This window comes from Olea europaea, chromosome 17, assembly GCF_002742605.1.
Source record: "Olea europaea var. sylvestris chromosome 17, O_europaea_v1, whole genome shotgun sequence".
In the NCBI taxonomy this organism is placed as follows: domain Eukaryota; kingdom Viridiplantae; phylum Streptophyta; class Magnoliopsida; order Lamiales; family Oleaceae; genus Olea; species Olea europaea.
This window is the reverse complement of record NC_036253.1, coordinates 11,685,445-11,757,533: the sequence shown is the minus strand read 5'-3', so window position 1 is coordinate 11,757,533 and position 72,089 is coordinate 11,685,445. Positions and strand designations below refer to the sequence as shown.

General features: G+C 33.8%; 4 protein-coding genes and 1 pseudogene across 4 annotated transcripts; 4 read left to right on the top strand and 1 right to left on the bottom strand.

The window, feature by feature from the left end:
- Nucleotides 1-2,511: 2,511 nt before the first annotated feature.
- On the bottom strand, nt 2,512-4,607 carry LOC111366330 (beta-amyrin 28-oxidase-like). The gene is made up of 3 exons (XM_022987073.1): nt 3,520-4,607; nt 3,236-3,423; nt 2,512-3,123 (listed from the first exon to the last, which is right to left on the bottom strand). The coding sequence occupies exons 1-3, from the start codon at nt 4,469-4,471 to the stop codon at nt 2,824-2,826; spliced, it is 1,440 nt and encodes a 479-aa protein (XP_022842841.1). The 5' UTR covers nt 4,472-4,607; the 3' UTR covers nt 2,512-2,823.
- Nucleotides 4,608-22,536: 17,929 nt separating this feature from the next.
- Nucleotides 22,537-29,532, top strand: LOC111366329 (protein APEM9). The gene is made up of 6 exons (XM_022987072.1): nt 22,537-22,678; nt 22,764-22,949; nt 23,058-23,135; nt 25,243-25,528; nt 27,022-27,383; nt 29,074-29,532. The coding sequence occupies exons 1-6, from the start codon at nt 22,623-22,625 to the stop codon at nt 29,201-29,203; spliced, it is 1,098 nt and encodes a 365-aa protein (XP_022842840.1). The 5' UTR covers nt 22,537-22,622; the 3' UTR covers nt 29,204-29,532.
- Nucleotides 29,533-32,252: 2,720 nt separating this feature from the next.
- LOC111365628 (tRNA pseudouridine synthase A) lies at nt 32,253-46,901 on the top strand (the record flags this gene model as incomplete). The annotated part of the gene is given in 8 exon segments (XM_022986166.1): nt 32,253-32,329; nt 32,634-32,740; nt 41,829-41,948; nt 43,292-43,383; nt 43,526-43,613; nt 43,694-43,827; nt 45,517-45,607; nt 46,635-46,901. Coding segments are annotated over 8 exon segments (876 nt in total), but the record flags the coding sequence as incomplete, so codon positions are not given.
- An 802-nt stretch (nt 46,902-47,703) lies between these two features.
- On the top strand, nt 47,704-51,474 carry LOC111366328 (pollen receptor-like kinase 1). The gene is made up of 3 exons (XM_022987071.1): nt 47,704-49,112; nt 49,273-49,869; nt 50,720-51,474. The coding sequence occupies exons 1-3, from the start codon at nt 48,434-48,436 to the stop codon at nt 51,346-51,348; spliced, it is 1,905 nt and encodes a 634-aa protein (XP_022842839.1). The 5' UTR covers nt 47,704-48,433; the 3' UTR covers nt 51,349-51,474.
- Nucleotides 51,475-52,653: 1,179 nt separating this feature from the next.
- Nucleotides 52,654-67,774, top strand: LOC111365627 (annotated as a pseudogene).
- The last annotated feature ends 4,315 nt before the right edge of the window (nt 67,775-72,089 follow it).

Genomic DNA, 72,089 nt, shown 5'->3' with positions numbered 1-72,089 from the left:
AATCAGTATATGTGGTACTTTCTCAATTATGCATATGTCACGTTATCTATAGATGTAACAAAATGCATAGAAGAAATTTATTGAGCGTGCAATTATTTGAAAGTAAGAAGCCCACTTCAATATGTTTGATAACCAATCTTTCAAAACCTTTTTTTTTTTAATACTCATTTTCAAATACACTTTCTCTGAAACCGCTGTACATGAAACCAATAATGGCTTCTCTGAAATCTCCTTGGAGGGGCGGTGCAAGTCTCATTACTTCACATGCCACATTCCATGAATATTTCATTTCTTTATGTCTTCCCAGTTCTTTATGCCAAACAAATACATTTGACATATATGGTCCGTTTGATTGCAAAGATGAAATTTGGATGAAAATAAAATGAATTTCAGGGAATTGAATTGCCTAGAAATTGTTTTACTGAGAATTGTCAATTAATAGTATTTGATTGATATAATTTTTTACTTGAAAAATGTTGAAATAAAAGTGTCTTTTGATGTTCGTTTGGTTTTATTTTCATGAAAATTGTCAATTTAAGGGATATTCACTTCTACAATTGTTCCTAAATTTTGTTTCCAAAAGAAAAAAGGTTCAAAAAATCATCTATATTTTGGTGCTCGTTTGGTTTTGTTTTACATGAAAATTGTCAATTTAAGAGATATCATCTTTTTCAATTGTTCCTAGAATTTGTTTCCATTGTAATAAAAAAATTGTTGCATGGAAAATCAATTTCCACCAACCCCATGAGAAAGTGGATTCCTCAAAAACAAGGAAAAGCCGGTCAAGTGAGGAGAAAGCTAGAAAACCAATTACTTGGAAAATTTGGCAAATCAAACACTCAAAAACATGGAAAATGAAATTTCATTTCCAAGTTCCATGGAAAAAAGGGCCTATCAAACAGGCCCAAGGTGATTTGCAGAAAACAGTGCCATGTATCGAAACTTCTGATTCATTATTCAACAGAGTTGGAATGATTTTAATGCATTAGACAATGAATTAAGAGGTTGACAATCGTCTAGAACTTGTTTAAAACTACCTATAGGTGGTAGGGGCCGGGTTATTGATGTGAGGTGGATCCAGAAAAGGGGGGGTTCTAAAAAGCTAAGCAGTGGGAATTCTAAAGATTCCCCGGGGGAAAAATAGAGATGTCTCCTACGTTACCCATAATATGTGGAAGTATCGACGTAATTTCATAGAGTCATTCGGTCTGAATGCTACATGAAGAACATAAGCCAGATGACGGAACGGGAAGACCTAGGGTTAATCCATGAACAGGATCTATACATCTCGATCGGAAAAGAATCAAGAGAAAAAGAAAGAATCGGAATTGATCGATAGATTTCTCGAAACAAACGAAAAGGAACCTTTAGGAGTAATTCATCCAATTGGTTAGATCTAAAATAATAACATACCCTTCATATGAGCCATGGAAAAAAGGGCCTATCAAACAGGCCCAAGGTGATTTGCAGAAAACAGTGCCATGTATCGAAACTTCTGATTCATTATTCAACAGAGTTGGAATGATTTTAATGCATTAGACAATGAATTAAGAGGTTGACAATCGTCTAGACTAGTGATCGAAACTTCTGATTCATTATTCAACAGAGTTGGAATGATTTTAATGCATTAGACAATGAATTAAGAGGTTGACAATCGTCTAGAACTTGTTTAAAACTACCTATAGGTGGTAGGGGCCGGGTTATTGATGTGAGGTGGATCCAGAAAAGGGGGGGTTCTAAAAAGCTAAGCAGTGGGAATTCTAAAGATTCCCCGGGGGAAAAATAGAGATGTCTCCTACGTTACCCATAATATGTGGAAGTATCGACGTAATTTCATAGAGTCATTCGGTCTGAATGCTACATGAAGAACATAAGCCAGATGACGGAACGGGAAGACCTAGGATGTACAGGATCTATACATCTCGATCGGAAAAGAATCAAGAGAAAAAGAAAGAATCGGAATTGATCGATAGATTTCTCGAAACAAACGAAAAGGAACCTTTAGGAGTAATTCATCCAATTGGTTAGATCTAAAATAATAACATACCCTTCATATGAGCCCAGGGGCTGGGTCAACTATTCAATCAAATGATATTGAGCATGTTTCCCATCTCTTCTCGAGAAACAAGTGGGCTATTTCTTTGCAAAATTGTGCTCAATTTCATATGTGGCAATTCCGCCAAGATACTACTTATTATGAATATCATTATTCTATTGTTTAATCGTCGTTTATGTTGGCTCTAGTTGTGTTGCGAAATCGAACTAGACCGACAGGTTTAACTAGAAAAATCGAGCACGAAGGAAGATAGTGATAAATAGTAATGAGCAAATCTAGCTAGTGCGTGACTAGTAACAAATTGCACAAAGGTGCGACTCCAAGGACTGGGGCCCGTGAAAAATTTCCTTTTTTTAAGCGCTGAATTCACGCTTCACCTACCACTTTTTGTCCACAGTTTAGGTACAAGGCCAAGCAAGAAAGCTTTTACTCTGCACATGGGGGCATCTTGCCAATTTTCTTTAGGCGAATCTTTCGATGCAGCCCCGCTTTCATCGCTCAAGATGAATCACAACCCTGTTACATTTTTATTTTATTTTCGTTTAAAATACCCTTTTTTTACATATAAACGATCTGTTTTTAACTAAATTATTTTTATTTTCCATCCGACTAAGAAAAGCACGAGGGGAAATACAGATACTCTGAAAACAAAAATACAATTCGTAGAAGATTAAAAGTTGAAAGCATATTTGGCCGTGTTCAAAAGCACCTAAAAGGTGTTCTTTTCGAGCAATTCTAGGCACGATCAAACTTGAAATTGAATTTAATTAAGCTGTGTGAGGATAGAGGCGAACAGGAAGACCCTTGGCAGGAATTGGCATTGGATTAACAACAATCTTCTCATCTGGAATTATTTTCTCCCACTTGAACCTTTTCACAAGATGGTGCATAAAAACAAGAATTTCGAGACGGGCATACTCTTTTCCTGGGCACATTCTAGGTCCTCCACCAAATGGAACAAATGTGAAAGGAGCTGGTCCTGATCCATCAAATCTTGAAGGATCAAATTTCAGTGGCTCGGGGAAGAACTCGGGATTCCTGTGTGTCGAATTTGCACTCCAGTATAACTGCGAAAGGTAAGGAAACAACACGGGATTAATAGGTATATAATGGCTTGTATGAAACGAATATGAACATATTTGGTACATCGGATTAGACATATTTGTGTGCATTATTTACCTTCCATCCCTTTGGAATTTCAAAACCATTGTACATGAAATCAGTAATGGCTTCTCTAAAAGCTCCTTGGAGGGGTGGTGCTAGTCTCATCACTTCACATGCCACATTCCATGAATATTTCATTTTCTTTATGTCTTCCCAGTTCAGCAATTCACCTGGAGCTTTTGATTTGGCAATCTCTATTTGTTCTGATCATCGAAATAAAATAATTAATTATAAGAATGAAAATTGAAAAATGTTGGGATGGGAGAGGGGGGGTGGAGTTTGGATTATTTGAGACTTACCCCTGTAGACTCCGTCATATACCTCAGGCAACTCTGCAAGAAACTTGATAATGAAAGTGCATGCAGAACTAGCAGTATCATGGCCTCCAATAAGCAGGCCTAAAATCTTATCAGCAATATCCAATTCATGCATGAATTTTCCATTTTCATCACTAGTCAAGAGCATGTGAGACAATATATCTTGTGTTGGCGATGCTTTTCCTTCAGCTAAATCAAGTTTTCGCTGTTTGATTATGGCAACAAGCTCTTTACGGATGAAATTTGAGGCCTTGATGGCACGATTAAATGGCGTTCCGGGCAAGTCTATGGGAAGGGAAATAAGTCCAGATGCTAGAAGGTCGAAAGGATCAGCAAATCTAGCAACGTGGTTGGGATCTTCGACGCTTACAAACAAACGGCAGGCCAGCCAGAAAGTGAATTTCTTTGCAAGGGGGAAAGCAACAATTTCATTCTTGTTTTCCCAGTCATCAGTAAAGTGTCTTTGTGCAATATGATCCATTATACCGATGTATCGTTGTAAGGCTTCGGGTTTGAGGAAATTCGGAAGCATTTTTCGCATTTTTATGGCTTCTTCTTTTGATGAAGTTTGATTAGAAGATGGGAAAACTTTGTCAAAAGATGCAGGCCACCATGCTTGGACAAGTTTATTCTCATTTGAGAACAAAAACTTATTACCAGCAGCACCACAGAAAACGGCAGCCTTTTCTCCAAGTAGGTGAGTCCTGAAAACTTTGGATGAGTACTTAGCCATCCGATCGTAAATGAACTTTTCGGGGTAGCCCTTCCACCCAGTGGTGAGAAACTCTAGGGTTTCGCCAACCACTGGCAATCCAGTCTTGCCGGGAGGAAGCGTCCCAGATGAGCTCGATTTGTTCTTGTAGAAGATGTAGTTAAGAGAGAAGAATACAAAGGAAACAAAGAGGCCAAGGAGAGACACAAAGAAGAAGTCCATGTCTTATGTTTTGATTAGTATATTGATGATTTAGTTATTGAATTTAGACACATATATATAGAGGGAAAGAGAGTCAAAACTATGTAGTGATACTAGGAAAAGTTAATTTTGGGAATATCGAAGTCAAGTTAGGAAACCAAGGAATCAAGGTCCTATGGAGTGGCTTTACTTGGTTGAAATATATAATATATAATCGGCATCCAAAATGCCTGTTTTTATTTGCTTTTGCATGTCTAAACACAATCTTCTTTTAATATCTCCAAGTTGAAATTTTTGATTCCCAATAGCACTGTGCGAGACAATTTCCTACCTAAGGAGATAAGATGTAAGATTGGTGGTAAGTATTTGAATAAAGCATTCCACTATAATTTAGGTCGAGACATAAATTTTCTCATTTACAAGAAGAAATGATTGGTACTAAGTTTTTGAATAAAGGATTCAATCCACTGTAAAATGTAAGATTGGTAATAATTTTATACGAGAAGAAATGATTCATTGAGTCGAAACTATAAGTCGGGCAGAGCCCCATTTCTTCCATCTACAAAGAAAAGTTGCAGGATGCTATTAACGGTTGATCCTGTAGATGAAATGTTGGTTGATGCTAACTGTTCATTGAAAAAGAAATTTTTATTAAGCAGAGATTACTAACTAATAATATGACATTTTCTTTGCCGAAGTAGCTGGCTAGCGGCGACAGGACTTGTTCTTATTAGAAGGGTTTGTAGTTCATCTGAATGAGCTAAAAATATATGAATCCTTCGTTTTTAAAATTGATTCAATTTGACATAATTACAGGAAACTGCTGTTATAATATATTTCAAAACAGCCAGATGCCATTTTATTTGCCTGCATCAGAGGCAATTAAACTCACAATGCAATGGAATTTCTGTTATGTTATCATATACTTGTTGTATATGTTGAGAATTTACTTAAACATGCGCAGCGGAAATAAAAACAATTTTAATTTCAACTAGGATTTATCTTTGTATTTAGATAGGAACTGTAATAAAAGTTATACATTTTCTTGAATTTGCAAACTCCTTTGCGTTATCTTTGTTCCAACAACTTTGATCTGCCTCTCACAGCTATCCAATTGTCCAGTCTCCAATGAATTCCACACAGAGAACAGATTGCAGCCACCAGGATTTTCACGACTTGTGCTAGCAAGAATTATGAAAATTATATGGATCTAAAATCCTAACCATGTATTTATATAAACTCAAACGGGCTCGGTCTGGTCCGGTGCAATATATAATTAATCCATTTAATTAAATCTGGTCCGTGAATTAATTAATCCAATTAATTAATTCGGGGCTATAAATAACCAATCCAATTAGTTAATTTATCCAACGATTTTTAAATCAATTAATTGACAAATTGTAATCTTTCAATTCTCTTTTGTGTGCAACCCATCAAGTTCCCGATCACGATACCTAACAACGTGAAATATTATTTTGATCTAATAAAAAACTGATAAATTAAAACACCATTTTAATTTATCACTAATTCACACTCTCCGCCTCGAATTGACATCTAGCAATGTATCAGGGCAACACATGTGACGGAAAATGTCACGTGGTATGACAAAACCAAACCTGTTCGTTTACCGTGAAACTATAATCCCTTCGTCAATATGATCCGATCAATTTTGAGATATGGAAGTGTGTCAATTTCGATTGTCGATCATATCTTTCATTTTACTATTAAGTTAATATGAGTCGAAAACTCTTTTTCGACTTATGTGTATACCTTGGCCAAAAATTTCGTTATTGACTTAATTGAACGAAATGCAGATCACAATCTCTTACTATCTAAGAGTGACGAATCCTTTATTGATCATTCACAACCTTCATATGGTTCTTGACATAACCGAACGATGCCGTATTAGCGGCTCTTGGTAGAGCAACATCCAACACCGTTAAAGCATGTCTGTCCTCATACAAGGCACTATGATGACCTCAAGTCAAAGGACAAATTCTACTACCGAACGTTAGAGATTAACCACTGACACTCAGATAGTTATCCATGTGGAATCCCTTAGCGGGTCTCCAATATTTTGTTCAATAACAAAACATTCACGTGTTTATTTAAGTGTCATCACACTTTAACTTGTGAGATCATCTACTTACTTCACAAGTAGGAAATGCCACACGTGATGGTCTATCTGTAATAACTATATCCGTATTTCGTTATTACTTACGACCACGAATTATTCAAGATAAAATTATACGTAATTTGTATCTCACAATCACAACTCCTTGTGATTAACAAATCACTTAAACTTGAATTTTCGGACTCTATTATTTAATATTATTTATCAGAAAATTAATTTAAATAAATAATAGATCTTGCCAAAATTAAATACATTGAACATATTAAAAGTGTTTACAACCTAAATCGATTATATTTAGGGCATAACACTTACAAACTCCCACTTGCACTAGATCCAATCATTCATGTATCAATACCATAAGTGTCCACATGACGATCATGTTTCTGTTGTGACAACGGCTTTGTCATTGGATCTGCAATATTGTCATCTGTGGGAACTCGCTCTATCTTTACGTCATTTCTTTGTATAATCTCCCTGATGAGATGATATCATCATAGCACATATTTGGATCGTTGATAAGATCAACAATGCTAGGAACGACTCCCAGTTCATTAATGAACTTCTTGATCCAAACAGCTTCTTTTGCTGCTTTAGAAGCAGCAATGTACTCGGCTTCTGTTGTTGAATCAGCGGTTGTCTCCTGTTTGAAACTTTTCCAACTAACCGCTCCATTGTTGAGAGTAAACATATATCTTGATTGAGACTTGCTATCATCTTTGTCAGATTGAAAGCTGACATCAGTATACCTATAAATCTTTAGTTCATCTCCTCCATAGATCAAGAACATATCTTTAATCATTCTCAAGTTCTTAAGAATGTTTTTAACCGCTATCTAGTGTTTCTCACCAGGGTTTGCTTGAAACCTGCTCGTAACACTTAGAACATATGAAACATCTGGTCTCGTACATATCATCGCATACATGATAGATCCTATCGTCGAAGCATAAGGAATCTTATCCATGCGATTCCTTTCATCATGTGTTTTAGGACACATATCTTTTGAGAGGTAAATCCCATGTGACATAGGACACAAACCTCTCTTAGACTCTTCCATATTATATCTTCTCAAGATTTTATCTATGTATGAAGATTGAGATAAGCTTGCCATATTTCATAATCATGGTATGCAGCAATTGCAAGCAAAATTTGAATGGACTTTAGCATGGCTACAGGCGAAAAAGTTTCATTAAAGCAACGCCTTGTCTTTGTGTGTAACATTTCACTACTAGTTTTGTTTTGTATGTATCGATGTTTCCATTCACATCGACCTTTTTCTTGTAAACTCATTTACAACCTATCGATTTTATCCTACCTGGAAGGTCGACCAAGGTCCAAATTTTGTTCTCATACATTGAGTTCATTTCGGATTCCATGGCATTTTGATTGTTTCATCAAAACGAAGATTCCAGCTCCTAGAGACTTGCTTTAATCCATGAATGGATCGATTTAGCTTACAGACTTTGTTGGCTCCTTTGGATTCAAAACCTTCAGGTTGTGTCATGTATACCTCATCTTGTAAGTTTTCATTAAGGAAAGCAGTTTTAACATCCATTTGCCATATTTCATAATCATGGTATGCAGCAATTGCAAGCAAAATTTGAATGGACTTTAGCATGGCTACAGGCGAAAAAGTTTCATTAAAGCAACGTCTTGTCTTTGTGTGTAACATTTCACTACTAGTTTTGTTTTGTATGTATCGATGTTTCCATTCACATCGACCTTTTTCTTGTAAACTCATTTACAACCTATCGATTTTATCCCACCTGGAAGGTCGACCAAGGTCCAAATTTTGTTCTCATACATTGAGTTCATTTCGGATTCCATGACTTCTTACCATATCTTCGAGTCAACACTTGACTTCACTTCTGCGTAATTTGTAGGTTCATCATCCTCGACTAATAATACTTGATTAGTAATAGCTCGTATGGAGTTTTGTCGATCGATTTAGATGGGACACGATTAAGTGTGTAGCACGCAGCAATTAGTGCATGACCCCAAAATAATTTTGGGATGTTTGTATGGCTCATCATTGATTGCATCATGTCTAACAATGTGCGATTCCTCTATTCAGATACACCATTATGTTGCGGTGGATATGGCGGAGTCCACTGCGAGAGAATCTCATTCTCTTTTAGATAATCTAAAAATTCTCCCTTTAAATATTCTCCACCTCGATCTAATCTCAGCGTGAGAATATTTTTACCGGTCTGTTTCTCTACTTCAAGTTTTAATTTTTTGAACTTTTCAAGTGCTTCATGCTTGAATTTCATCAGATACACATAACCATATCTAGAATGATTATCAGTAAATGTGATGAAGTAAGAGAAACCACCTCTGGCAGTGATTGACATGGGTCCACATACATCAGTATATATTAGTCTCAGCAATTTTGTGGCTCTTTCTCCTTTTCCAGTAAAGGGGAACTTGGTCATTTTGCCTAACAGGCATGACTCGCATTTGTCAAATGATTCAAAATAAGTTGACCCCAAGTATCCATCTTTATGTAACTTGGAAATGCGTTTGTCGTTAATATGACCCATTCTGCAATGCCAGAGGTATATATTATTTAAATTATCACTTTTATGCCTTTTACTTTCTATTCTCATAATAGATGACTCAGTATCAAGAATATAAATTCCATTTTGCAACACACCACAACCATAAAAGATCTCATCTTTATAAAATGAACAACGATTATTCTTAACATTAATTGAAAAATCATTCATGTCCAAACACGAAATAGAAATAATGTTTTTAGTAATAACGGGAACAAAATAACAATTTTCTAATTCTAATACTAAGCCCGAAGGCAGTGGTAAAAAGTATGTCCCTACAGCTAATGCAGCAACTCTTGCTCCATTCCCCACGCGCAGGTCAACTTCTCTTTTCTGCAGTGGTCTACTTCTCTTTAGTCCCTGCATATTTATACAAATATGAGATCCACATTTGGTATCTAATACTCAAGAAACTAATGAAGTACACATATTAACCTCGATAACAAAAATACCTTAAGTAGAAGTTTCAGAAGACTTCTTTCCGTTCAAGCTAGCGAGGTAAGCCTTGCAGTTCCTCTTCCAATGACCTTTCACTCCACAGTGATAGCATGTGTCATCAGATTTGGTATTGCCCTTGCATGCTTTGACTGCTTTGTTATTGCCCTTAGTCTTTTTGGATGTTTTCTTAAAACTTCATTTGATTTTCCTCTTAGTGCCCTTGGAGGATTGAATAGCTAAGACATGCCCAGTGCTAGCTTTGATATTGGGCTCCACAGTTTTAAGCATATTAAGCAACTCAGGGAGTGTGCATTCGATCTTATTCATATTGAAGTTCATAATAAACTGTGGATAACTATCTAGCAGAGATTGCAGTACCAAGTTAATACTTAGTTCATGATCCATGATAAAAACCCAATTGAACCAATTTCTCAATGAAACCAATCATCTTCAGCACATGAGCACAGACTGAAGATCCCTATGCCATTTTGCACCGGTATAGTTGTTTGGAGGTCTCATAACTCTCCACACGAGATTGTTCATCATACAATTCCTTGAGATGAAAAATCATAGTGTAAGCATCCATACCCTCATGTTGCTTCTGCAACTCAGGTGCCATAGCTTCAAGCATCACACATGTTGCAGTGTTATCGTCATCACTGTATTTGTTGTAAGCAGTCACATCTTCCTCAGTAGAATTTTCAGTAGGCACCTCTGGAAAGGACTGCTCAAGGATATACCCAATTTTCTCATGCTTGAGAACGATTCTCAAATTGCGATGCCAATCAAGAAAATTTGGTCCGGTCAGTTTGTTGGCATCTAGTATGCCTCTCAAATTCATATGATTACTTATGATTCAAAAACTGTAAATGACGAAAAATATAGAATCAATATGTATTATAATGCATTTGCACAAATTCAATATGGACCTTAATTAAACGTGCTCCCACTGTTTAAAATAAATTCATGACCCTCATACATAAATTATTGAAATCCACATTTGATTCCCAGTGGGCTGGGATCCCAAATCATTGTATTAAGATCTTGAGTGTACTCAACAAATTTTAATAAAACATTTGGGTAGATACTATTATCAATTGTATCTCCATACAGCTCCCAGATCATTAAGCTGACAATTCCATTGTCTTCACACATTTTATATGTTAGCTTAACATGCCTCTAAAACTTATCTTCTTGAATGTACTCAACAAAAGATAAATTTTAGTTAAGTCAAACCTATCATTCAGAAATATCAAATATTTCATAGTGTCAAACATATCACTAATACACCAGCCTTGAGTGTACTCAACAAACTGAGATCGATTTAGGATTCTCGTTTTTCACTATAATGATGGAAGATAAATAATCCTAACTTAATATTTTAACGAGGGATTTAACATGCAATGGTCTCATCAAGTAATTATATATATAAAATCATGCTTCAACCATGCGAATAAATATATAAATAATAGTATGGATGATTATGAATTTGTTCTATCTAGTTTTTCCAAACCAAAGGGAAGACTAGTTGGTCAATTCCTAAGGGGTACAACATTGGATCAACATTAATGCACCATCTCCATGGTTTCCTCCTTTTCTTGCGCTTCAATTAGTCAAGTTGTAACATGTATCCTATACTAGTTAGCACGCAGGTCTAAAAGAAGTCAGACTCGCAGGCCCATAATAATAACAACAACAACGGACTCGCAGGTCCAATATAATAAAGAGCTCACAGGCCCATAACAACAATAATAATAATGGACTCGCAGGTCTAAAATAATTAAGGACTCGTAGGCTCATAAAACGACAATAATTAAATCAACCATTCAACACATCCATATGGTCGAGTCCATAATTATCTATAAATAAACATTCACCACATAAATGTTTCATATGTATAATATCTAATATTATATGCAATGTCTCAAAAATCTAGCAATTATAGTCATCAGAACTTATTTAAAATTTTTAGATTGAAATAATTAAATAATTAATTAATCATATTAATTAATTAACTTAATTAGCGGGCATATTTAGTTAAAATCAAATTTTAACTAAATCCCGAATCAGAGTCCAACTCTAATTCCATAACTATTTGGCGAAGTAATTTAATTAAAATCAAATTTTAATTAATTATTAAATTAGAGTCCTACTCTAAATTTAATTTGCATTGGGGAAGTAGTATTAATTAAAATCAAATTTTAATTAATTATTAAATTAGAGTCCTACTCTAAATTTAATTTGCATTGGGGAAGTAGTATTAATTAAAATCAAATTTTAATTAACATAATATTATAGTCCAACTCTAATAAAATTGAATTAATATTTTAATTTAGGACAAAACTCCCAAATAAGATAAAAATTCAATTTAGGATCAAAATAAAATATTTAAGTTAAAATCTAATTTTAACAAAAATATAAAAGTCGTCAAATTTTAAATGTATCATTAATTTTGGGCCAAATTAGAAACATGGTCAAATCCAATAAAATCGTAATTTCAAAAACCATTTTGAATTCAAATTTAAAACCATTTTCAAAAATTGCAATTTGACCCAATTCGAAATTAAAACACAAGTCCCTCAATTTCGTAAATAGCATGATAGGCCCCTCTATCAAAATTGCAAAAACACCCATATATCTTTAATTGCAGACAGGGGCTTGCAATTACATTAATTACAATAGAAGCCCCCGCCTCCACCTTCCCCAAAATTGAAACCCTAAAAAAAATAAAAAAATTCTTGATCGGTGCCGCTCGCCCAAAGACCGACAGGAAATGCCGCCCACAGCAGCGGCATTGCTGTCGCTGCTACAGCGCTTGCAGCAGCGAGCTGCTGTGCGCGCCACCGTCGCCCGTTTGAACCAAAAATTTTTTTTCTTTTTCAAAATCTAATTTTGAAGAAATTAAATTAAACACTATAATTGCTAGATTCTTGAGTAAACATGATTAAATCAACTTTTAATTTAATCAACATGTGAATCAATTCCTAACAAATGTAAAGTTGGCTCTGATACCACTGCTGGGAATTTACTTAAACATGCGTAGCAGAAATAAAAGCAATTTCAATTCCCACCAGGATTCATCTTTGTATTTAGATAGGAACTGTGATAAAAGTTATACATTTTCTTGAATTTGCAAATTCCTTTGCGTTATCTTTGTTCCAGCAACTTTGATGTGACTCCCACAACTGTCCAATTATCCAGCCTCCAATGCATTCCACACAAAAAACAGATTGTAGCCACCAAGATTTTCACGAATTGTGCTAGCAAGAATTATGAAAACTATATGGATCTAAAACCCTGACCATGTATTTATATAAGCCCAAAAGGGCTTGGCCTGGTCCGATCCAATATATAATTCATCCATTTAATTAAATTCGGTCCGTGAATTAATTAATCCAATTAATTAATTCGAGGCTATAAATAACCAATCCAATTAATTAATTTATCCAACGATTGTTAAATTAATTAATTGATAAATTACAATATTCCAATTCTCTTTTGTGTGCGACGCATCAAATTCCCGATCACAAAACCTAACGATGTAAACTATTATTTTGATCTAATCAAAAGCTGATAAATTAAAACTCCCTTTTAATTTATCACTAATTCACACTCGCCGTCTCAGATTGACATCTAGGAATGTATCGGGCAACATATGTGACGGAAAATGTCACGTGGTATGACAAAATCAAACCTGTTCGTTTACCATGAAACTATAATCTCTTCGTCAATATGATCCGATCGATTACAAGATATGGAAGTGTGTCAATCTCGATTATCGATCATATCTTTCATTCTACTATTAAGTCAATATGAGTCGAAAACTCTTTTTCAACTTATGTGTATACCTTGACCAAGGATTTCGTTATTGACTTAATTGAACGAAATGCAGATCACAATCTCTTACTATCTAAGAGTGACGAATCCTTTATCGATCATTCACAACCTTCATATGGTTCTTGACATAACCGAACAATGCCGTATTAGCGGCCCTTGGTAGAGCAACATCCAACACTGTCAAAGTATGACTGTCCTCATACAAAGCACACCTCAAGTTAAAGGACCAATTCCACTACCGAACGTTAGAGATTAACCACTGACACTCAGATAGTTATCCATGTGGAATCCCTTAGCGGGTCTCCAATATTTTGTTCTATAACAAAACATCCACGTGTTCGTTTAAGTGTCACCACACTTTAACTTGTGAGATCATCTACTTACTTCACAAGTAGGAAATGTCACACGTAATGGTCTATCTGTAATAACGATATCCATATCTCATTATTACTTACGACCACGGATTATTCGAAATCCAATTATACGTAATTTGTATCTTACAATCACAACTCCTTGTAATTAACAAATCACTTAAACTTGAATCTTCGGACTCTATTATTTAATATTATTTATCAGAAAATTAATTTAAATAAATAATAGATCTTGCCAAAATTAAATAAATTAAACATATTAAAAGTGTTTACAACTTAAATCAATTGTACTAGGGCATAACACTTACAGTACAATGGCTTGGGCTACTTCGTTTCCCTGGTGAGAAACAAAACACTAAGAACCACCGCTGGTGTCAGCAAGGATCTAATATCCTAAAACACTATTGTATTTGGAACGTAACTCAAATTTTATGTTTCCACCATATCTATGTGTACGTAGATCAAGTTCCTTGGCGAATGTTAAGTGTATCAGAGCTTATTAATAATTAGAAACCCTAATTTTATACAACCAATAACAATAAAATTGCATTAAGGATAAGAAGACACAAAAGAACACGCAAAATTATAGAGGTTTGCCTCAATATGAGATTACATTACAAGAGAAAAGTCGCATGTCTTATTTTCTAAGGGTATTTTTAAAAAATGTCTAGTCAAGCCATTCAAAACTTTTTTTAGGCCTAACTTACTCTAAAAAGTTTTTAAGACCTCTTTTATGTTAAAATGTCGAAATTATCCTTTTCTATATTGTTGAAATCTATCAAATGCCCTTAACATATAATGACCATAATACCCATTTTTCGAATTGGAACCGTTAGTTTCACTCCAATCCAGCTTTGTTCTATTCTTCCTTCTGGTTCCAGCCTTTTTCTTCTCCTTCTCTTCTTCTTCTTTGGTTTGTCTATAACATTCTTCTTCTTTGTTCTCCTTTATTCTTTTTATCTAATTTTACTCAAAGTACAAGGAAGCAAATTCAAAGAACAAACTCTTACATTTCTACATTTTTATATTGGTAAGATATTCTTGTCACTTTTTTTTTTTTTGATCTTGTATTATTTTTATTTGTTTATATATTCATTGTCATTTTATTTACTTAATTATTCAAACGAATTTTACTGTTTTAAATGACATCAGTCGTTTTAAAGCACTATGATTGATTATTTGTTAACATTCTAAAATCTTATTTAAATTCTTCAGATTCTTCACATTATGATCTATATTATGAAGTGCTAGATCTTTCAAAGTTTATTCATCTTTGCATGACATTGAGATGAAATTTCTTCCCTTGAAAATAAACAGTTTTCAATTCTAATCAAAATTACTTCAAACAGACACTATAGTGGTTGCTATCTCTCAACAAAAAAGATTCTCGTTGTTCCATTTGTGTAACCCTTTATGAGCAAAGGTCCAGTTGAGCATTCCCAAGAAGAAGATAATGATTCGTTTCATGAAGTGGAAGACAATTAAGTTAAATGTGAAATGCAAATTGAAGGTGGTGATCTGCATTGTGAAATGCAAGCGTATGTATGATGACAATGAAGTGGATCGGATTGTGAATGTTGATTGGGACGGGTTGGAGACAGCTCAAGACAATAATATTGATGTTCTCATTGAAAATTGTAAAAATGTTGCTTTCTCTACACATAGATCCAAGATGTTTCAAGGCAACAGAGAAGAAAATCTTTTTAGAAATGAGCACTTTGTTGCTTCAACTCTTATGTCACATATGATTCTCGAGGATGTAGATTAGAAGATCACCAAATTTTCAATACAAAAAAGATCTTATGATAGAAGTCTATATGCTTGCAAAGAAGTCAACTTTAAATTTAGGGTGAAGAAATTAAATAAAGAAATCTATAAATTGTTTGCATGCATTAAAATTGCAAATAAAGCTTGCAAACAACTAAATTCAAAAATTATGATTACTTTCAAATACGCAAATATGAATGTGAACATACTTGTTCTGTAAGTATTCGTTTAAATGGTCATAGTCAGGCAAGATGTAGCTTATTGGAAGACATATATTGCCTAAGTTTTAAAATTCCAATACCGTATATAGATATGCACACGTCATTGATGATATGCATCGAGAAATCGGGGTAAACATGAGTTATCAAAGGGAATGGAAGTCACAAGAATGTGCTTTGGAAGTATAAGAGGTTCCATTAAGGATAGTTAGCTAAATTGAACTTATATTCTCATATCTTAGCTACAACTAATCTTGGAACGACATTGTCTTTAGAGATTGACAATGACAATCACTCTTCAAAACACCAAGGTATTGGTAGGGTCTAGACCGTTGGAATGAGTTGACAAGTGGATGGAATGAAGAGATCAACGGATCAAGTACCTTATTATAGCCCTCGGACCTTGTGTTTACTGAAAAAATAGTACTCCTTATGGAACATTTCTGATTGATAAATATGAAAGCACGATGATTGTTGCTATTTGTTGAGATGCAAATATTTAGGTTTATCCTCTTGCTTGGGACATAGTTGATTCGAGAATGATGAATTGTAGAATTGATTTTTTTACGAAGTTGAAAGAAGTAACAGTTGATACTGAAGGTCTTATTGTGCTATTTGACCAACATCAATATTATCAATGATGTTCAAGCTGTCTATCAAAATGCCCATCATGGTCATTGTGTTTATCGTATAGAAGGCATCTTGAGGATTGTAACTCAAAAAATCAAGATTTTAACACTTTCTAAGAAAGCAGCAAAGACATATACTTTGAAAGAGTTTGAAATTTATATAAGCAAAATTGAGAGAATTGATACTATAGTTTGGGATTATTTAGCCAAAAAAAATTTTCAAGATAGGGCCAAGTCGCATTTTTAGGAAAACCATTATAATATCATGGCATCGAATAATGCAGAGTCACTGAATTCAGTGTTTAAGAAAGATTGATAGACTTCGATACTTGTATTGATTGAGAGTATGAGGAAGAAGTTGCAGAAATAGTTTCATGAGAGGCGCATGAATGCACAGAGCTGTACAAGCACTCTAATGCTAATATTTAATAGAAATTGCATAAGAATGTTGGTAAAGCCAAGAAGTTTGTTCCCAAGCTGATCGATCAGTTCACATATGATGTGAAGAGCGAAACCATGAATTATACTATTAACTTGAATGAAAAAACTTATAGATATAGACAATTTCAATTAGAACACTTATCGTGCAAGCATGCATAGCTATAACGAAAAATAGTGGCCATTCAATTTACTTGTTCTACTCTCTGCATTGTATTGTTGAATATTGGAGAGTAGCATACGATAATATTATTTTTCTTGCGCCAAATGAAGTTGATTAGGAAGTTCTTGAAAAGTTGGCTTTCTCAATGTGTTGTCGTCGTTAGTATAACAACGAGGTGGACGTATTAAAACAACAAGAATGTCGTCTACTAAAGAGTTCCTCATAGACAGAAATGTAGTCATCTCTTTAGCTAATAGTATATTGGAGCATTAGTATATTGTTTTTGGTTGATTACATGTCGTTTATATAACAATGCAAACTGATTTCAACTTATTACAATTTATGCTTTATATTGTGAGTTTTTGTCGTAGTTCATGCCAAATTTGTGTTTTATAAATGTTGAGTAGATTTTTCATGTTGATTTAATTCATATAACAAGTGATGAATGGAAAACGATCGAAGTCATTTTTAGTTTTACAAAGGCTCTTGACCGTTGTTTACAAAGCCACAGTCAACCAATAGCAAGTAAAAGATTAAAAGCTTTTTGTAAAATAAAAATGATGTTGGTCGTTTTTCAGTTTCGCATCTCATATATCGATTTTATACAAATTTTTCTATACATTTTTAAACAAAATATTTTGAAATCAAATAAAATACGGTTCAAATGTTATATATTATAATTTAACTTACCCAATTCAATTGTAACCCGTATACACAGAGACAATATCGTATTAATTGAACATTATTGTGGAGCACGATGAATTATATATAATGAAGTTCATCTTCCTATAGGGATGTAAACGAGTCGAGCTAGCTCGTAAGCCGAAGTTCAAGACTCGAATAAAAATAGATTGAGTTTTTGTTGCTCGAGCAGAGCCAAAGCTTGACCGAACAATGGGGCTTGTCTCGAGCTTTCAGTTTGAGCATTTTTGAGCTAAGCTGAACTAACTAATTTTTCTCTTCGATTCTAATTTTTTTAAGAAGCCAGTAGGTAACTACGATTGTCTTTAAATTCAAAAGTACCATAGCTGTAGAGTTACCTTTTAAAAAGGCTGTATTTCAACTGCCCATTCCTAAAACACGGGCCAAAATGGCTCTTGTTAGTGTGGCTGACACAGGAGGGCCCTTGTAGCTCGCTCAAGCTCGAGCTCGAGCCAACACTTAAAAATGAGGTTTGGCCCGAGCCACGAATCGGCTTCAAAAAGTCATGAGCAGAGCCCGTTTGGGTTTTTTTTGGGTCAAGTCATGGGCCACTCAAATCGACGAGCCAGATTAACATTCTTATTCATATACATTTTTAAATGAAATATCTTGAACGTTGAATAAATAAATTCATATATAAACAACAACATATCTTTCCATATTACTTAAGTCATTGTTCAAAAACACTGAAATCTTTTTAAAAGACTCTAGTGGTTTATAAGACTCGAGTCTTTTCTTAAGAAATGACTGCATTCTTTTAAAACAACTACAATTGTTCAAAGGACTCCAACTTTTTCTTCAAGAACAACTTCAGTCTTCTAAAATGATTGAAAAACTACAATTGCTTATTTTTAATTTGATTAATATTTTTGAATTTATGTTATATCAATAATCTAGTAAAATATTATGTTATTATTGCATGAGAAGTAAAACATTTTAAATATCAATATTTCATAAGAGTATGGTATTATTACTCCTGAATGAGCACAAATTTTAAAGCAATATTCTAGAAGAATATTTAGTTATTATTAAGCGCCTATTTGAGAGAAATTTTCATCCAGATTTTAATTCGTCAATTGATTGTTGCCAATGCAAAATGGGCCCATTGCTGTTTCCTTTTTTGACTTCCTTCTCAAATGAATTCGCACAGTGGGACCAACCTTCACTTTGCAACGGTAAAAAGATTGCTTTTAATCTTGTAGAAATTGTTGTCGGACAAGGGCTAATTATTATTCATCCATAATTTTTTCAGCTGCTCCTGATAAAGCATAAATTGGGACTTTACCATATACTTCGGAGAATATTATTTTATTATTTTTTAAGAAGGCAATATAACTCAAATCAACGTTATTAAAAATATTTTTGTCTCCAAAAATGACTTTTTACTTTAATATTTAAAGAGAAAAATATTTTGTTATTGCTCCATTAGAATATAATGTAATAAGTTTCAATTTTGAATGATACATTTGTGCTCCCGACGTAACACAAATCTCGAAATATATCTATGATTTACATTCATATTTAATTATGTTTATACTCCCAAGAAAGCACAACTAAATGTGATATAATTAAATATCGCATTAATAATTTAGATAAGTAATGTGTTGATGTTTTGGGAAAAAAAAAACCAAATTATATAAATATTCTATCTAGACTGGAATCTATTTATACATATTAATATTCCAAAATAATATCACTTTTAATATAGTAAAGATAATGTAATTCTAGATAATGGTAAAAACTAATACGAGATTCTGCATATTCTTATTCAAAGCTTAAGAAAAGGTAATATTGTGTAATATGGGAGACAAACTTATATTGCTTGTAATTTGTTCTTCACTAAATAGAAGAGAAACCTACAAAACACTATTTCTTAATTGGTATACTATACTAATATTAGTATAATTGAAACAAATAATGTATTAAATCAAAAGTTCAATAACTCTAGTTTTTATTATTTACTATGCCCAATTATATCATCGTTGGATCAATAATGGTGCAAAATGCGAATCCAAATAAATATTTGACTAAGAACCAGAATATTTTTCAATCTAATGAATTCACATAAAATACTTATTCCCTATATCATAAATTGATCATTGACCATCCCAAATAATGTTGGAACTAAATCTTTATAATCTTGAAAACTAATTAAGATGATATATGGGCACCCGTCACCATTCATGTCGAACATATAGATATTATTTGTATCTAATAAATATACTGATTATTATATGATATTCACAGCATGAAGTTTACAAAATTACTATTCAAATTTTAAATTTTGAGCATTATATTCAGATTAGACAATCAACACAGTGTGTTTTTTTAATACTAGTGAGCTTAAATCTCAATTTTTTTAATATGTACTAGTTGTGATGACGATAAATGATTTAACACTATTGTTTGTTCATGCCTTTAATTAATCTATAAATCATTACTATTGAGAACAAATGCTTTCCAGTTGTTTAGGGAATGATTTTTTTCATGCTACATTTGGCTTATGGTTAGAATCTAATTTTTCTATTTAATTATTTTGATAGTGCAATTGATCCACTATAATGCAATAAAATGGAAAGTAAAGATCGTTGAGAATAAATGTATAGTTTGAACATTTATAAAATATCTCAAGCCTTAACGTGTGATATTCTATAACACAGTTTGCTGATTGTCAATTTGATTGGACAGTTTTCTCAGTATAAGGAGGAGAAATTAAGTTGAAAATAATATTATAATATACAAATACATCATTTATACTATCTAGACCTCTTAAAAGATAATTTGAACTCGAAGTTCGAAAGATAATTCATTTATATACATTTACTGATCAAAGAAAATAACGATATATCACACACCAACTTTAAGTGTTCCAACTTCAATTGAAGAACAATCCATTAAAATTTTATTTGATATATTTATGGCAAACCAGAAGAGTGAATACATTTGATATTTAGACAAAAATCTACAATAGAAAATTGAGCACTCTTGGAGAACATATGGACATAATTAATTATGAAATCATAAAACAGATTCAAGTATTTAAGATATTGAAATAAAGATATTTCAATATGTTATATCGTTATAAAAAAGAAATAGAAAAGAAAAGAAAAGAAAAGAAAAAGTTATTGACAATATTTTTGTATACAATGTACCGCTTCATATTGTAAATGATAATTATATCGAAATAAATTCATTGAAGCATATCGATCAAAGAAATAATTGGTCCAATAGAACAACACAATCCTAGTAAAATTATTATTAGGGAAATTTGGAGTTTATGGATTTGTAGTTCGAAAATATGCATACTTATGTGAATAGAAATGAGAAAAATGAGGTCATAATATATAATGCACGAATCTCAACATGGTGAATTTTACAAAGTCGTGGTGAATGCATTCACAAGTCCATATCTTGTTATCCTAATGATGCATGAAAATTTAAATGCAATTAAAGCCCATTCATGTGACATGACCATCAATGTTATACCTAAATGATTTAATATGTCTGAAACATATAATTCAAGTAATAGTGTCGTGAGGGAAATAAATACGCATTGTACTCTTTTTTTCTCGATCAAGGTTTGTTCCTATTGGATTTTTCTGACAAGATATTTGATGAGACAACTTTTTAAGTGTATTCAAAAGAATAATATACTCTTTTCTTTTATTAAAATTTATATCACGAATTTTTTCTAATAAAATTTTAAGGAATCATATTCTTTGTGTAATGAATGTTCAAGATATTTACCCTAAAAAATAATATTCTCATATGTACAAATTGTGTACAACTCTAGACGGGAGCAAAAACTCAATTAATTTTTCAATAGATCATCATGTAGACTAAATATAAATAAAGATTAATAAATATCATCCATAAAAACAATATTGCTTGAAGGATATAACAAAACAACATGAAATATGTTTCACAGAATTGCAATATTAAAGATATTGACGTATAAGACATGAATAGTTTGATACCGGAATTTCATTTATTGAAACTAAGAAAAATAGCTGTATTCTTTTTTTACTTCGCTTAAGGGGGTGTTTGTGCTCCATTATTTGTGAGTAATGTATTATGGAATAGTGACTGATGTTGAAACGTGTGGTTAAAAAAGAATTTTTTTATTTACGTGTAATATTATTTTAATGAAAAATGTATGGTTGAAAATGAATACTGTAGAAAAATAATGTGGCATAATAGTAGACAAACAAAGCCCAAGTTTTGTCTTACAAAATTTTAACCGCATTATTTTCTTATTCCAAATTTGTTATAATTATTTGTACTATTTTTCTTTCTTTTGATAATTTGTTCGCTGAATTTTTATAAAATAAAATTTTAACGAGGCATATATTGTGTAATGAGTTATTCAAGGGGATTGTCGCAATTTATATGTTTATTAGCGAATGATCGTTGTAACTCTACAACTTTAGTTATTACTTGCAACTCTAAGAGTGTGTTCCATTACTTTATTTTTCCTTAAAAATGTCATTTTTCCATCCAAATTCTTATTTTTGGGGGTATTTGATTGACAATTTTTTCATGAAAAATAAATTTTCAATTTTTGGTCATGTGATCATATTTTTTTTTAAAAATAAAGAAAATATAGGGTGAGATGAGTTTTATTTTCCACGTAATTCACTTTCTCTCTCTCTTTCTCATCTATTCCCCTCTATCATCAACTCGCAATTATCCGCACTTTAATTTTTCCCTATAAATATGGAGATTTTGTCCTCAATAAATTACACACAAGTGGCTTCTTTCATTTTTCTCTTTATTTTATAACACAAATTTATTTTTAAGCTTATTTTAGTGCATGTTTGGCTAAGCTAAATGTTACTTTAAACATTTTAATGCTTATCCAAACACGACATAATAAAATAATAGCTGCTAAACTGCTTGCACTCACAGGCACAAGCACCGATGGCCATTTCCGTTGTGCGATCACCCACATGGGAAGAAATTGACAGCGCTGAAAGGTAAAAAATTCACCCTCTCACTTCTTCATTCTTGTTATAGTATGCCATAAAAATTAAACTTTTTCTTTCTTTTTCGTATCGGCAGTTATCTTGTGTGCTGTATGTTCGATGAATCGGCGTCCTTGTCGTCCTCTATTCTATCGAGATTGCTTGAAAATTGTGATTATAAAAGAAAGGGAAACCAATTTCCGGAGAATTACGAAAATGAATGGGATGATATGTTGGAATCAGCGGGCATGGTTTTGGTTCAATCCATGAAGCAGCTCCAAAGGTAAAGAGTAAAGTTTTAATTCCTAATGAATTGGAATTTGAGGTTTTACTTTGTAATTTTTGGGCAAGGGAGTTTCTTGAATTTTCAACTTTGTTTTCTAATATTCAGGACATCTGAGATTTTCAAGGAGCTTAAATTGTTATTTGGCTCCGTAGCTGCTATTCCTGCGCAAGTTTTCCTCGCCGGGTATTGATTTTTCTTTTTTGCTTGAGTAGTTCGGTTCCATTAATTAAACGTTGGTTAGTGCTAAACATTTAGCGTCTGTTCGAGCCTCATTCTTTTTTTTAAAAAAAAAGTACATTCTTAAACGATATTTTTAAGTCATTTCAATCACACATTATTCAATAAAATAATATTACACTTAAATCTAAAACTTTTTCTTATTTTTTAAGCACACATTTTGCATCAATACACTATTCAAAAATTTATTTCTACGAAAAGAATGGGGCTCAAACAAGAGCTTAGAGCAGTATTTAATTTTATTAGCATTTTGCCATAAGGTTTCACTTATTTTATATATGCTTTTTCCTTAATAGCATTATAGGATTACCGGAATGTACGTGCTAAGAAGATTTTACCATATTGCGTTGAAATCCTTTTTTTCGCATCATTGCTAAGGGGGTACAGAGTCTTTCATTTACAAAATCAAAGTTTTTACTAAAGTAGTGTTTAATTTAATTCCAGACACTTTCTCAATAGCTTTCTTTGGATACTTATTATAGGCTTAGTGGAAAATGGGAAGATATGTATGAATATTTGTATGATTACTTGGAATGCACAGGAATCAGATTTAAAGGCTTGTTTGGCACATATTTTTTTTAAATCATTTTTATCCAATATCATTTTCAACCACACATTTTATGGAATCCACAGTTGTTCCCTACTTTTTCAACCATGCATTCTCCAAACAAATCATTTTCACTTGAAAAAATTTGTGCCAAACAAGCTTTAAGTATATGATGGAGCCTGGATATGTTAGTAATTGGAAGCTGTATGAAGTCAAGAATATGGTTGATTGTTAATGTGCTGTTGTGCTGTTTGTCTTGCACTTTGAAAGCAATTACCGCAAACATGCACAGTGATTTTTGCATTGTCATTTACGGTACCAATATCAAATGTGGAAGTGCAAGTACTCTTTGTCACACATTTGTGGCGGAGTGCTTGAGAGGTGCTACTATAGTGGTGGAGTGTTTGAGAGGTGCTACTATAGTAGCAGGAGAAGGTCTGGTTGCATGACCCTTGATGGTCGAGAATTCGACAAATGATAGCATCATTTTAGCACCTAATTAAACTAATTAGTATCTGAATTAATACATGTTTAATCTTGTGATCCTTTCTAAAAAAATATTTAATCTTGCGATAGAGTTTTGTATTTGCCGAAAAGTCTGTATTAGAATCTTTTTATCCAGCAGAGAATGTAAGGCCCTATTTGAGCTCCATTATTTTCTCATTAAAATGAAAAATATGACCGTTATTCATTACATCATGTCACTATATTTGACTTTTTATCTCTTAAGTGGCCCATAACGACTATATTTTTCATTTTCATTTTTACAATATAGTTCAAACGGGGGCTAAATGTAAAACATATAAAATATCTATTTGCAGAAAGTTGCAATAGTGAAGATTAACATGAAATGGAAAAAGGAAGTGAACTTCAGAAAATTATAAGTTCCAGTTTTGAATTATCAAAAGAAAAAAAAAATGAATATCTTGTTTATTTAGTAAAATGTGAGGTGGGACTGGCTCTATAAGGACCTTTTTCATATTAGATTGAATCTGTACAAAGGGAGATGGGGCCGTACTCTGAAGTTTAATTTTTTATCTTGTGCATTGGACCAAATATTATGTTTTCTACCTCCATTTGTGGTGCTCAAATGATGTTTTCTTGTTTAATGTCATTGAGTCTTGGAATTTACTTTTTGGGTGCATTAGTTGGTGGCGAACCTTTATAAAATTCACTTGATCTTTAGCTTTGCATGGAACACCACTGTAGGGTGTTGATTGTCTATCCATCACGTGATCTTTATCTACAGCTTCTCATGACCATGGTGTGAAGGTGGCATGTCTATTTTACTCTCTTGTACGTTGCCACGAGGAACTTATAGCTGTGTTGTTTTCTTCTTTTATTTCTAAAACTTTAGTCTTCGCTTTCTTTCACTCTTAAATCTGAGGTTCGAATAAAGCAAATAAATAAATGCTATGGATTGTTTTGTTTATCCACTTTTGATTATGGTGATCAAATACTAAAGATGAATGTCATGACTCTACTGGTCCAATATTTTTTCTTCAGGGTGTGTTTTCATATGTCAGAAGGCCACTTGACTGTTGCCCAAGGCTTTCTTGAGGAATTTCTTAACAATTGGAAATATGTGGATCAGCGGTATTATCTTCTCTTGAGCGCAGAAGCTAATGCATCCGACATAGAAGGATCTTGTTATAGGTTTTCTATAGGAGTCAATGAGTATTTGGAAGTTGTTGAGCTTTATGTGATGTCACTGCTTGCAATGGCTATAAAAGACACAGATCTTGCTATTTCTTGGGTAGAAAAAGCCATGCTACCTGAGGAGAGGCGTCAGGTAAATTAATGACTGTCGTTTCTTAATTCAGCTTCATGATAGTTAGGAATATTCCAAGTTCTGATTATGCATTACTGGAATTTGAAATTTCCATCAGAGTTCTGTGTAAACTAATTGCTCTTTTGCATTACATTTTGGCACCTTTTATACAGTTAGCTTTAAAATGACAGTGTTCCCATCCTTACCGTGATAAAAAATATAAATATGCTGTTTGCCAATTGCCTCCAATTTAGGATGGAGGTTTGCCAAGTAGGAAACACTAGAATCAGGAATTTTGTTTTGGCAGTCAATTCATAGACATGAGATGAACTCAAGCATGATAATTTATATTGCTTATGTTGGTCATTGTTGAAGAGATTAAACTCTGTGAGGCTATGACAGATAAGCAAGATAGGTAACTTGACTGAAAATATTTACTATTCATAGTTGGTTCAGACTTCATCATCTCATTGCAATTCACAACTACAAAAATTATTGACATTTTGAAAATCGTGTTGAGGTTTTTTGACTTCTACTTGACAATTCACTGGTAATTGTTTCCGATGAGACCTATTCTTGGTCGAAGTATCTTCTACAAATGTTTTTCATGGTTCCTAAATTCATCTGTGAAGTATTAATTTGATCTTCTACTCCTTTCATGTTACCAAATTATTTGATTTCAAGAGATGTGGCACCTCTCTGTAATTACCTCCCTTTCTAATGGACACTCAATAAATCTTCCCTATTACCTACATATAATAGCACACACGGCCACACTAATGTTTGTATATGAATTGGAAAAGGAAATATCCCTTCTTTTTAATGAATGAATGAGTTCATTCATTTTGACGAATTTATAGCATATTTTCTCGTAATACTTTTCACTTCACCTTCAAGGAGTTCGTTCTCCGTAAGCTCTGTTTAAATTTTTTGAGTGTTTTCTTTCCGGTCTACTTCTTTTATGGTGGTTGTGATCTACTAAATGCTCATACAAATTTCATCATCTTTTACAAAAAGCATTTTAGCTCAGTAAACAATCAAACCGACTTCCTATAAAATTAAAATGAAGATGCTAATAATCTCCTCTACATGCATGCGGTAACTTTGGATGCTAAGGAGAAAGATGTAGTGCAGTGGAAGTGAGTGGTTCAAAAAGAGATATCACAGAGTACCAAGTTGAGGATTTTATTGGAAGTCAAAGGTCAACATTGCATCTGAAGATTGCTTCGCATCATACTCCTGAGCTTTCATGTTATGATCACTTCTTCATGGATGTAGAAAATGCCTTTGCTCTTAGCCCTGTACTAGTGCATAGCATATGATGTCCTTTCATGCATGTACACAATTTTCTTTCTTCTGTTATGAACATTTTCAATGTGATGAAAAAAGTCTGCGATGTGTTTTTATGTGTATTATGTATGTCAGGTGCATGATGTATAAATTATGACTTGAATGTATCATTTAAAGATTATGCATTCACTGACATTTGTAAATTTCTTTCATTTGTCTTTCAGGAATTTTTGAGGCGGTTACATTCAATGAGTTCTTCCAAGGTCAACACTTCATCACAAGCTTCTATGTCACCTCAGCAGACAGATGAACACAAAACAAACTCTGATCCCTTTGGAGAACAAAAACAGTATAATGGACATCTGAAAGATTTTGAATCTGGACATCTAGCTGGTGGAGGGAATACTACAAAACAGGAAATTCTGAAATTGTCTAGACACAGAGTTCCATACTTCTGGTGGTTCCCTTCCATCAATCTGAAATTTGGCAACTATCGATTAGTTGTACCTAGTGGAAAAGTCTTGCTATCTTGCTTATTGTTGCTTATCTATTATTTTATGAGGAGGAAGCAAGCTGCATTAAAGAGGTAAGATATAATTCTCTTTGTGGTTCTTGTGCAAGCAATTAATATTTAAATATGATCAGGGATGGCTCCTCTTGTTCTAAATTTCCATGTCTCATAGCTAGTCAGCTATAGTCTTCTGGAGGATATATCTGTGATCCGTCTTCTTGTAGGAGATGCATAATATGTGGAGTGTAGAACTAAGAATTATTATGATCTAAGCAATATTTCTGAAAAGTAAACCGAGTAATCTTTTTTAAATATACACAGTAAAGGGGAACGTCATTAATTGTATCCATTATTGCAGCCATGACATTGTTCCATTGTCTGGATCGAAAAATTATGATTTTGATGGAAGATATATTTCGTTTTCCCTGTCAAGTGCATTATCACAATCTCTATTTGTTTGTACTTGCCTTTGCTGAGCATAATTAATATGGAAGGCTATGTAGCATGGACATTTCATCTAGAATAGTTTGTCCGTGTCGGACACGTGTTGATAGCGACACTCATCAGACACTTTACCATAAATATTTTCTTTTTTTATTGAAGTATTATATATTTTTAATTCAAAATTATTAGTAAATAACAAATAGATACTCATAATTAAAAAATTTCAATAAGAAAAATTAGTAACAAGTGTAAAACTAAATTTGTACAATATAAATGAAGAGTTTTAAAGAATTTTGTATAATATAAATGAAGAATTTTAAAGAATTTAATCAATGTATCGTTGACGTGTCGCGTTGGTACTTTTTTGAAAAATTGAGTGTCAATCCATGTCGGTGCATCATAGATGGAATGACTAGTTCAATATTTTAGCGCACATGACAATATGATGGAATGACTAGTTCAGCAGGTTGTTAGTCCACATGCTACGAGACCGACTGTTCCGTATAAATATTTTCTGTTGAATCCTTTGAGTGCATGTTATATTGGAGTGAAAGTAAATAATAGGATTTTTGTGGGCAATGATATTTATAATGTTGAAGTAATCCCATTAATACACATAAGAAAACTTTTTAACATCTAACTGGGTTAGATTAATATATTATTCATTGAGTTTAATATCAACCATTTTGTTCTTAAGGCCCATTTTAAATAGCTTTCGAAAAGTCAAAATAAGCTCTTGTCCCAAAATTACTTTTGGCCCTGTTTAAATAATTTTATGAAAGTGTTTCTTCAAGTTAGAGGCACTTTTAGGGGCAGTTGGTCTAATGTAGCTAAAAGGTGAATGAGAAAGAATGGTACGGTGAAAAGTGAATGAGAAAGAATGGTGCGGTGAAAAGAGCTGGTGGACTACAAAACCCTTTTGGGATGCTTGATCAATGGTCTAGCATTTTTAGAACAACTACTATGTGCCAATCTCGTCTTATTAGTTCATAATGGTAATTTAACCCTGGAAAGTATATGAAACGTATGTGATGAGTTGAGCTTGATTTTGGCTTATGAATGCACTAATAAAATAGGAACTATTTTAGCATGTTGCTACCTTACGGTTCCGTAATGTATATTCTATTGTTCAAACAGTTGTGTTTGTTTTGAAAGTTTATATCAGTAAATACGGGTTGGTGAAGGATGAGTAGGATTTATTAATTGGCATCCCATAAAATAAACATCTGTAGCCACTCCAATTCTTTCTGAAATTTTGATTGTCTTATCAGGAAACTATCTAAAATTGTTGCCACCTAATATTTATGTTCTGCCTGCACAGGGTTTTTACAAACAAAGCTGTATCCATCAAAAAGGCTCTGGTCGACTTGTGGCAACTTGCATTCTCATACCAAGTGAACCCTCTAGCCGCTGTTCAACCCCTCCCTACTGCAACTCGTGGAAGCTACTGATGTTGCATTCTTCCACTTTTGTCTAACTAGTCGAGCTATTATGAGATTGATTTGCCTTACCCTTTTTGATTTACACCGTTGCTGCTGGCAGTTGTGCGCATACAAAAAAAAGATTATGTGGGGGTACTTCAGCACAAGGTCATCTTGCAAGAACCGTGTATTGTTGTATGTGGAGTTTTGAGATCCCTTGTTTTGTATGTGAGGTACTCGAATGCTTATTGCGCGTAAGCATTTCTGATTCATTATATATATACAATAACATCTCTTATTGAACTACAGATGTAATTGCGTATGAATGAAAGTTTAGAATCCTTTTGACATTATTTTTCTAGATTGGGGGATGCGGATTGAGTTTTTGCCGAGGGCTTGAATGTTTGTACTGCTTGCTCTTTCTTGAAGAGGAAAATGATCTATCTCCTTGTTTTCTGAGCAGACTAATAACTTCTAATTATATTTTGATATGATAATTGTCATTGAGTTAATAAAAATATAAAAATGTATAATTGTAAATTATTAATTTATAATATTAAATAGGAAAATTATTGTAACAGTCCTCATTCGATACACTTAATAAAAATAAGGGCATCTTCAATGCAATGCATTTTATGGGTTTCAATATATAGGTGGTTTTTAAATAAAAAAGATTTTCAATTTACGTAATATTAATGGTCAATTACTAGACGATTTTGTTCAAATTTAATATTCAATGGATTATATCTGTAATTCAAATTTTATCTCTAATTTCAATCATCCTTGGTGTACATTATGGGGTACCTGATTGTTTACTCTTTATCATAGGACATTATTCAATTGAACAATTTATAAAAAAAAAGATTTTTTATCTAATTATTTGTTGACAATAATGCAAACGTCAACAAAGATGTAAAAAATGAGTGTACAAATGACATAAATCCTCTTATTTATATTTAATATGGTGTTAAATGTTTCATTAGCCACTGAACTTTGCAACATGTCACGATTTAATCACTGAACTTTATCAATTGTCTCATTTGCCAGTGAACTTTGATCCATCCAACTCTATCGCTCACCCGATAAAAATCATTAACAGACGTGTTGACGTGGCTTACGGAGAAAAACGATGTGACATGTTAAATCCTTCCAAGTGGTAAGTATTCGCCAAATCAACTTCCACGCCAGCAAAGACTCATCCAAACAAGGCTTTACCAACTAGAGAAACACAGTGCTTGTTTGGTAGAGATTTTGTTAATTAATTTTTTGACCGTTAGAGATAAAGTGGATCCTATTTGTAAGAGAAAAATTTTAAAAATTACGACTGAAATAGTGAAATAATAATAAAAAAATTGATTTTAATTAAATTTTAAACTTTACCTGCTCCATGAATTGTAAAAACCAAACCCTTCAGCGTTAAAAATCAATTTCCCCTAAACAAACCCTTGAGTGTGAATCCATTTCCTCCAAACTCATATCTCCAAATTGAACCCTTAATCGTGAAATTTCATTTCTCCCAAATCGAAACCCTTAAGCGTGAAATCCATTTCCCCCAAATGCTTAGTGTGAGCTTCAACAAAATCGTTGACAAATTGCAAGACATGAAAGAGGCGGAGTCTGCCAAATTGAGATCGGCAAGGGCACGAGCAGGGCAACGGGCGAAATTTGCCAAATTGAAAGACGCACAGCCACGATAAATAATGTGACATCAGTTTGGTGCATTGGTTTTTGAGAATAAATGCTAGAAATTATCAGCAACAATTGGGGGAAGATTCACAGCAGTTAAGTGTTTTTGTTTTTTCGGTGACGTTGCTGGAAATTAGCAGGCAACATTTGGTGAAGATGCACAGCAGTTCGGTGTTTTTGTTTTTGGGAATGTTATACATACATACATACATATATATTCCAATGAGCTTAATTGCACTGTTATTTTCATGTTTCTGCAGGATTTTAATACCATTTTCTTTATTATCTGTTTCAGTCTTTGATAATCATTTTTCCTTTGAAACATAAATGATATTCTGTTGGGTGAAAAAAGATGGCCGATCTTTAAGTTGGGTTTTTTGGTCATGATTTTACTGATCAATGATGTGGTGTTTACAATTTATTTGTTTCAATGAGTTATATGACGTTGATTCAAATGAATTAGGGCTTGAGAAACAAATTGATTTGGGATCGTAAATTCATGGTTTAGACAAAATGGGTTTTCATTTTTGAAGTCACGTTAGTTTCTTTGGTAAAGCCATGTTTTAAATGATGCGGAGCTGATGTGCAAGCTGATTTACAGAACACGTACCACTTGGAAGGATTTAACTTGCCACATCATTTTTCTTTCAGCCATGTTAGCACGTCTATTAATGGTTTTTATTGGGTGAGTGATGGAGTTGGGCAGAGCGAAGTTCAGTGGCCAATGGGACAATTGATGAAGTTCAATGAGTAAACCGTGACACATTGCAAAGTTCAGCTGCCAATAAAACATTTAACTATTTAATAGGAGATGGAAAGAACGAGAAATATTAAATTATAAAAATGAGTATATATATGTGTAGAATATTTTATTATATGAATGTGTGGTTAAAAATGAGTATATATATAAAGGAATTTTTAAATTATGGTTGTCAAATAGGGGCTTAATTGCTGAAACTCCAAAGTTGGAAAACCTATTTGTACAGTCACATATTAGGACCCTAACGGTCAATTCATAATTTTCTAATGCCAATCGATTGATAATTTAAATTGAAATTCAGAACAACTCTGATTATCTCTGATTATTTTTCAAGTACATTTTTCTTTCTCTTATTTTCAATTACACATTTTTTCAATTAAGTAATATTACACAAAAATTCAAATTTCTTTTCTTAGTTTTTAATCATACATTCTATTACTATTCTAAAATGCATTTTTCGGCAAAATGAGAAAGAGGAAAAAAAAAGTTATTTTCTAAAATGTTAACCATACAGAGTTGTTCTAAATTTCAATTTTGCCCGTTCTCAGTCTCCTTCGGGACAATATCGAAAATTCACATTATGATAGAAGTACCCAGAAGTGGTGAGCCCGAGCCCAAACAATCTGATGGTAACCCAAGCTCTGCAGAAGAAGGATTACACTCCCCTACAACAACACTGATGCTTGCTGGCTCTCTCGATGGACTACAAAGTAAATTTATACATAGTCCACAACTCCAGATTCTCTATTCTTTTCTTTAGATTACTTTTTTTCCCCCTGTTTGGTTCTTTTGATTTGTAAGTTGTTAAATTTGAGATTTTTAATTTAGTGCCCTTCCTAGAATAGGGAATATTGGTTAAGCGAGTTGACTATTACTCAATTAGCAACCTTTTAATGTTCAATTTTTAGGTGTCGCTGTCGATTCAGCTAGACTTTTTGAGTTGTATGCATACGCACACGATGTGTATTTTTGAAGTGTTTTAGTGCTCATATATGGTGAATTTTCTTTTGGCAGGGAATGTTATCAGTTCATGTCCACAAGGCCATGGGGAAAAGTTAATGATTTTTACTCAAACATGGTGAAAATGCTGCATGCCACTGCCAGAATTGTTTGGAAAGGAGGTGGGTGTTTAGTAATATTTCTCGATTTTGGATGTCCACTCAATTTTGTGTTTTTCTATTTCTTTCCATATCCATTTGTTGATTTGATTAAGAAGTCTGATTCTCAACTTTCTGATTGCTCATTTCTATAAAATAAGAGCAGTGTTGTCGAGGTTAGGCGGTAATATGATGGTGTCTCGATTTCTTTGAAATAATTGAAGAATGCTTTTGAGTACATGTTCATTGTCCTAACAAGTACAAATGCTGCAGATATGCAATTTTAAGTGAATCATTGTATTTTCATCAAATATGATAAGTACTTGAAGGGGTTATTGATTTTCTTATTTTCCCTCTTTATTTTTGTATCCTCATATTTTACTATAACTATGTGTTTCAAGGAGATGGTCGCAGTTTCTACAGTAAACTATAGACATGGAATGACCCAATTCTATATTAAAATGAGATGGAAAGGCCCTATATGAGAGATTATTAGTTGCTAGAAATACGAGACTGCTGGATTTGCAGGTTAGTGCTGGATTTTATCTCAGAGGCTGAACATAAAACTGAGATTACCTTCTGAAAGACACAATTGTGCCGACCATGGTTGTGTAATCAAGAGTTAGAATCAGTGAATCGTTTAAAAAATAATAATTGGCCGTGTTATATGGGAGCAAACACTGAAAAGGCACGCAACACAGAAATTTTGCGGGAGCAATGTGCATCTATATATACACACACACACACACACATACGTGTACACACATGTACGTGTATACACGTGTATATATATATATGTACACATGTATGACACATACATATGTGTACACATATGTACGTGTATACACACATATATATACACGTACATATGTACGGTATATGTATATGTATAGGTACATACGTATATGTGTATGTCCACGTACGGTATATGTATATGTATATGTACATATGTGTATATGTACGGTGTATATACACACATGTACATGTACACCGTACATATGTATATGTATATGTACACGTACATATCATATGTATATATATATGCATATATGTACATACGTGTGTATGTATATTTATAGAAGTGGAAATAAGCAAATGTTGAAATGGATATAATTTTATTGATATTAGAAAATTTGAATTACAAGATTAAATAAAACTTTGAAAATTGTAAGATTGAAATAAAGACGGTAAAAGAATACAAAAATTTCTTAAACTATCTTGAGAATGATTTATTTCCCGCTAAATCAATTCTCATTTGAGAGCTACACTGAATTAACTCTCTTTTTAGAGCCAAATTAACTCTAACGAGAACTGCACTCAATTAATTCTGAGGAGATTTTGAACACTTGATCTTCTTTTATAATTAAAATCTTGAACTCCGGACTTGAAAATTTCTTCAATTTGGAGGATGAATCTTGAATTATTGTTTTTTTTGAAACTTTTACACCGTCCATTTGAAAAAGTCTTCAATGAACTTTAATTTGTCTCCTGCTATTGGAACATCTTTTTGAAAGTTGATCATTCTTGAAAGACATCATCTTTTTGACATTTGCTTTGATAGTATCTTCGTAGATTACAATTCAAGCAAATTATTGAGGTTGACAATTCAAAATTGCAATTAATGTTTCATGATGAATATTTTGCCATTTTTATTGATGAAGAAAAATGGACTCAAACTGAAATTCCTTTGATTCAAAAAAATATTTGATGATGAATTATCAATGTCTCAATACTGTTTTGATGATTTATACCATCAAAATGACGAACCATTCTAAGGTCCCAATTTCAATTTTGAAGATGAAGAATTATTCAACCTCAATAATTTGCTTCAATTGTAATCTACGATGATAATATCAAAGCAAAGATAAATTAAAGTTGATTGAAGACTTTTCAGGATGATTGAAGACTTTTTCAAATGGACGGTACAAAAGTTTCAAATCTATTAAAATAAAAGTTATCAAATATTTTGAAAATAATATTTTTGAATGATTGAGAACAAGTAGGATCTCTATTGATTATATTTTGATAAATATCTTCAGGAATTTGTAAGATTTTTTTCATAAGATATCTTCTATTTCTTTTTAATGGGAATATATTTCTAAAAGATAATTCTTTTGAAGAATAAGTCTTTCGTTTTTTTGAAATTTTTTGATTATTTTATTACTACTGTTAAAAATTTCAGTAGTATTTTTGAGATATCTTATAATATCCTTATTACTTCTTTGATAATAAGTAGTAAGAATATTATCAAGATTATCTTTTTGAAATTTGAAGAGTTTTTTATGAGTTTTAAACTCATAGAACTTTGGTTCAGTTCCTAAAAAGGAATCTGATTGAGAATAAAATTTACCTTTATTCAAAGAATCATAATTCTTACCTTTATTGAAAAAATTTTGTCTTGAAAGGATTTTGAGGAAGATCCTGAAAAAGATTTGAATAATTTTTTGTATTCATAACTCTTACCACAATATTTGTTTTAGAAGAATTTTTAGGAGATAAGTTTTGTAAAATAGTTTAAGTTTCTTTGAATAAATAGTACTTTGAGATTAAGTCTAGACACAATATTGTCATTGGGTAAAATTTTATTTTGAAATACGTGAAGCTTTGAAAAAGTTGAAGAATTCTTTGTGGGTTATTCCATCCACTATGGTACCTAATCAACTGTTCTTAACTTGACTCTTTTAGAATCTGTTTTAACACTCTACCAAAGCCTAAATTAGAGGCATCGTTTCGATAATAATTGAAGCAGTAGGGTCAAGAATTAATAAGCATGGAATATTTTTGATAGCCTTTTTAACATTTTGAGCAGCTATTGTGTACTCGTGACTCTAGGGGTCCGGGTTCTTTTGTAGTCTTTTGAAAAGAGGAGCATAGATCAATCTTATCTCTTTGATAAAGTCGCCGACATAATTGACACAACCAGGAAATATTTGAAGAGAAGATTTGTTTAAGATTTTGTCAGGAATTTTTTTAGTAAAATCTAGACTTCTCTCTAAATTGGAATAATTGAACCATTTTAAATATTATGACCTAAAATCTTATTTTTGTTTGACATAAAACAATCTTTTTAGCAAAGACCGCTAAACCATTTTTTTTCATTACATACATGAATATTTTGATATGTTTGAAATTTTGTTCTATATTTTCTGAAAATATAAGAACATCATCAATGTAAACAATAATGAAATTTGAAAAAGGATTGAAAATAGGCAAAATTGCAGCCAAGGTACCAAACCTTTCTTTTATTAGCAGATTTTGCCCAAACCTTTAGTTTGTAACAACATGAGTACCAAACCTTTAAAAAATTCGCAGCTCTAGTCCAAATTGACGATTTTTATTTGTTTGACCCCAAAAACCATCAATTGACCCTAGAAAATTGAAAATTTAATAATTTGACCACACAAAAAAGGGTAAAGTAGTAACTTTACAAATTTAATATAAATTAATTGATTAATTAAACTAAAAAAAAAAAAGAAAAAAAAACTTCTCTGTATCTATTTTTTCTCCATCCTCACCTTCCCAAAAGGGGGGGAAATTGATAAATCCACAGGCCACCCGCCACCTACCGTTGATCATGCCACCACTGTCTGGCCATACCGCCAGTCACTTCACCTCCACCTCTCTCAAACTCCCTCTTTTCTCCACGCATCCCCACTAACTTCTTACCCCCTTCAATCAAAAGCTGTTATCTTACGAAAATTTCCTTTCAGTACAAATGGGAGCTATTATCAAATGGGAGGATACCACCACAACGAGTTCAGAGCTGGAACTGGATATTTGAATCTCCCTGCCACTCGATTTCCTTGAGTGGAGGTTGAATTTTGAATCCACACTGGAAAATTAAGTCATTCTTAGAGCCTCCATTGTAAATTAGATTGCAAAAATATGGTATTTTCTTGTGCTTGAATTGTTAATGATGATAATAATTGTTGTTGGGCTTGGGATGAGTTCCACCGTGAAACATGCTGTTGATTGCATCTCCGAGCTCACTTGGTGGATTGAATTTAGTTAAATGGCGTAGAGGGTCGTTGTTGAGGGAGAAAATGGTAGATTGATTTGGTGGCTATGGCAAGCGGCGGTGGGTGGCTATGGCAAGCGACGGTGGGTGGTAGTAGCGGATTGTTTTGGTAGGATTGGAAAAGGGGGCTTGGGGATTTGTGAAGAAGATAACCAGCTTTCCTTTTTTTTTATTCTTTTATATTAAAAAAGGTAAGTTACGACTTTACCCTTGTTTTGTATGGTCAAATTATTAAAATTTCAATTTCTAGGGTCAACTAACGGTTTTTGGGGTCAAACTAATAGAAACCGTCAATTTGGACTTGAACTGCGAATTTTTTAAAGGTTTGGTACTTACGGTGGCACAAACTAAAGGTTTGGGCAAAGTCTGCTAATAAACGATAGGTTTGGTATCTTGGCTGCAATTTTCCCTTGAAAATATCATTCACGATTTTTTTAAATTCAGAAGGAGCATTTTTTTAGACCAAATTGCATAACATTCCATTTGTATTGACCAAAAGGAACATTGAAAGTAGTTTTGTATTTATCTTCTTCTTTGATTCGAATCTGTCAGAAGCCTGATTTCATATCAAATTTTGAGAAGATAACAGCCTTGAATAATCTATTTAAAGGATCTTCCTTTAGAAGAAGTGGATATCGAATTCATTGAAGAGCAGTATTGAGAGGCTTATAATTAATAACAAGGCGTGGAGCACCTCGTTCAATTTCAGCTAAATTATTGACATAGAAAATTGACGAATTAACTCTAGGGAGATTTGCTCGAACGAATTAAACATTTGTCAAGTAAATTATTAATTTTCTTGATACAAAAGTCTAACAATTCTTTGTTCATTTGAATAGGACGAGATTTTGTAGGAATATTTGATTCATGAAAATTAGAAATTTAGAATTATATGGAAGAGATGCCACACGTTTCTTACAATCCCAAAAAGCATTTGGAATAGTACAATAAATCTCTTTTTCTATTTGTTTTTGAAGATTTGAAATTTTTTCTTGAATTGAGGATTTTGTAATTGTTCAATTCTTTGAAATTTAATTTTTCTTTGAGAAATCTAATATGATTTTTCTTGAAATTGATATAATTAACTATTTTTTAAATTGATGCTCGTTTTAAAGAATTTACATCTTTATAAGAAGGAAGATTTGTAAATTTGAAACAAATTCCTTGATAAAAAAAATTTGTAGTTAAACCTTTTGAATTAGCTTGAAAATGATAAATTTGAACAATAAAAGGGGTACTAAGAATTACTTCTTGATCCAAATCTTTTGCAAGTTAAAAAATATTTTTGAAACAAATGTTTGAATTACAAATATGAGCTTTTGAAAGTTTATATTGAATATTGAGTTTATTACCACTAGCACCATAAAGACGCTTAGTAGTTTTTTCAAAATATTTTGTAGGTATCAATCTTTCATGGATACAATTTTGATCAGCTCTAGAATCTATAAGGACTCTAGATGTAAATTTGAATTATCTTTTTACTACAATAGTCATATTGCAGTACCATTTTTTAAGTTGAATACGATTAATAACAATGGTTTCTTCTTCAGATTGAATAATTGAAGGAATGAGAGGATTTCATTTTTCATCAGAAGAATTAGAAGAGGATAAATAAGGAGTTTTTGACTTTTGTTTTTTATCTTGAGTTTTGAGAAGAGAAACTTTCATTCTAACATCTTTCATTTTGACGTTCAAGAATAGAAATTTGTGATTTCATAAAATTGACTTTCGATTTTAAATCAGAACTAGATGATTTAAGTTTCAAAACGATTTAAAATATTTTGCATTTTGAAAGGTTCAGCTTTTGATTTTGAAGGAAGAAGGGAATTAAATTTATTTTTGAGTTGTGGATCTTCAATTTGATCAACAATCTCTTTGATAAGTTTTTCTTGTTTAGTAAGAACATTTATAGTTTTGCAACCACAAAGTTTTTTTTTACTTTGACTAAAGGTTCAGCTTTTGATTTTGAAGGAAGAAGGGAATTAAATTTATTTTTGAGTTGTGGATCTTCAATTTGATCAACAATCTCTTTGATAAGTTTTTCTTGTTTAGTAAGAACATTTATAGTTTTGCAACCACAAAGTTTTTTTTACTTTGACTTGAAGAGGATTGAGAATTTGAACTCGATTTAGCATCAGAATCTTCTTGATGTTGATCAACATGTTCTAACTTTGAGTTAGACTCATTATCAAAACTAGAATTTGAATAAGTAAGATTGAGAAGTTGAAACGTAATATCTTCATCTATTTGAAGATTATTAATCTTTCTTTTGAGAGGACACTTATCAGAATAATGCCTCGATTTTTGACATTTTCAACAAGTAACATTACTTTTTCTTGAAAATCTTTTTTTTTTTTTTTTTTTAGAATAATTTTTTGAATAAGAGGGTTTTTGAAAATTCTTTTCCTTTGAATAAGATTTTATTTTTGAAAAAAAATTTCTTTTTGTTTTTTATGGAGGAATTTTTGAAAATTGAACTTTTTTACCTTGAAGTTTATTTATTTGAGAAATTTCATCATTAATAAATTGAGATTCAATATCGCCAATAGTATTGATGTTATTTGAAGTAGAGGAAGATGATATTTTTGATAACTGAGTCACAAGTTCTTTTAGAACAATAATCTCAATTTTGAGACTATTTTTTGGTTTAGCCTCATGCTTGTTTATTAAAACTGGCTCTATTGACTTAATACCTTTTGAGGAAGATGTCTCAATTTTATAATTTATTTCAATTCTGTTGAGTTGAGAACAGACAGATTGAAGAACTACACTAGTGTAGTTATTTTGAGATTGGTATTTTTTATATCTTTAACAACAACTTGAGATTCATTAAGCCGTTCTTCAGATATCTTTTTGAAAGGAGAATCAAGAATTTCAGTACTTTCATGTGGAACTACAATCTTTTGCAAAGAAGGATGAGAAGATTGAATATTTTCTCTAATAGGAGTTTTCCAAATCTTTTTTGGAATATTTGTGGTTTGAATAGTTTTTTCTTTCTTTGAAAAAGTAGGTTTTTTGTTAAAAACTTTGAAATATACCAACTTATAAAAACTTAAATTTTCAAGGAATTCATAAAAGTCTTCCCAATAAGATTCTCTTTTGAAAAATTCTGACGAAATATTTTTCGAAAACTTATAGAATCAGGAGTTTGATCAGTTTTGAATTCATTTCCTCTATCAATTGTAGAAGAAATAACATTAGTTTGATGATCAAGTCTTTTATTTTGAGAAGAAAGCATATGAGATAAAGTTGGAGAATCAAGTTCTGATTCTTCTTCTTTCTCTGTATATTGAGGTTTTGGAATATTTGGAGTGAAATCAATACCTGTAAGAGAGATGTTGAAAATATAGCAAACTCAAAAGAAGTTCTAGATCTATCTTCAAATCTAGAAGAGTAAGATCTTTGAAACCTAGAAGAAGATCATTTAAAAATCATTTTGACGTTTCCATCAGGAAAAGTAAGAAGATCCTTTAAAATTCATCCTTGAGGTTGTAAGAATCAGTTTATCTTATTTAACTATTTTTATCGTGGTAGATTGTTATAATTTCATTGAATTTAATTATGTCTTCTATTTCAAATTGGTTTCAGAATTCTAGAAATAGATTTGAATATATTTCAAATGTTTTTCAAAATGAAGAAGAAATTGATCAGACACGTGCATCATTCGCATCATCAAATGATTTCAATAATCATGAACTTCAAATTGCTCAAATAGAATAAAGATTACATAACTGACAATTCCAAAGGTAGAAAAGAATTCTATCTATGAAATAGGAAATTTTGATTTTACTTAAAATTATGTTATCAAAATTTTTGAACAAACATTATCTATCAAAAATCAAAATGCTCACATCAATTTATTTTCAAAAGAATCAATTGAATCCTACAGGAGAAAAATTAAATATCTTTATGTTGGATTAGTTCAAATTGCTATCAAACCTTTGTTTAGACATGGGTTAGACATTTCTATTCTCTTAACTCTTCGAGATAAGAGACTTCTTAAATTCAAAAATTCATTATTATCTGTTCTAAAGTCAAATCTAGAAAGCGGTCCAATATATTCAAATTGTTATCCCAATTTTTCAATCAATCTCAATGATGGAGCTATTCTTAATACTCTAAATCTTCATATTCAAACAAAAAATCTCAATTTCGATGATCGTTCAAATGCTTTTGCTATAATATACAGAATATATTACAAGCTCATAAATACTCAATTCAATATTGGTGCCTTACGTTAATCCCCTAAAGATGAAAGTCTTTTGGTTGAATGTAATCTTTTTTATTCAAACACCATGATTCCTAAGAGAATTTCTTGGAATCTTCAAACTCGTGGACTAGAATGAAATTTTGAAAATGTTCAAAATGCTATTCTTGCTCTTGTTCAAACTCCTTATTTATCCTCTTCTAATTCTTTTGATGAAGAATTAAATCCTCTTTCCTTCAATTATTCAATCTGAAGAAGAAATTATTAAGGTTATTAATCGTATTCAACTTAAAAATGGTATTGCAATATGACTATTGTAGTCAACAAAGAATTCAAATTTACATCTAAAGTCCTTATTGATTCTAGAGCTAATCAAAATTGTATCTATGAAGGATTGATATCTATAAAATATTTTGAAAAAACTATTGAGCGTTTTTATGGTGTTAGTGGTAAGAAACTCAATATTCAAATATATATATATATATATGGGTGTGCACATGGCAGACATGGGTGTGGATCGTAGTCTATGATGTACGGACCCGGACACGTGTGTCCGACATGATACGTGTCGGATACGTCGATTCTTGATTTTTCAAAAAAAGTACCGACATGACACGTCGTCAACACATTCATTAAATTCTTTAAAATTCTTCATTTGTATAGTTTAAAATTAGTTTTATACTTATTATTGATTTTTTTTTTGTTGAAATCTTTTAAATATGAGGAATTATTTGTTATTTGCTAATAACTTTGAGTTAAAAATATATAATAGCTATAGTAAGAAATAAAAATGATTATTGTAGAGTGTCTGAAGAGTATCGGTATCGACACGTGTCCAACACGGACACGCTACCCTAGTTGGAGTGTCCATGCTACATAGATTGTAGTGTTGTACTTGATGAAAACTCAGCTGCTAAAAGAAAAGAATTTACCAGTAGAAGGCTGTGCTGTAGTCGCTGGGCATAAAGACAAAGGGGTGTCTGCTTCTAAACAAGTTTGCTCTTTCTGTATGTTGCCTAGTCTATCCCACTTCCACTGGATCATATTTCACCTTTGCCTAGTATATTTATTAATATGTATACATGCAACTGTGCTTTCAAGAGTCCATTGGTGCAATTGAATGTGATGGTTTTTACGGAACAGAACAATAAGAATTATAATTTTTCCCAGATCCTTTAGATGTTTTAACTTATTCATGCGGTGCAGGACTGCTTAATTTTTGTTCTGAAACTGTGTTACCAAAGACTTTGAGTTGAAACAAACAAGAGAAACATATTTAGGGTTGGTATACAGTGCTACTTGAGGGATTTGCTTTGAATAAAGGGCTGCAAAACTCTTTGCATGAAGAAATTCAGCAAATCTCTAAATTTCTACTACACCTTGTTTTAGCCCATCCCATTCCAAAAAGGTCACATAGGAAAATTTTATCCCCCTATATCATTAATGATTCTGAGTTTTATTGTTTTTCCTCTTTATTTCTTCTACATGAGTAGTTGGTGAGCTTTCCAGCCCCTTTACCTTATGTTCTGGACTTAGCCTTGGTCACTCTTCTCTTCCAGTCTGCTAGCATTATCTATAACCAGTTTCCTTATCTCAATGCTGTTAGAACCAAATGTGTTACACTGCTACCTGTGTGTCTGTTCAGCCATTCCCATTTCATTCCATTTCCTAACACGTGGATGCCCTACATAGCCACATGAAAGACTCGTATTTCCTTTATGAGGTTTTGATCAAGAATCTTAAAGCATGTGTGGAAAATGTTTATAAATGGTTTAAATTCTAATTTCTAATTAGGTTTAAATTATAAATAGATAAAAAAGAATGGTGGATAGGTTGGTAGTACTTGTGAGTCCTTGAAATGTGTGGTTAAAAAGTGACTTGAGTGTTTATAAACATGAGACAAACATAGGCTTTGTCAGTCTTTGAGAGCACCAATGTAAACGGATGAGTTCGGCACCTTGTTCCCACTCTAAATCTTATCAGAAATACCAGTGGCACATCTAACTATTCTCGACCATAACCTGCCAACTGAAACTTCTGAATGTAATCTGCCAGACTGCAGCCCTGCTAAATAACTTGTACTATTCTGAAAAAAATTGCTTCAATAAATCAAGGATTGGTAATAGTTAGCAACTAAATTCAGGTAAAGATACATAGCTAGTTCTAACTAACTATAAAAGGGACTAAGTGATAACATACAGACCTTAAAACCCTGATAAATGCAGTTATTAACAGAGACCTTCAGATAAATATGTGAGATGTATTCTGCTAAATAGTTCATACTATCCATTATTTTTCAAATTGGGGACAGTGAATAATAGGAAAGTCATTGATGTTTTTATATACACAGATACATGGAGAAAGGATAGAAGAGCTCAAGATATTGAAGAAGCCATTAATTGTGCAGCACCTGGGAAGATAAGGATAGTTTCTGTTACTAAGGTAGCACCATCTTTAGTTATTTCTCAGCTCATAGTTAAAATTTATGAATTCTAGTCATTTACTCAAAGCAATATAAAAACATGACTTCCAAATTTCTGCTGTTGTTTTTACAACATTCTAAAGGGAACCTAATATGTTCTAGGTATCTTGTGAATTTCATCTTAATTTCTCTGCTAAGTGGAGACGCTTGCCTTTCAATGATAAAACTGGGTGGGACCACACCAAACTGTGTAAGAAGAATATTGTGGATAATGCTGTTTGTTGACATGGTCACAGTGATCAGTTTATTAATGAGGCTAGTGATATGCAGTTGATGTTGATGACAAGGATGAAGAAGAAACAGGAAATAAACCATCTAGGTTTCTTTTAAGCAGTTTTAACCATCTTCTACACCAATTGGGAGGAAAATTACTATCCTACAGGATGTTTGCATGAGATATTAAAGCCTCATGAAACGTGAAAGACTGAGATCTCTGGATTGTTGTATAGTTGGAAAACACCAATAACTTTATTTGTCATTGCAATTCTGAAACTGCATCTGAGGTCATAGACCAGAAGGAAATAGGTGAATCCATATCTATTGTGATCAGGTGTTAATCATATTTCGTATATATTCTTTTGTTCTTATGTTGGTGATCCTTGCCAGTATGTCAATTGAAGCTTGAGATTGGAATTTTTTTTACAAGGGTAAATCATTGCATGCCCATCAGGACATGCACAATTGGGTATGTCAATTATAGTAGGGTATACCCCAGTCATTGACTATCTTCTCCCTGGTTGCGTGTTCTAAAATGACTGGCTTGAACTACGCTCTCATACTTCCTTTTACTAGTTGTAGTGTTATGTATGTCTGGTACCATATTGGCAGGGACCCTCGTGGGAAAAAATGAATGGAAAAGACGTTGATTTGGCTATGCTGAGTCATTGCAAAATAATTTTTATAGAACTGGTCGGAGTTGCTTTAATTATTTCACTGGTCTCTCTCTACCAGCTGTTGTGCCTATGGTTTAAGGCCTAAGGGTATAGAAGTTCGATGTAAGCCTGGTTTTTGACAAAGATCTCTGAGTATGATTCTATTCTACATTTGTAGGGACTTAGATTCTTTTTAACTCGTGTAAACATGTCTTACATTTTAGCTCAAGCTTAGCCGCTTGCATTTTCTTTGATGTGACCTAGTATCAGTTGGCTAAGTCGTCTAAGTATCAACAGTGGCCACCACAACATGTGGTTATCGATGGATAGAAAGCTAAAACAAAGTGAAATTAGCTTTGACATAGTTGGACTTTAGTGGATTTGGCTATTCACTTTCTAACCACACTTTTTAATTATTGCAGTGGTCTACCAACGGAGTGCTTTGTCTTCCATGCACGAGCAGCAGAGTCTTATTACCTTGTGCAGAGGTTGCCTATCGATACTCATCTTGCTTCTTTTTAAAATCTCATTGCCTTAAGCATGAGTTGCTTCTTATTCGTTATTCTTTTACGATTCTATGTTTAGGATTTAGTAAAAGTTAGCGTTAAGCTTAATAAATAAAATAGAATCGTAAAAGAATTGTAATGCTACCTTTTACTAAATCCTATATGTAGAATTGTAAAAGAACAACTAATTAAAGGAAAATGGAGTTGGCAGGGAACAACAGAGGTGGTATTGTACTGAAAATATGGTGGGGTATATTACTGATTTGATGGAGGTGGTGCAGGTCAACAGATCCTTATTATGTAATTTTCTTTAACAGGTTGTGATGGATGCATGAGTCAAGACAATAATTATTCGTTAGAGATAGTTTGAGATGAGGAATTTTGGAAAACTTCAGGGATTTCATTCAGCCCAAAATAGAAAGCAGTAAATATTTTGAGATGAGACAATAATTAATAGTTGTTTTGAATTTAAGATAAAAAGTTTCGCAGCACAAGAAATTACTTTTGAGGACAACTTACAAGTCTGGGATTATGGGATTTGTTAAGAGTGCGCAGTGTGCCAAGTTGGTCATGCAATCAAGTGAAATGGCTAATTCAAAGGACATTTTAGTCTAGCTAATGTTCAAATAACGTTTACATAGCAGTAAAATTTTCTTAGAATTTCGGAATCTCTTTCACTTCTTTTTCTTTCTCATTAACGTTTTTGCATTTGTAGAAGGATGGGACCTGTGTGAAAATGATGTGCATTGAGTTGGTTGCTAACCGTTTCCTGCGCAAGGTAGTTCCTTCAATTAATAGCCTTACAAGTAAAACTCTGTCATGAAATACTTACTAGTTATATTTGACTTCTATACTGCTTTAACTTGAAACCACGATGTAATTTTGAACTTCAGAGAAATAAGTCACATATTTCTTAAAATTCTTTTGCAGTTTCTACAAGGAATTTGAGAGTATTTCTTAGCTCATGAACATCAAAACTTCCCTAGTTTCTTAATATGCGCTTCAAGAATATCATAGAGCAGAAAAGCCAGCCCAGGAAAGGGATTGCGATTAAGGCTCAGAACCACAAAATGCAAGCTCTACATTAGGGTTGGCAAACAGGGCGGGTTCATGGAGGGGCAATTTCTTGCCACGTTACCCATTTAAGGCTAGGCTTTTGCCTCGTTTATTTATTTATTTTTAGGGAGATACTATATGTATCTAATCATTTACCAAATGGATGATCGAATTGACAGGTGTCGCGCCCTTCTTGGAGTGGAGGGGCGCCACTTGTCAATTCGATCAAAAATTAGGTAAGACATTTGGTACAAGTAGATTAATTCTTATTTTTAATAGTTTTTGATAACTTATTTTATTGTTCTCATTCATTGAAGTGAGGCAATAATATAATTTTTAAAATTTTTAATTAATTAATTAATTTATTTTTAAAAGTTATATTATTCGAATATATTTGGTAAACTAAGATTTTTTTTATTGTTTATCATATTTCTTTGATAATCATAATTGTCATCTTCTATTAGAATTAATGAAATTTTGTTGAGTTTTTTTATTTAAAGTATTGGATTCTAAAAAAAATAATAATAATAATAAATAATAATAATTAAACAGGGAGGGGCCTTTAATCGACCCAATTACCCGATTAAGCAAGTAATCCCCGCTCCGAGCCATGGGTATTGGGTTCACCTGGTTTTTTTGCCATCCCTACTTTACATCAATTATGTTTCATATTCTGTATATTGCAGTATAAGATTGAAATTCCAACGTGTCTATTTTCTTTAGACTTTGTGATCTCGTGGACGATTACAGATGGTTCGAGTTCTGTAGCGACCGCAGTTAGGGAAGTGGCAGCTGCTGGCGCCGAAGTGGATGCACTGCTAAAGTCGATGAATGGCACAGATAGACATGCTACTGCTCCGCCTGCACGTCCGGATGGCCTTTGTCTTCTTGATGTAGGATATACAGAATTTGATAAAGAGTTGCCGTATTCCTTGAGAAACTGAATCTCCGTGTACATGATGGATTGGCCAGGATTAATTCATATTTCTACATTTTTGTATTAACATTATTTTCATTTAATCTTATGATGTTTGATGCGAATAATACTTAAATTAGACCGATAAAATTATGCAATACGTATTAAAATAATATAAATTTGAGATGGTTTTAGATTGAATTATTAAAAAAAAAAAAGGTTAAACCCTAACCTTAAGGGTCCCCCACCACCCCTGCCCTGGAGTATCATGAGAGAGGTAAATCGCAGGTTATGCCTCCAAGGGTATAGGGTGGAAGGCTGTTTGTACACTTGTACTTACCCAAGAGTCAAATCCATATTTCAGGATTTGAACCCTTGATGCAGCAGCCTCAAGCAAAGTTGGATTTCTCCACCCTCCCTTTTTACTACTTGGAGATGTGCCTTGGGGGCGTTTTAGATTGAATTATTCATTCACTATGTGATGGATAATTGAGAAAAAGTTAATTAAATTGCTTATAAGTAAATGAGTAGGTTTCAAGATAAATAACTTTTTATATTGTAGTTAAAAATAATGAAGTTACTTGCTTTGATATGAAAGCAAGAGTTACTTTTGAAAATAGTAACTCTTTATTTACTTAAATGGTAGAGAAAAATAAATTATTCAAACATGTTTATAGACAAAAAGTAAATTTTCTCATAAGTTTTGGAGTAATTAACTATTTTGTTAATCAAAATACTTATTTTTACATAAACATAAGAATTAATTTTCAAAAAAAAAACAAATTAAAAAATAGAAAAGTAATTTTTCTAAAAGTAAGAGAATGAATTTGGATTAAAAAAAAAAATTATAAAAGTAACTTCACGTTTCTTAAACTTAAATAAAAATATTGTTTTTCTTTTCAATATTTATAGTTTCCTACTAGTCGTGTTATACAAATATACATTGACAGAATGCTCTAATTTTATTATTGTCAATTATGTCTAATCTTACGAGTCATGCTACACTTACAAAGTTAGGTTACAAAGTTGGGTTACAAAATAACATTTACACCAATCATTTCAAAAACAAAATTTTAAATCATTTCAAATCAGTGGCCTACGGCTTGCCAACACACTTGGTATCTTCACTTTTGTAAAGCTACTTTGTAAGAGTAGCTTTATTCCTAATCTTACACCCTCTAATCCACTAGTACCAAATCCACCCGTTAGTCCTAAGAATTTACGATTCCTAGTACAATTTTCTTACATTTAATCCTAAGAGTACATACACACACATTCCTACAATACAAGGGTAGCCAAAAATTCCCAAAAAAGGGATATATTTACATTATGGTCCAAATATTTCAAAGCTAATTGGATGGCTTAGCGCAGAGTTCTCAAGGATGCATGTTTCCACATCCCATGTACCAAAAGAGAGGACATTGTCAATTTGACCTTACCTTTTACCATTTCTCAATTCGTCACAATATCCCTACACAACACTATTCTTGGTTTCCTCTTAATCTTTTTTCCTCCAATCCAACAAAATTTTAATTTCATTCCCTTTGTAATTCTTTGCCCCGATTAAGCTATTTTCTTTCATAGGAGCCTCTCAAGGGGGAGCGCACTTGCAAGTGCGCGCACCACCACCACCCCGATATAGCTCGCGCTTTATATTATTATGATGGCTCAACACCAACACGCCACCATTTTGTGGGGGCATTCCCGTTTGATGGTTCTACTTTCCATCATCATCTTGCATTTTGTTATGTGTTCTTGTAAATCGGATGCTGAGATCTTGCTCAAATTCAAGGAGTCCCTTACGGATAATGGTGCATTGTCTAATTGGAATGACACAAAACCGCCATGCAGTGGTTATAATGAAAATTGGGTTGGAATTATATGTGGAAATGGGACTGTATCGGGAGTGAAGCTGGAGAATATGGGGTTGGCGGGTGTGATTGATGTAGATGCCCTCAAGGAATTGAAAATTTTGAGGACTATAAGCTTGATGAACAACAAATTTGATGGCTCTTTGCCAAATATAACTGAACTTGGTGCCCTGAAATCCATTTATTTGTCCGACAATCAGTTTTCCGGCGCAATCCCAATCGGCATTTTTGACGGGATGTTATCTCTCAAGAAGGTTCATTTGGCACGAAATAAGTTTTCTGGTGAGATTCCTCAATCATTGATCACATTGCCTAGGTTGAGGGAGTTGATGCTTCAGGACAATGAGTTCGAAGGAGAAATACCTCAATTTCGGAATGGAATGTTGAAATCGTTCAATGTATCTGACAATGAATTAACTGGTGAAATCCCTCGTGGCCTTAGTCATATGAATGCTACCTCATTTTCAGGTACTAATGATTTTATGTTTTTCTTAGTTAATCAGATCAATTAGCGTAAAGCGTTATATCTTAGGAGACAGATGTCACATAAAGTACATTTCAAGAGGCAATTTTTGTCATAAATTTTGTCAAGTGCATAACTCCCTTCTTCTCCGTCCCTCCTAAACAGGCAACGAAGGCCTATGCGGTGCACCACTCGAATCATGTTCTCCGGCTAAGCTTTCCGTGGGAACAATCATAATTGTCATGATACTCGTGGCTTTGGCCATAGCAGCACTCACCTCAGTCGTCGTCATTCTCTATCGGCGGAAGCAAATGTTGGAGCAAGAACAGGCAACGGTATCCCCTCCTGGCCACAGGAAAGCTTACTCGACCGACCTAGACATAATGGAACAAGGTGGAGCATCACCTGAGCACAGAACAAATGGCAAGAAGAGAGATAAAAATACAAAGCTCACATTTCTTCAGGATGACAGGGAGAAATTCGACATGGGGTATCTGCTAAAAGCCTCAGCGGAGATACTCGGCAGTGGCATATTCGGGTCGACATACAAGGCCTCGCTGAGTGGCGGACAGGCAGTGGCCGTGAAAAGATTCAGGCATATGAATAATGTGGGGAAAGAAGAATTTCATGAACATATGAGAAGATTAGGGCGGATGAGTCACCAAAATGTGCTTCCTATTGTGGCTTTCTACTACAGGAAAGAGGAGAAGCTATTGGTTTCTGAATATATGGAGAATATCAGCCTTGCTGTTCATCTCCACGGTAATTTTATAGAATCGAAACTCTTCGAAAACTCCGACAGGAAGCATTTCTATGTGTTGTGTCACGTTGCAGTTTACTCAATACTATTTTAGTCTTGTGAAGTTGTGTTTCTCAAACCGCAACTTCATAAGTGAGAAAAACATTTTATTGCCTTTTTCACTTAGCCTAGACAGATGGCATTCACACATTGGCTGATACTTGGTCACTCTATTTGTGCTACGTTACACACGTTGTGGACTGTTGATTGTATCTGATGGTTGAGATTTAACCACTCAACCATTATTGTGTATAGTGGCCTTTCGAGTTCATTTTGGGGTTTCTAGAGTTTTCAGTCATTGGGTTTGGTTCTTGAATTTTTCTCCCTCTACTGCGTCTGTTCATCTTTTGTATTCTGTTTGATCTGATTTTGATCATAAGTCTATAATGATATTTGGTTATATGATGATGGTAGAACTCTTGATATAGTGTTTTAGGCCTAAATATTAGCAGGTAAATTTATACTGAGTTTGTTGCAAGGATTCGTGTACTCAAGGTTTGGCTAGGGTTTTGCTTGTGAGATCTTTGTGGATCGATGACCAAATAGGCGTCTGATTTAGTATTCATTTCGGTTGTACACTCTCTCTTGAAAGTTTCTTGCATAGTAACGGGCTTACCTCTGGACCCCCAGATTAGGCCTTTTTTGCTGAACTGTGTAAACAATCTCCTATGCTCTTTTATTTTCTTGCATCGTGTTTGATTATTTTACTAATGTTTGTGGGTTTGGGGTAAAAATACCCAACAAGTCTTGTTCATTTTACAGAATCAAGTACTCAAGACTAATGATAAGTTGTTAATAAATCTATTCTGGCAGGTAACACATCTCGTGGGCTTCCATGCCCGGATTGGCCAACCCGTTTAAATATTATCAAAGGAGTAGCCAAAGGTCTTTTGTACCTCAACAATGAGCTCCCAAGCCTAATGGCACCACACGGTCACCTCAAATCCTCAAACATTCTTCTCGACCGATCCTTCAACCCCTTGCTCACTGACTACGGATTAGTTCCAGTCATGAATCAAGACCGTGCACAGGAGCACATGATCGCATACAAGTCGCCCGAGTACAAGAACAATGGCCGGATTACCAAGAAAACCGACGTGTGGAGCCTCGGGATGTTGATTCTAGAGACCATGACCGGAATATTTCCTTCGAGTTTCTTGCAACAAGGTAGCAAAAGAAACGATATGGATTTGGTGAGCTGGGTTGAGTCCGTGGTTAAGGTAGCAAACGCCGATGTCGATCAGGTTTTCGATAAAAATATGGGTGGAAAGCAGAAAAGTGAAAGGGAAATGATGAAACTTTTGCAAATAGGATTGAATTGCTGTGAAGCAGAAGTGGATAAGAGGTGGGATTTAAAACAGGCAGCTGAAAGGATTGAGCAAGTGAAGCGGAAGGATAATGATAATGATCAAGAATACAATTCCATAAGATTGTCTAATTGATTGATTCATTGTTAGACTAGGATAATTTTTGTAATTCATCTCTACTTAATTTTGATTTTTGGATTCTGGGATTTGGAAGACAACATAGTTTATTACAAATGCAAAACGCAAAATTTTCGCATCAAATCTGGGAAGTCTTTGTGCACTATTTCGCATCAAATCTGGGAAGTCTGTGCACTATGTGTGAATTAGTTATAAAATACATTTTTAGCCAAATAAACAAGAAAATTTGTGAGTTATTATAGAGTTGATTGTATTTCAAGGAGCAATTGTCGATAATGAAATTACATAAATGCTGAGTTATTATATCAATTGCAGTGGCAGGGAAAGGGGGCTGATCCACTTCTAAGATTCCATCTAGTCTTGTCGCAAATCTCCTATTCCGATCCTTTTGAAATTATTTTTTCCAAAATTGTATTTCTTGATGGTAATCTTCCTCACTCAAAAAGGGTTTTCATAATAATATCTTCTGAACCTTTAGAATCGACCGTTCCTCGAGTATAATTCTTGAAGGATCCAATCTGAACTTTGAAGTTTGTATCAAAAGCGAGAAAGATTCCGAGCTATTGTTCTCAATGAGGGAAAGTAATAGGTGAGAGTGTTTATCGACTTTGAGCCTACTCCATGAAGATGAAAGGAGGAGAGAAAAATCTCTCCTTTCGTTAATTTATAGCTACAAAGAATACACGGAAATTTCTGAGATGTTCTCTTATCCATGTCAAACACATTTCGAAAACTTCAATGGGTTTCTCAATTTTATTTAAATTCAGAAATCTTGAGAGGAAACTCCACGAAAACTTTTGATCAGATATTTGAAAACATGAATTAAAATGTGCACATTATTATGGACATTTTGTAGGTTTCAAGCAAGAAGTAACTTAATATTGTGCTGCAACAAACAATTTATATAAATTTCAAACTTTAATTCTTATATTACAAAAAATAAACATGTGATTACAGTTTACAACAATTCCAAATTGTGTATCCGTTATTTTATTTTTTTATTTTCAAAAAACAGTGTTTGCAAATGTGTTATGTAGCCTTTCGTTTCTCGTTTCTATTTCTGTCTAACCTACTTTTCATATACAATGACGGATTGTACCAAAACAGACATACAATACAAGTTGGTAAGATTGGATTCTTTTATCCTCAATAAAAATAATAAATAAATAAAATAATAATAAAAATGCTCTATACAGCAAAACAGAAGGAATGCTTCGAGTTGTTTGAGATTGAATTCTTAAAGAAGTCACTTATTGTCAAAATAATGAAATAACAAAAAGAATGTTCATAAAATGTATTCGTATGCATCTTGCGAAGGCATTGGAACTTCGGCGCTGGAAAGTAGAAGAACAGCAAAGACTAGAAGAGGCACGAATGGCTGAGGATGCAGCATTGGCAATTGCAAAGAAAGAGAAAGCAAAATGCAAGGTAGCTCTTGAGGAAGCCGAAGCCGCACAGACGACAACAGAATTTGAGGTGCAAAAAAGAATCGATGCTGAAATGAAAGCGCTCAAAGAATCAGAAAAGAAGAGGAAAGTACTCGATAAGATGGTCCACAATGATGAGAGGTATCTCAAATACTCACTAGAAGAGATTGATGTAGCAACAGACCACTTCTCAGAATCTCGTAAAATTGGGAAAGGTGGATATGAGCCAGTCTACAAGGGTTACCTGTTAGAAGTGTGACTAAAAAAGGAGTCTAAATTGCATTAGATTTCTTACCTTTTTTGGGACTCTTTTAGGGCTAGATTTTATACTATAAATACATGGCCCCTCTTTCAGTATTATGGAAGCCATTATTGCTGTAATTCTCTCATTTCATTGATTGAATAAAATAACATCGTTTCTCTGTCAGTTCTTTTATTTCTTTACTTTAATCTTGTTCTTGGGTTATTCGTGATCTTGTTAATTACTTCAATTACAACAAGTTGTATTCGTTAAATCTCAATTCCTGCATTATTGGTCAATCGGCCTCAACAAGTGGTATCAGAGCGGGGTTGTTGGTGGATTTTTGGCCTGAAACTGATCGAAAAATTGTCTAAAAATTACCAAAAAATCAGATAACGAATCTGTCCAATTTTTTGATTTTCTACCAGATCTGTTTTTTGCGTTTTCTATTCAAACCAAAAGGAGTTTGGAGAAACGAACACCACCAGTGGACTTAGCAGGCAGAAAGGGTTACAGGTCGCCGGTGCGTTTCCGGCCGATAGTCGGCGGTGGAACTCCGGCAAGGAGAGTGGCGGCGCGTGCGGCTATTTTTGACGACGGTGTCTTTAGACAGTTTTCTCCGGACGACGAGACAGACCTTGTGGTAGTGTCCAATTTCAGTTTTGGGCAAAATTGTGGTTCTAAACTATTTTGCCCCTTGCACGTTAGGTAGCTTTCCCCTTTTTTGGGTGTTGCAGGTTGCAAGTTCTTCTTGATTTGATTGAGATTTTTTACAAATGAATTCGTTGAAGTATGAAATTTCGCTATTGGATTGCAATACAAGATTTTCGCTGTGGCAAGTAAAGGTGAGAGCTGTGTTGACTCAAATGGATCTTGATGATACTTTGTTGGGTTTTGATAAGATGCCAGCAAGCTTGTCTATGGAGGAGAAACAACGGAAGGATCGGAAGGCTTTAGCGCAAATCCAATTTCATTTATCCAACAATTTGCTGCAAGATGTTTTGAAGGAGAAGACAGCGACTGCTTTGTGACTCAAGCTGGAGCAGTTGTGCATGACAAAGAGTTTGACGAGCAAACTGACTCTAAAGCAGAGGTTACATTCTAATCTCATGACGGAAGGAGGGTCACTGAAAGACCACCTTTTGTGTTCAAGGAGATCGTTGCAGATTTGGAGACGTTGGAGGTAAAATGTGATGAAAAGGATCTAGCCTTGGTCCTGTTGTGTTTGCTACCCAATTCTTTTTCGTCATTTCGTGATACTATTCTGTATAGTCGTGACATGTTATCCATTAAGGAGGTATACGATGCCCTATTCTCAAAAGAGAAGATGGAGTTGTTGGTTGGAGATCCTGTATCTAGGAGTGAGGATGCTCTTGTTACTCATGGTGATCAACGGAGGGGTAGATCGAAGGTGAAGTACAGCAATGTGTATTGTTATTACTGCAAGAGGAAAGGACACATCAAGAAAGATTGCGACAAGTTGCAAGGTAAAGCTGATTTACATGCAAATCATGCGGGGCAATCAGGTAATTCGAACGAGCTAATATTGCTGAAATTTTTTGTGATGATGGATATGTGATGTTGGCTGTATATGACGGGGAATCTAAACTTAAGAAGTGGATTTTGCTTGTTCGTATCATATGTATCCCAATAGGGCTTTGTTTCAAACATATGAGACGGAGAAGCAAGGTGGAGTTGTCATGGGAAACAACCAATCTTGCCGGGTTGCAGGAATCGATCAAGTCAGATTGAGGCTACAGGATGGAACAGTGAGGACACTTGATCAGGTTCGCCATGTTCTAGACTTGACAAAGAATCTCATATCACTTAGTACCTTGGATGAAAAAGGGTACAAATTTTCTGGTGGAGATGGAGTCTTGAAGGTTCGAAGGGATGTCCGGGTTGTACTGGAGGGACGGAGGAAATCCCAGTTGTACATCTTGCAGGGGAGCGCAGAACCAGTTCAGAGACATTTGGACAAGTTCAGTACCGTGGTGGACATTTAATTTGGTACAATACCTCTCGAGTTTGGCTCTGGGTCAGTTACGAACTTTGCTCAAGGGAGTGTTGATGATTTCGCTTTACCACTAATTTTAGCGAGTACACTATGTTCTTGTAATGCCAATGGACTCATAGAGCGTAGGTACAATTTTGGAGATGTCTGTAATGCTTTAGAAATCATTGAAGGTGACAATATTGGCAAGGGATCTTCTGATTGTACATTTGGTGTGGTTTCTGCTACAGGGTGTGCTTCAACCCTGTCCAGTGATTGTTAATTCCAAGAGGAATTTTGGGAACTCGGGTTTAGGTTCGGGTGTCGCTAGTGGACGTCGGGTGGGGGAACGTGTTATCGTGGAGAGTTTGGTTATTGCGTTGAGGAGATTGGTCAGTTCATTCTGATGCAGATGAATTATTTCTCAAGATGGAGAAATTTTGGAGTTTCGTTCGTTGCACCGAAATTTGAGTCAAGGTGGAGATTGTTAGAAGTGTGACTTAAATAGAAGTCTAAATTTCATTAGATTTCTTACCTTTTTTGAGACTCTTTTAGGGCTAGATTTTATACTATAAATACAGGGCTCCTCTTTCAGTATTATGGAAGTCATTATTGCTGTAATTCTCTCCTTTCATTGATTGAATAAAATAACATCGTTCCTCTGCCAGTTCTTTTATTTCTTTACTTTAATCTTGTTCTTGGGTTATTCGTGATCTTGTTAATTACTTCAATTACAACAAGTTGTATTCATTAAATCTCAACTCCTGCATTATTGGTCAATCGGACTCAACATTACCTTGATCATACACAGCCACAGGTTGTTATAAAGGTTCTGATGCAGCCCAAGGAAGATCACAATTTCGGCAAGAGGATGCTCCTAAACATTAGATTGAACTTGAAAAGCCACTACCCTCTCTCTTGGTAACACAAGTTTGTGAACTATGAGTGTTCCAACTCAATTTTCATAGTCAAAAATTCAAATGTTGACTAGTCAAGGTCAAAGTCAATTATGGACTAGAATGAAATTAAATATTTTATTTGGGGTTTATTTTACAATTGGCAAGGTATGAGGTTTAAATTGGATACAATTTAAAGTTGGGAATTTACTTTTATATTAAGGGAAGTTATAGGATTAAATATCATTCAAAAAGGGGTCGAAGGACTTATTTTGCAATTTTTGAGTAAGTGAGATTTATATTCAACCTTTGACCATTATTTTCTTCCAAAAACACACACACACACAATAGAAAAACAGTAGAGAGTTGGAAAGGCCGAGAAAGGGAGAAAAAATAAGGAAAAAGGGAAGAAAGAAGAGAAAGAAGAAAAAAAGGAAGAAACGGGAAGAAGAGGACACGAGGTAAGCTTAATCTCTTCAAGGTTGGGTTTAATTTTGCCATTTGTTTCCAAGTGAGAGAAGTATGATATATGTTGAAATTCTAGGATTTTAACTTGTAGTAAAAATTTTCAAATTTAGGTGTGATAAACAAGAATTGGAGCTCAAGCTTGGGGATTACTTCATTCCCAATTTTAGCTAGGTAAGGAATATTATATTTAGCATACCCTAGAAACTTCATTTGGGATTTTTGGATTAAGTAGTGTTTGTGGAAATGATGGTGATGTGGAAATAATTATTTGGAAGCATGAAATTATGGAACAATAGGAAAATTTAATTAGTCGAAGCATTGTGACAAGTTGTTACTAGAATGAAGCGGTAATTACATATATGCTTGGAATGAAGGTTATGTTGATGAATTAGTTATTAGTCAAGATATTAGGAAGTGTGATTAGCTCCAATTATTAAAGGAAAATTTGGGAATTTATTCAAGTATCAAGAAATTTAATTTAAATTCTATCATTAGATATTAAGATTTCTTGATTTGATAGTGGATGAATTAGTTATTAATGTCGTATTTCAGGTGATGACGAGGAGATTGGAAATGTTTATCAGAGAGTCTAGCTTGTAGCTCATACTTGTGAGTGGATATAAAAACTTATTTTTTCAGAAATTAGTATTTATTATTATTTCACACAATTGATTTTGACAGCATGATATTTAGAATAAAGTGGATTTACAATGAAATATTTTTAAAGTTAAATTCAGTTCAATTAAATCATTCCAATAGCATGTTTCATTCGTATTACATGTTTTTGTATAGCTGAAGTTATTTTTTTTTTAAAAAATTCACCAGAAAGTACCCAAGTGATTTTGCCCTAGTCTACACTGGTATGAATATATTTCCATAGTGTATGATCAGTTATGGTGATTTTACCCGCTCTGCACTATTGTAAATGTGTTTCCATATTGTATGACCAGATTATCAGAGGTCTTTGGGACCCACTCTCGTACACACATAGGCTTTGAGCCGTGTACTAAGGTGATTAGCCTTTGGGGCAGCTCTGCGTACGTATGACCAAATGTGCATAAATGGAAAAGTTTACTTATTTGCAAACTATCCACTCACTGAGTTACAAACTCATGTATTTTTTGTCATATTTTTTCCTATTAGGAGACCGTTGATTTTGAAATACTTGAAAAAGATTGCTGAAGTGAAAGAGACCGTTACATAGTATGTAATGAGTAATTGGGGACTCATGTTTATTAAGTACTTTGTCTAATATTTAGTTAGTCATGCACTTCATGGAAGGGTTTATAAATGATGTAATGCTTACATGTAGACATGATGTTGTTTTAGAAGTACTCAGTCGAATTTTGTTGTATTTTGTTTTAGTTGTGATGGTATTAGTGGAAGTGGTGTTTTTCAAAACTTTTGGTTTGAATGTCAATTTGAGGTTTTGATGATTTTTCAGGTTGGTTTTCTCTATGTTTGAGGGGAAACTCTATCAACATTTTAATAGAAACATGTCACAGTCAAAGTAGGTCAAGTTTGCCTTGGTGGTGGTCCAGCATTTAGTTGGCATCTACCATCGACACACGACTCGTGTCGAGTCAAATAGGTTGTATCGAGACGGGTCGTATCAATTGGTATCAGAGCATGGTCTAAGAGTTTATGAGTAACATTGCATGTATCTGATGTTTGTTTATCATACATTATTGTAGGTGAGTCATTCGTGGTCAGGGTAGAACTCGCAGACATCAAAATTCAGTATCTCAATCACATGATGCTCCTGAAGGAAGACATGATAGAGGGGCTAGTGGGGTCGCAGAATCTGTTCACCAGTCTCAGGTGCAACATAACCCTATCACCGATAGAATAGCTACAGCTATTGCTTTGCTTCTACCCAATACCAATAGAGATAACTCTATTGAGAGGGCGATGAAACTCGGGGCGAAATTTTTTTATGGGTACATCTAATCCAGCTGATGCTGAACTTTGGATGAAGACTTGGAAAGTATATTTGATGTGATAGAATGCTCAGAGGATAAAAAATTACGCATTACTATATTTTTATTGAAGGGAAGAGCTGCTGATTGGTGGATTTCATTTTGAAGTCGATATCCAGATCCGACTATTATCGCCTGGACCATTTTTAAGGAAGCTTTCTACGAAACATACTATCCTCCATTTTATCGTGATGCAAAACAAAATGAATTTTTAAAATTGGTTCAGGGGTCTATGTCAGTTGTTGAATATCATGTAAAGTTTGTAGACCTAAGTATGCAAGTGTTTTGGTTACTGAGGAGAGAGATAGGTGTAGACGGTTTGAGCAAGGATTGAGAGCTGAGATCCGGCCTATGGGTACTGCTCATGGGCATCAAAATTTCGGTATGTTGGTTGAGGTGGCATTGAGCGTTGAGACAGCTATTCGAGAAGGAAGTAATCAAGGAGCACATGTGACCTTCCAAGGTGGTAGTAGTCAAATAGGAGCTTCAAGAGAAAGGTTCAAGAAGAATAGAAAAGGATTTTGGCCAGTTGTCACTAAATATGGCAATTTTAAATCTAAGTCTGGGAGTTCTAGTTCTAGTCAGGGATTAAGACATATCCAGAGTTCTGGACAGCAGTCGGTGGGAAGCCATTCTTATATTCAGGGTTCTTTACAGAGAATTCAAGGAGCGAGACAGAGTGAGGCTTCTGATCATCAGAGCTTTCCATAGTACCAATCTTGTGGGAAGTTTCACCCAGGTGAGTGTCTTCAAGGGGTTGGAGTTTGTTATCAGTATGGTCAGATGGGACACATAAGGAAAGATTGCCTAGCCAGATTTCAGCAGATTGGAGCATCTCAGATGGTATCTCCTCAGCCAGGGATCGGTACGACCAGACAGAACAGGGATCAAAGAGCTCCATCAGCAGGGTCGATAGGGGCCACACAATCTAATGCTGCTAAGGGTAGTGCTTCTAGACAGGCAGGTCGATCCAGGACTCAGGGTAAAGTGTTTACTATGACATAGCACGAGGCAAAGGAGTTACCAGATGTGGTAGTGGGTATGTTATCTATTTTTGGTAGAAATGCTCGTTCTTTAATTAATTCGGGTGCTACACATTCCTTTATTTCTCATGCACTTGCTAGTTATGTTGATCAAATGTCAGAGCCTTTAGATAGTGAATTGGTAGTAGCGACTCCAATAGGGGACTCACTTTTAGCTAATCGTGTATATAAAGATTGTGGGATTAGAGTGAACAATCATGAGTTGAAGGTAGATCTAATTCCACTTAATATTCATGATTTTGATGTTATTTTGGGGATGGACTTTCTATCTAATCATCGTGCTTTAGTTGGGTGTTTTTGCAAGGAGGTGGTATTTAGAAGTCCAGGAGAGCTTGAAGTTATTCTCACTGGAGAGCTCAGAATTTTGCCATCTTGTGTAATATCTGTCATGGATGCCTGAAGAATGCTCAAAAAAGGTTGTGATGCATATTTGGCTCATGTAATTGAAACTCAGATCACTAAGCGGGCAATTGACAATATATCAGTTGTGCGAGATTTCCCCGATGTCTTTCCAGAAGACTTTCCGGGATTACCCCCAGACAGGGAGATCGAATTCTGCATTGATTTGATCCCTGAGACAACACCTATTTCACAGGCACCTTATCAAATGGCTCCGAAAGAGTTGAAGGAATTAAAGGTACAATTACAAGAATTGGTTGATAAGGGTTTCATTAGACCCAGTGCATCCCCATGGAGAGCACCTGTTTTATTAGTGAAGAAGAAAGATGGCACTATAAGATTATGTATTGACTATAGACAGTTGAATAAGATGACTATTCGCAATAAGTATCCTCTACCCCGCATTGATGATTTGTTTGATCAACTTCGAGGTGCCTCGGTATTTTCAAAGATTGATTTACATTCAGGGTATCATCAGCTCAGAATTAGAGATGTTGATGTACCAAAGACTGCTTTTCGATCTCAATATGGTCATTATGAATTTTTGGTGATGCCATTTGGATTAACTAATGCCCCGGCTTCATTTATGGATTTGATGAATAGGGTGGTTCACCCATATTTAGACAAATTTGTGATTATTTTTATTCATGATATATTGGTTTATTCTCACAGTCGTGATGAGCGTGCTGAGCATTTGAGGATTATCTTGCAAACTTTACGAGATATGCAGTTGTATGCTAAATTTAGCAAATGTGAATTTTGGTTGGATAAAGTTGTAATATTTCGAAATTTTATGCTTGTTTAAATTTCTTTGGGATAGCAATTTAACTTTCAATATTATTTTTGGCCATACGGTAAAAGGGGACAACACCTTTGTAGTGGTTAATGTTAGAGGTAGTTAATGAATGTAGGCATGAAGCGTCAAGGTTGTGTATACATGAAGTGGTTAATAGTTAGTCGAAACTTAAGGCAAGTTTGGATTGAAATGAAGTGGATTATTTTGTTAGGGCTTCAATTGACCAAATGATTAAATTATGTTACAATGTACAATTTTTGAATATGTAAGTTGGGTACAAGTTTGGGGTACGCTATGTTAACAATGAAAGTTAGCGGGTTTAGATTATATTAGTTGAAAATATGAGAGGTTTCCTTTGTAAATCTAGGTTTTAAGGCCACTTATTACCATATAATCAACCCATTTGTTATCCATCATCACCATACACTTAGATAATAGGCCAAACATGTGTACAAGTAAAGAAAAAAAAAGGGAAAAAGGAGGTTGAGGCGGTGGGAGAGAAACCAACATCCTTATCTTTATATATATATAAATACATCCATATCCATTGCCATAGAAAGATTTCCTTCATTTTACAAAACACATATACACTTAAAAGAGAGCAAAAACCGAAAATAAGAAAGGAAAGGGAAGGAAGTAAACTTAGCACTTCCAATTTACATTTCAATCGAAGATCTTCAAGTTTTACGGTAAGATATTTTCCATGCTTAAGAGTTATGATTTTTATGGTAATATTTATGCTTAAACTATGCATGAAAAACCATAATATGATTATGGTAGACAAGTCCACAAAGTTAGATATCTATTTATGCCTTAGGGACAAGTTCGAAGGGCACCGGCAAGCCGGAATATGCAAGTATGGGTTTGATTGTATTCTTTTGTGTGGTATTATCATGATGAAAATCCAAGCATGGTATCTTACTGAGTATTTCTTATACTCATAGTATTTTATGCTAAATTTTCAGATCCATGATCGTTTGGATTGATGGAAGTTAGTTGGCTTAAGCGATGATGGATGAAGGACAACGAAGTTTTGTACCGAAAGTTTTCTTTTGTGTGTTTTGTTCGATGACAGTTTTTCCATCTATTTTTTTTATGGTATTATGTAAAAATATGAACATGACATGATGTATTATGGTATTAATAGTAAATTTTGTAATTATATCTTTCATGTTATGTTAAGAGACATTTTTGTAGTTTATTTTCCTTGCAAGAGACAAAAGGCAGAAACAGGACAGTTTCTGGAGTCAATTTCAAAACGATGTTTCTAACTCCATAAACGTCCATTTGAGATTCTAAAAATATGTCTGTTTTCCTCTTTGAGTTTTATAAATATGGCCGAAGGAATCACTCAATTTGGATATCTATGGCCTGAGTTATCAAGGTTTTAACGTCTAAAGGTCAATCTGGATTTCCTGTGTAATACTTCACTGTTTTCAGTAAAACGTCTATATCATATAACCTTGGAAAATTTTCATATTTTAACCTAGAAAATTGCTTGAAATTATCTTTCTAATGCCACAAATTTCATAGAAAACGGAGTTGGGATGAATTTTATAAAAATTGACAAACTTGCTGCCTCAACTAATCTTGACAGTGCCGAGGCCGTATATGTGAAGCATAATTCCTTGTCGACATGCACTTTTATCGGCCATCAAATTTTATAAGAATTATTTTAACAAGTTGAAAATAAGTTTTTCACATGTAATACTTCTATTTAAGAGTATTTACATGTACCAAAGGCAGAAGCTATTATGTTTAGTACGTGACCCTCGAAGCGTAAGTTCGGGGCGTCACAAAATTTGTGTTTTTGGGTCATGTTATCTAAGCAAAAGACATTTATGTAGATCCTCAGAAAATCGAGGTAGTTATGAGATGGGAACGCCCTACTAATGTTACAGAAGCACGGAGTTTCCTTGGGCTAGCAGGTTATTATCATCGATTCGTAGAGAATTTCTCCATAATTGCTCTTCCTTTGACTAATTTGACTCGTAAGAACACCAAATTTGTGTGGAATGAGGAATGTGAGAAGAGTTTTCAAGAGTTGAAGAAAAGGTTAACTTCTGCTCCTATACTTACTCTTCCGTCTCCAGGTGGAGAGTTTGTGATTTATAGTGATGCTTCATGCCAAGGATTGGGTTGGGTTCTAATGCAAAATGGGAAAGTTGTAGCTTATGCTTCAAGACAATTGAAGAAGCGTGAGTTAAATTACCCAACTCATGATTTGGAGTTAGCTACAGTAATGTTGGCATTGAAGATTTAGAGGCATTATCTTTATGGTGAGAAATGTCAAATATTTACTGATCACAAAAATTTGAAGTATATTTTTGATAAAAAAAAAAAAAAGAAGAAGAAAGAACTGAATCTGAGGCAGAGAAGATGGTTGGAGTTGATTAAGGATTATGATTGTAAGATCGATTACCATCCAGGAAAAGCTAACGTGGTTGCAAATGCTCTCAGTAGAAAGACCAATTCTTCCTCTCTAGCTAGTGCAGTTTATGCTTTTTTGATTTGTGAATTCAAGAAATTGCATGCTCAATTGTCAACTACTACTTCAGGTGTTGTATTAGCTCATTTCCAGGTAAGGCCTACTTTAATTGATAAGGTCATAGAAGCTTAAACCCAAGACCTGACTATGAGAACTTTGAAAGCAGAAGTTAGTGTCGGGTTACGAATAGATTATGTTATTAGGAATGATGGTGCATTGGCTATGTGTAATAATAGATTATGTGTTCCAGATATCCCAGAATTGAAGAAGGAAATTTTAGAAGAGGCACACAGTTCTGCTTATGCCATGCATTCCGGGAGTATTAAAAGGTATCATACATTTAAAGATCATTACTGGTGGTTTGGAATGAAGAAAGAAATAGCAAATTTTGTATCCAAATGTCTTATATGTCAGCAGGTAAAGCCAGTTCGTTAGAAAACAGCAGGACTTTTGCAGCCATTGCCTATTCCAGAGTGGAAATGGGAGCACATTATTATGGACTTTTTATTTGGTCTTCCTCGTACTCAGAATGGTCATGATGAAGTTAGGGTTATTGTAGATCGTTTGACTAAAACTGCCAAGTTCCTGCCGATCAAAGCCACTTATACTTTAAATAAGTTGGCAAAGTTGTATGTGGATGAGATAGTGAGCGCATATGGTACTCCATTATCAATTGTATCTGATAGAGACCCTCATTTTACATCTAAATTTTGGCAGAGTTTGTAGGAAGCCATAGGTACTAAACTAGATTTCAGTACAGCTTTTCATCCTCAGACAGATGGCCAGTCAGAGAGGATCATACAGACTCTTGAGGATATGTTGAGGGCTAGTGTTTTAGAGCTTAAAGGTAGCTGGGATACTCATATCCCATTGATGGAGTTTCCTTACAATAACAACTACCACTCTAGTATAGAAATGGCTCCTTTTGAAGCTTTATATGGTCGAAAGTGTAGAACACCAGTTTGTTGGGATGAAGCTGGTAAGAAGAAGTTAGTAGGCTTTGAATTGGTTCAAATGACATCCGAAAATGTGAAATTGATCAAAGAAAAGTTAAAAGCAGCTCAAGATAGACAGAAAATTTATGTGGATAGGCGTAGGAAAGATCTTGAATTTGCAGTAGGAGATAAAGTTTTTCTTAACTTATCTCCTTGGAAAGGGGTGATGAGATTTGGCAAGCGAGGAAAGTTGAGTCCACAATATATTGGACCCTATGAGATTACTGAGCAGATTGGTCTAGTTGCATATCGATTAGATCTACGAGATAAATTATCTCGGATTCATGATGTTTTTCATGTGTCCATGCTTCTAAGTACGTTGCAGATCCCTCTCATGTTCTGGAGTCTCAGCCAATTTAGTTGAAGGAGTATTTGACTTATATAGAAGAGCCGGTGAGAATCTTAGATAAGAAGTGCAAACTCAACGAAACAAGACAGTTTCACTTGTTAAGGTATTTTGGCAGAATCAGGCAATAGAAAAAGCTACAGGGGAAAACGAGGATCAGATGCGTGCTCAATATCCTCATTTATTCATTGCCTAGCCAGTTGCCAGTTGAATTTCGAAGACGAAATTCTTTTAAGGAGGTAAAATTGTTACAACTCAATTCTCATAATCAAAAATTCAAATGTTGACTAGTCAAGGTTAAAGTTAATTATAGACTAGAATGAAATTAAATATTTTATTAGCAAGGTATGAGGTTTAAATTGGATACAATTTAAACTTGGGAGTTTACTTTTATATTAAGGGAAGTTATAGGGTTAAATATCATTCAAAAAGAGAGTAGAAGGACTTATTTTGCAATTTTTGAGTAAGTGGGATTTATATTCAACCTTTGACCATTATTTTCTCCCAAAAACACACACACACACTAGAAAAAGGCAGAGAGCTGGAAAGGCCGAGAAAGGGAGAAAAACTAAGGAAAAAGGAAAGAAAAAAGAGAGAGAATGAAGAATGGAAGAAAAAGGAAGAAGAGGACGCGAGGTAAGCTTAATCTCTTCAAGGTTGGGTTTAATTTTTTCATTTGTTTCCAAGTGAGAGAAGTATAATTTATGTTGAAATTCTAGGGTATTAACTTATAGTAAAAAAATTCAAATTTAGGTGTGATAAACAAGAATTGGAGCTCAAGCTTGGGGATTACTTCATTTCCAATTTTAGCTAGGTAAGGAATATTATTTTTAGTAAACCCTAGAAATTTCATTTGGGATTTTTGGATTAAGTAGTGTTTGTGAAAATGATGGTGATATGGAAATAATTATTTGGAAGCATGAAATTATGGAACAAGAGGAAAATTTAATTGGTCGAAGCATTGTGACAAGTTGTCACTAGAATGAAGCGGTAATTACATAAATGCTTGGAATGAAGGTTATGTTGATGAATTAGTTATTAGTCAAGAGATCATGAAGTGTGATTAGCTCTAATTAATAAAGGAAAATTTGGGAATTTATTCAAATATCAAGAAATTTAATTGAAGTTCTATCGTTAGATATTAAGGTTTCTTGATTTGATAGTGGATAAATTGGTTATTAATGTCGTATTTTAGGTGGTGACGAGGAGATTGGAAACGTTTATCAGACAGTCTAACTTGTAGCTCATACTTGTGAGTGGATATAAAAATTTATTTTTCAGAAATTAGTATTTATTATTATTTCATACAGTTGATTTTGACAGCATGATATTTAGAATATAGTGGATTTATAATCAAATATTTTTAAAGTTAAAATCAGTTCAATTAAATCATTTCAATAGCATGTTTCATTTGTATTTCATGTTTTGGTATGGCTGAAGTTATTTTTTTTAAAAAAATCACCAGAAAGTACCCAAGTGATTTTACCCTAGTCTGCACTGGTGTGAATGTGTTTCCATAGTTTATGATCAGTTATGGTGATTTTACTTGCTCTGCATTATTGCAAATATGTTTCCATAGTGTATGACCAGATTATCAGAGGACTTTGGGACCCACTCTCGTACACACATATGCTTTGGGTCGTGTATTAGGGTGATTAGCCTTTGTGGTAGCTCTATGTACTTATGACCAAATTATCAGATTATCAGTTGTGAATGGACTTGCCTTGTACATCGAGATTACTCTGTACATGAGTAAGGCTATTCATAAGGTACCTTTTTGGTGTGATTTTTCAGTATTTTTACAGCTTATCAGTTTTCAAATTATAGAATTCAGCTAATTCAATTTTCAGAATTAAGCTTTCAGCTTATAGTATAAAGCAGCAGCAATATTTCATAGATTTTCATAGATATAAAATTATTTATAGTCATTATATTATACAGTTGCTTTTCTAGAATTAAGAACAAAGAATTTTATACTACGATCTTGTTTAGTTTTTAAAGTGTACTAGATTCAGAATTTCTCAAAGATTTAATAAAGTTAGAATTTTTAGAAAATGTGCATAAATGGAAAAGTTTATTTATTTGCAAACTATCCAATCACTGAGTTACAAACTCATACATTTTGTCATTTTTTTTCCTATTAGGAGACCGTTGATTTTGAGATACTTGGAAAAGCCTGTTGAAGTGAAAGAGGCCATTACATAATATGTAATGAATAGTTGGGAACTCATGTTTATTAAGTACTTTGTCTAATATTTTGTTTGTCATGCACTTAGTGGAAGGGTTTATAAATGATGTAATGCTTATATGTAGACATGATGTTGTTGTAGAAGTAATCAGTCGAATTTTGTTGTATTTTGTTTTAGTTGTGATGGTATTAATGGAAGTGGTGGTCTTCAAAACTTTTGGTTTGAATGTCAATTTGAGGTTTTGATGATTTTTCAGGTTGGTTTTGTCTATGTTTAAGGGGAAACACTGTCAAAATTTTAATAGAAACATGTCACAGTCAAAGTAGGTCAAATTTGCCTTGGTGGTGGGTCTAGTATTTAGCTGGCATCTACCATCGACGCACGACACGTGTCGAGTCAAATAGGTTGTATTGGGACGGGTCGTGTCAATGAGCCTTTTTTGTATTTAGCATATATATTGTTTAAAATTTCCTCCATTCTTTCTGAAAGCCATGATGCAGGTTGAAGTTCTGAGTACTATTCGACATCTCAACATGGTTCTACTCCTTGGAGCATGCCCGAGTATGTTTGCCTAGCCTACGAATACATGGCCAATGGGAGGTTAAATGATCGTCTTTCCCATCGTGAAAACACTTGGGTTCTTCCATGGCAACTCAAATTTTGAGTAGCTGCAGAAATTAGCACTAGTCAGCATTTCCTCCACCAAGCCAAACCAAAACCTCCGGCACACAGAGATTTGAAACTAGGCAGCATTTTGCTTGACGGTAACTTCATAAGTAAGATTAGTGATGTTGGCTTAGCCAGGCTTGGTTGCTTGGAAAAAAGTCCGATGTTTATTCACTTGGAGTTATGCTTCTTCAAATAATAACTGCCAAGCCACCAATGGGATTAACACATCATGTCAAGAGGGCTATTGAGAAAGGAACTTTGCTGATACACTCGATCCAGTGGTTCCTGATTGGCCCGTAGAAGAGGCTTTGAAGTTTGCCAAGCTAGCTCTTAAGTGCAAAAAATTGAGATGCAAAGATAGACTAGATCTTCACAATGTAGTGCTCCCTGAACATAACAGGTTGAGAGCACTCGCTGAAGAAACAATGACAAATATAACAAGGAATAGTCACAGACCACCCCAACGAAGCCATTGTAGTGCTCAAGTGAGTTGAACATGTAAATAACCTGCATTATGTTCGAGAAACTAAACAAATAGACAGAATTATTCCACATTTTATGTTCTATTTTTTCAAAAAGCAATTTTTCCACAGTTATAGTTGAAAAAGCACATCAGGTCCCAAGGAAATGCACATGGAGAAGAAGGAGTGTGGGAAATGAGTGGAAAGAGGCAATAGCAGGGGAATTTTAACGAGCAGGGGAAGAAGAAGAATTATTTGTTATATAATTTAGAAAAAGAGTGTTTATTTCATTTTCTCTTTCCAAAGAACAAACCTCTATTCATCTAGCCTCTGTACCCCAGCCCTAAACTACTGAACAGAGACAGCTACTTCAATGGACCCAAATGTCTCCAAAAAAATCAACCAAAACTCTCTCAAACTCAAGGCGAAGAATCACATAGACTCCAACCACTAAAATCTAACCACAAAACCAGAAGTTTTTGGTTATACCACAAAGTTCACATAGAAGAAGAAAATAATCGAACAAGAGAGAGAAAGAGAACCCAAAAGTTTCTCAAACAAATCAGATGAAAAGGCTGAAACAAAAAAAAAGCACTCAGATCAAAAATATATAAAATCATCATCATCGTAGATTTTAGGTTAGGAAATCAAAAGGTCCTGAGCAGCACGTGTTTAAATTATTTTGGGTCGGGTTGTAGCCCATTTCACATTGCATTATTGGGCAATGGCCATAGTATCTATTGGGCTTTCTTACGAATTTCATCATTGCCCATATTGGACTGGAACTTATTGGCATCACAGCCCAATAAATCTCCCCTTGATGCCAATGATCATGTGTATATATATATATATATATATATATATATATATATATATATATATATAACAATGAACTTCTAATAGCAATTGGTATAATTTCTCCATGATCATTAGCACAAAGTTAGCATTACCTGCACCATCACAAAGATTACTCAGTATCAATTTTTAGCATTTGTAAACATGATTTAAACTTATTTGGAGGAAGTACCTTTGTTCCCATATCGGTCGGGTTAAATTGTGTTGGGATTTTCTCAAGTAAAATAGATTTTTTTTTGGATTATGACTCTTATAAAATGCATCCTTACATCTATATTTTTTTTTCTTTCATGAAAAATAGGATACTTACATAGATGGATGGCATTCTAACTATCAAAATAAACAACAACTGGATTAATAGATTCATTTACCTCATTCAACAAACCCTTTAGCCATAAGGCCTCTTTAATGGCTTTAATAACAACCACATATTCAGCTTCTATGGTAGATAAAGATACAATTGACTGTAATTGAGACTTCCAACTTATACAAGTATTGTTGGACAATTTGTTGTCAAACAACCTTACCAGACTGTGGTGTGAACTCGATTTTAATTTCAATCGGCATTAACCAAATGACTGAACGATATGTCAACACCACAAATGAGATGACCCAACCCCAATTTTGTACGGACTACTAGAAGCAACTTAATTTAGTAATGTTGCTCATGGTCAGTCCCATTTACTTGGAAGGCTTATCTATGGTATCCAATTGGAGCCCATTATTCTTGTGTTAGGCCTTTTGGGCCACTACCCTAACCTAACCTAACTTACCTTATTTGGTATCTCATTTGGGCGATATACTTATCTTCTCTAGAACCTCCAAGACACGACCCTGCTGCCTTCTTTGTGATTCTCATTTTTGTTAGCTTACTTGTGTAACCTTTGTGGTTAATCATTGTGTGATATTGACCTTTTCTTGGTGATCTCTTTGTGGGTACTCTAAAATAACCGTAATTGGGAAGAAGTGAGGCTGGGTGTTTAGGTTGTTTCTCGACCGTGGTATTGACTTGTTGGTAAACTAAGCCCGATAACGCCTTGATATTTGTGGGTTTTCAATCTACAACTGGTATCAGAGCGAGAAGAAGGAAAATCTACCAAAAATTCGGTTGAAATCGCTACGAGAGGCATAATTTGTTCTTTTACCTGAATTTGAAACTTCAAATTCCGTCCAAACACGACCATTGTTGGACGAACGGAGGTCAGACCCATAACTAGCAGACTAAGGGGGCTCCGATGGTAGGGCACGTGCGACAATTTTTTGATGAGCTCTTTTCAATCAAAATAGTCATTTTAATCTCCTGAACGTACTAATGTCATTTGTTTAGTGTTTTAATTTACATAAGAAAATTTGGACGATTTTGTCCCTAGATATCAATCTCATTTTATAGCTAATTGGCATAGGTATATTTTTTGAATCTTTAAGGCGAATAGTGGTGGCCCTAAGCAGCAAATTTGCATCCCTCGACTTTGTAGACTCAGATAGATCCGCTCTGGTAAATTGGTTTAACCTATTTAATTTTCAGCATTAGCATGTCACCGTGTGGGGTAACAATAAGGTTGTGGTTATCATGAAAGGATAACATTGCTTATGCTAGATCCGCTCTGGTAAATTGGTTTAACCTATTTAATTCTCAGCATTAGCGTATCGCTGTGTAGGGTGACAATAAGGTTGTGGTTATCGTGAAGGGATAACATTACTTGTGCTAGAAATTAGGATTACTTACTCTTAACTGTTTTGATTGAGTACCTGTTCTTGTTAAATTAGCGTATTGTTTTGTGTGCTATAATTGTTATGAAACTTGTTATCTGTTAGGCATATCTATTTTTGTTGCATTGTCATTTTCACTACTTATTAATTTCGTTAAAATACCTAGATCTTACCCGTTCGAACATTCCCTTGATCTAAGATCACAAGTCTTACGAAACCCTGGAAATTTAGAACGAAGTATATTGTATGTAACCCTAGGACTACTTTGTGTAGTTTGACTATGCTTTGTGAAAATGACAACTCATAACTTCGATTTGGAAATTTTTAATTGAAAAGGTGATTTTTTTAATCTAGCAACAAAAAATGAAGGGTATTTTGGTCTAACAAAAAATTTTAAAAGCCATTGAAGGCAATTTTCCAACTAATTTTTTAAAGAACAAAAGAATGAAGCCGATAAGTTTGCTTATACCTCAATCATTTTACACTTGTCTGACGTCGTTTTCAGAAAGGTGGTAAACTGAAAACAACCAAAGAACTTTAAAAAAAATGGGAAGATCTATATTTGCTCAAATCTACCTCGAACAAGCTTTACTTGAACGTTTCTTCAATTTTAAAATGGATTCTTCAAAGGATCTTGATGACAAGAGGAAGTTGATTTCCTACCATCCCTATCCCCGCATAGTCAACATCTACAAAACCCTTCAATTTCACATCTTCCTTACTAGCACCAAACTTAGGACCTATATCACTAGTACCCTTCAGATATCTTAATAACCACATTAAGGCTTTCCTATGTGAGGACCCGGAGACATGTACCTACTGAGAGTACTAATAGAGAAAGCTAAATCCGATCTAGTGCAAATCATCAAGTACATTATAAAACCAATCACATTAGAATACGGAACTCTGCTCATATATTCTACTTCAAGTTCACTGCAAGGAGCTTGATCTTTAGATAATGTAAATTGATTAGCTAGAGGTAATGTGACAGATTTGCAATCATTCATGTCAAATCTTTTTAACATTTTAGAAATATAAGGAGACAGATGCAGAAATAAAGTCGAATTTGACCTATCTCTTTTGATTTCCATGCCTAGAATTCTCATAGCCTTACCTAGGTCTTTCGTGTCAAATTCACCTCTTAGCTTTATTTTTATGTTATTTGTTCACTTAGGTGATGAACCAATTAAAAGTATATTGTCCACATAGAGCAACAAAAACAAATAATTGTTATTAACCTCGTTGTGTTTAAAATCTTTTGGTTGATTCATAAAGATTTGTTCGTCAAGCTTACCATGTAAAAAAGCAGTTTTTATATCAAGTTGTTAAAGTTTCCAATCAAAATATGCAACCAATGCAAGTATGACCCTAATAGTAGTGTACTTAACAACTGGTGAGAAAATCTCATTATAATCAACACCCTCCTTTTGTATGTAGCCCTTAGCCACTAACCTAGTCTTAAGTTTTAAGGTTTTCGAGCTACTAGTACCTTCTTTAACCTTAAAGACCCACTTGTAATTGACGGTCAATTTATTCTTAGGTCTAGATACTAGCTTCCAAGTCTGATTTTTCTATAAGAACTCATCTCCTCTTTCATTACCTTAAACCACTCTTTGGATTGTTTACTCTTCATCATCCCCTCAAAGGTTTTTGGCTCTTTAACAGTTAGTTCTTCATAACTAGCTTGAGTGAAAGCTAACTCAGATTCATATCCAAATCTCCTAGGCTCTTTCTTTTATTTGATCTCTCTATCCCTAACTAAATTGTAGTTTGCTAAGGGATT

Bases quoted from the DNA above. Each gene is read 5' to 3' on its own strand.
- LOC111366330 (XM_022987073.1), bottom strand. From the start codon at position 4,471: ATGGACTTCTTCTTTGTGTCTCTCCTTGGCCTCTTTGTTTCCTTTGTA. The intron at 3,424-3,519 runs GTAAGTCTCAAA...TTCGATGATCAG, and splicing joins ATATGACGGAGTCTACAGGG to AACAAATAGAGATTGCCAAA. The intron at 3,124-3,235 runs GTAAATAATGCA...TACCTTTCGCAG, and splicing joins AAATTCCAAAGGGATGGAAG to TTATACTGGAGTGCAAATTC.
- LOC111366328 (XM_022987071.1), top strand. From the start codon at position 48,434: ATGATGGCTCAACACCAACACGCCACCATTTTGTGGGGGCATTCCCGT. The intron at 49,113-49,272 runs GTACTAATGATT...CCTCCTAAACAG, and splicing joins GAATGCTACCTCATTTTCAG to GCAACGAAGGCCTATGCGGT. The intron at 49,870-50,719 runs GTAATTTTATAG...CTATTCTGGCAG, and splicing joins CCTTGCTGTTCATCTCCACG to GTAACACATCTCGTGGGCTT.
- LOC111366329 (XM_022987072.1), top strand. From the start codon at position 22,623: ATGGCCATTTCCGTTGTGCGATCACCCACATGGGAAGAAATTGACAGC. The intron at 22,679-22,763 runs GTAAAAAATTCA...TCGTATCGGCAG, and splicing joins GAAATTGACAGCGCTGAAAG to TTATCTTGTGTGCTGTATGT. The intron at 27,384-29,073 runs GTAAGATATAAT...CTGCCTGCACAG, and splicing joins AAGCAAGCTGCATTAAAGAG to GGTTTTTACAAACAAAGCTG.